The following is a 72,089-nucleotide window of genomic DNA, read 5'->3' as shown; positions in this document are numbered from 1 at the left end:
AATTCCATCGGCAAATTCTATCTCCAATAATCCGGGACACTCTCCCTATGTAAGATTCTCCCCAACATTAATTCCATTGGCAAATTCTCTATTGCCACATGATAGAAGTTATCCACAGTTTTCTAGGATCATGGCATGGACATTTTTGGAGATCCTTCCGACTACTACTCCACCCAGGAAAGAGTCAGTTTGCTCCCAAGCATCCTAATGCATGTACTGTTCGGAGTAGAACACATTTCTCCTGTAGGATATGCCCAAGACCATCCACCCTCGTTCTCAACAGGCAGCTCTTTGGGAACGAACAGACCTGGAGCCAAGCGTCTGTGCTGAGGGAAGTCGATTTCATCCAGATGGTATTTGTGCCCTTTGAGGTGGCGTTGCCAAGGGTTTTCCTCATTTCCTTACATGCTAACGTTGTCTATTCCTTTATATATATACATATATTCTTTTATAAATATATAGAGACGTAAATATGTATACATACATATAAGTATTTATGTATATAATAGAGACATAAATACATATACATACAAGTATTCATGTATATAAATATGTTTAAATATGTATCAATTTGGCAAGTTTGCCATATCAAAGTTTCACAGGCCAAGTGCCTTTAACAAAATATTGATTGTCTTAGTTTTGGAGGCTGGGAGTCGGAGATCCAGGCAGGGTTGAGGGTGGTTTCCCCGGAGGCCTCTCCTCTTGGTGTGTAGATGTCAAGTTTTCCTCATGTCCTCACTTGGTCGTCCCTCTGGGCGTGTCTATCCTCATCCCCTCTTCTTATAAGGACCCCAGTCCTCTGGGATCAGGGCCCACCCTACTGACCTCATTTTACCTTGTTTACATTTTTAGAGACCCCCATCTCCAAATACAATCACATTCTCAGGTCCTGGGAGCTACGGCTTCAACATATGAATTTGGGGAGAAAATTCTAACATCTAAGAACATCTAAGCTCCTAACATATCCTTACTTCAATTAAGGAGAAAACACTGAAAACTTTTAAAGACGTGTCTTAGGCAAAAATTACCAGCTTTTATCAGTTCACTTGTTTTTTTTGCATATTGTACTTGGCAACCTGGTCTTCGATGAAGGAACCAAAATATCCCGTTTCTCAACTTTATATAACAAAGTTTAGCCATTTTTTGTAGTTGACTTGTTATCTCATACTTGTTTTTTTTTAAAAAAAGATTTTATTTATTTGTTCATGAGAGACACAGAAAGAGAGACAGAGACAGAAGCAGAGGGAGAAGCAGGCTCCCCGCAGGGGGCCTCATGGGGACTCGATCCCAGGACTCTGCAGTCATGACCTGAGCCAAAGGTAGATGAAGGTAAATGCGCTCAACCACTGATCAACCAGGCACCCCTCTTACCTCATATTTCTCAAGTACATGAAGAGCTGTGTCCAGGGGTGAGTCATGAGATTATGTAGAAATCTTGAAACACTATAACCAATACTGGGGTAAGATTTCTCCTGGGCTTCCTTTTACCATCCCTACTGTTTTGAATGCAATCCCCAACATAGAGTGTGAATGGTAAAGTCAACCAGGATTCGTGAAAACCAACACAACCAATTTTACCCCCCGGTCAAGGGATTTTGTTTCTTTGAGTTGTAGTTTGTTTGCCTCATACATAGCATGGCACGATTAAGACCTCCTGGGTAGGGAACAGATAAGCACGTAACGTTTTTAAAGGCGTGATAGGTATGAAATCATGGCGGCCATTAACACAACTCCTTCTGTTAAGCACAACTCAGTCTTAGCCATAAGACTCTGAATTGGAAAGCCACAACCCTCCTTTACTTTGTCATAAAAGACAAATTCCTAGGTGAAGAGAACACCTTTGGTCAAGTTGCTAGAAGCGATGCCACTAATTCTTCTAGGGCGCAAGGTGACATCTTTTTCCACCCAAGATTATTCACTCCTCTCCCACAGCCATAGTCAAACTTCTCCATATCATAAAACTTCCCTGGCTCAAAGTCTTACATTTTCTTAAGGCAGTTGGTTCCCTTGACATGTCTTTTTAACGGATGATTATGATCAGAGCCCATGTAACTCTGTCACTGTTTTCAAAGAAGAAAGTTTAATCTAATAACTTCTTATTAAATTTTTAGCTCTCAGAGTAGCACGTTTGAAGGATATTCAAGGTAAACCACCTCCCGTCACAATTCCACTGCTGGATACCCTCATCCTTCCTAATGAAAATTTATTTCAGGCTAATAACAAATTCTGGTCTTTGTTATATTGTTGAGGATTTCTGCACATGAGCTTTTTTGATATGCTAAGTTTATAACCAATAGTTTATGCTTGCCGAACTTATTTTCCATTTAGAAATGAATGATTAATAGATAAAGCCCTAAAGAAGAAAAATTGGATTTTAAATCGCTCAGTTGTCTTATTAAAAAAAAAAAAAAAAAAGGCAATGATTTACAGTTGGAGTTAGACCAGACATGTATTCAGTCTATTAAAGATGGAAATCATAATGCTATTTAAGTGGACATTTCTTTGCTGTCTTGCTCTGTCTCCCCTAGGTAAATTCAGATTTACAAAATTATCGAGTGTGAGAGCTCTCAATCCTTTGCAGTGCTTGGCAATTTAAAGTCCTTTAGGGCCAGGAGTAAGAATAATGGAAATGGTGGGGACTGTAGGGTGCAATGATGGGGACTATAGGGTGCTGACGAACGTGTCTCGAGCTTAAAGTACATATAAGTGAATTGCTTTTAAAAATTCATTTTGCAGACCAGATGAAATATACTTGTGAAATCAGACAGCCCATGTGCCTCCTTGTCTGGCCCCAAGACCAAGATCTACCTAAATCATCTCCTGTGTTTCAGTGGCACATTCCTAGGTTCTCAAGGATGGGACTCCGGCCCCTGAGGACATGAGCATCCTTTGAATGAGGGCTCACCTCTAGTTTTTATGATCTTTGTCAAAGGCACAAGATGGTGGTCGTATAGTCATATGGTAGTAGGGGCGAAGCAGCATATGAGGTGACACGTAAGGGCCATGTCTCACCCACTGCCTGCAATCCATTCTTGCCACGTTTTACCCTCTTGAGATATCTTGGAGCAAGGTTTGGGAATTCCACCCCTTATGTATGCGGGGTTCAATCAGTTCCTCTGTTGAATGGCTATGCTGGCTCCTCACTCAGTGGCAATATTCTCTGGCTCACGGCGTCATGCCTTGCCAACATTCCCAATTTCCGTTACACAAAACAACCAAAGCAAAAACAGCAACAAATCTCCATTTCTTTTTTCAGAGAGAAGACTTGTAAATACACCATCTCAAATTCACTTCTTGAAATGGCTTTGGTTTGCCAATCTTAGGAAAAACAGTACCCAGCCCCTTGGCAACATGGCACAAGATACGCAAAAAGACCTCGTGTAGCATAAATTAAAGGTTGATGCCCGCCATGAGGATGCAGCAATTTCTGAGAAGACATGCATAAGGGGTACAGACTCAAGCCAATGACTCTGGCTGGTGGCCCTAAGCATCTCTTGATGAAATTTCTGAAAGTCCTAATGCCAAGTGATTACACCGAGGGTCATTCAGAAATGGTTGCCTTCCTACAACAAGTGTAGGGGGGGTGTGGTTGATGCAGATGTGTTTTCTGCTCGTGTTTTACTTTATCCCCTCTACAGTCATGACTCATGACCTGACTGGTACGTCTCCCGTCCATGCCTGCCTTTGCCATATTGCATAGACATTCCCAATAATTTATGGCTTTGGGTGTTATTTTCCTCCCTGCCATGCTGACAAATATGGCCTCCCATTTTCACATCTTTGGGATTCCATCTGTGAGCATTTACAAGGCAACAAGATTAAATGAGAAATAAATGATAAATGATTGTAAAGTGGGTGAACACTTACTGGGAAAGAAAAAGTTTCCCATAAATGAGCAGTCTTGTTGGTTTTGGAGACTGGTTAAGGTAACGGAGTCATTGCAAATGACCGATCCTTTGAACAAGATGGCACTAGAGCAACAAATAAATAAATAACATGGTGCCCAATAATAGTATTTATTTGTTTGTTTATGGAAAAGACACTTTCCATAAAACATAGGCATAGTAATGATTTCTTTTTTTAAAAAAATTATCTATCTATCTATCTATCTATTTATTTATTTATTTATTTAATTGTTACTATGATTTCTAGAAAGTATTTCCCTGAGAGGCAATAAACCATGGTATCGGCCACATTCTTCCAAGGAAATCTTGAGTCTGTGAGCACTGATGAATGCAATTCTTAGTTCTGATCTACTTGGGGTCAGCGGGGGTTATTTCCTTGTGGAGGCATTAGAAGGCCATGCTAAGACAAGATACTGAAGGTGGGAGGAAGGGACTTTGCCTCCAAGAAGTGAGTATATAATTCAGAGATGCATACAATTGTAGAGGTCAAACCGATGTGAAGGTCCGTGTTCTCTCATTCCAACATTTAAAAAATAAGAACACAAGTCAAAGGAACTGTCCGTGGTTGTTAATATTTCTGGGACCATGGAGACTTTGAGCATCTGATTCAAGTTAATGAGTCACTGCCTAGAAGTGTGTGTGTGCTTCAAATATGGCACATTCTCATTGGGTTTTCAGAGTCTTGCTGCACAGCTTTTTTCATCACTGGAATTTAAGAACCCTGAGGTTCAATGAGAGCTCTAAGGACTCTAAGGTGGTGGGTCATGACATATTCCTGAAAAAGATTCTTTGGCTGGAATGGAAATCACGTATTTCAAAAATAGAGAATCACAACTTGTCCCCTCAAGACTAAAGTTCTCTTTAAAATGGAACCTTCTAAGGCTGCCTCAAGATATTGACATGCCCACCTCAAAAAAATGACCATTTTCAAATGACAATTTAAAAAATAATTTTTTAATATTTTTTTATTTACTTATTCATGAGAGACAGAGAGAGAGACAGAGACACAGGCAGAGGGAGAAGCGGGCTCCATGCAAGGAGCCTGATGTGGGACTCAATCCCAGGACCGCAGGATCATGCCCTGGGCTGAAGGCAGATGCTCAACTGCTGAGTCATTCAGGCTCAGTTTAAATTGTCCCGACAATTTAAAATTTATAATTGTTGTCACCTTGGGATTTCTGAGGATGTCCTACAGCTTTCCTTAGGTGTTTTTTCTGTCGTTACTTCTTGCTGCTATAGTTGTCATTAGGATGGAAACATCAATAAGCCCTATTTTCTCCATCAGAGCATCGCTGCAGAAAGCAGTACATAATATCCACCCTTGGTATTTCAGGAGAGTCTGAGTTACATTCTACCTCTCAGACGCTTACTGATGTCTTCACATTCTTTTAAAAAAGGGGAAGTAAAAATTTTGTTATTGGATGCCACTTATGTCGTACTGGTACCTGTATACATCTTTCTTAGAACTATACATTTCACATTTTTCCAATTAAAAACAAACATAATTATAACAACTCAAAAATTATGCTGGGCAGAGAATCCTTGTCAAATCCGCAGGGTCAAATTTTTTCATTGGTATCATTTCTGTGCAAGATCCCAAGCTCCACTCTTTTGAAACAAATACCTAATTTTGGACAAAATATACTGTCTACTCTGATCTCTCCCTCCTATACCCTTGACAGATTTTTAAGTGTTCTGTCCTTAGATTTTATTACTGTTTACATTTTCACAAATCAAACTTAAGTCTAGGTCAGCAAAATGAGTTACCCCCAATTTTGGCAAGAATCCAATATAGTCGTAGAGTGTATGCTTTGATTTAATAAATATCATATAGTATGTGAAAAATTCCAAAGTACTAAACGCCATGCTAACGCCAAGGAATCTCATTTTAAAAAGCTGGAATATGGGAAACCGGGGTGGCTCAGCAGTTGCGTGTATGCCTTTGGCTCAGGGTGAGATCCCGGGTTCTGGGATCGAGTTCCGCATCGGGCTCTCTGCAGGGAGCCTGCTTCTCCCTCTGTCTGTGTCTCTGCCTCTCTCTGTCTCTCATGAATAAATAAATAAAATCTTTTAAAAAAATGGAATGGAATACAGTTTCTTATGTCTACAGAGTCTGTTTTCAAATATTTATTGAACAAGTACTTCGTATCATACAGCAATTTTTAAAATGCAATATGGGGTGCTGTTGGGTAAAACAGTTTCATTGTTGTGCAAATCCCCCTGCAGAATATAATTATGTTCACTTAAGTTTAAACCAGGAAGGCTTTGGTCTGTTATCATTTGTATCCACTTGCTACCAGCCCCTCCAAAAAACCATGGGAAACAATGAGGACATGTACTTTGTGGATAAGCAAAACACAAAAATAAAATATTGAGATTTTAGGATTACTTTGTCTAACGAGTTTGTATTAGGACCTGTGGGACGGGAAGCATACTACAAAGAAACTAGGCTGTGCTCACACAAGTTTGACACATGAGCATCAATAAGGAGGAGATGGTAGGAACATGGAAAGGTGGAAAAGCATGGCTCAAGAGAGTCAGTTCAATAATTTCTTCTGGAAGAAGGAAATCATAAAACAAAATATGTGTGAGTGTTTCGAATTCCAGCCCAATTATTAACCTCTGAAGACAACACCGTAAAACCAAAACCTGGATTCATTCAACGGAGTTCTATTCAGATTATCTTGAGTTGGAAACGACAAGTGGAAATGCAAAGTATTTCATAAAGCAAAATAGGAAATCTCCTCCTTGTGGCTCACGTGAGAAAATAGAAGCGTAGAATTCGACTCTCAGAAATTGACGTTTTCAATACGCAAGAAATAAATGGAAATGGAGCAAACAGGTTCTTTTTTTAAGTACGACGTTTTACATTTTAAGTTTCATGAGGTGACGACTCACTACGTGGAGTTTAAAGTTACTTTGGCGCATTGGAAAAGACTTTGGATATCCGTGAAAATACTCTGGTCACCATGAAACCTCAGGGAGCATCTTTTAAAAAAATATTTAACTCAGATACGCAGGTGAGCCAGCCGGCAAAATATGACCCTACAATCGTGCTTTGCATTTTGAAATTCTGGAAATCCATAACTCAGATATACAAATGAACCAACCAGCCAAAAATTTACCTTACAATTAAGCTTTGCATTTTGAACATTGAGCTGGGAACCTCAAATGCCACAAACTTTGCGCTGGGTGCTCAATTATGATTTTTAAACTACATTCTCAATGGCTCACATAAGAGTTGGTCTAAGAATTCTGTCTTCAATGGTGATTCCTGCAGCATTTTCATTAATTTGACCAGGATGATTCCTCAATCATTGTTCTGATCCCTTCTTGGGTTTTCCTACTGACAATCCCTGTGCCTCAAGGAATGTTTGCCCAAACACCCCATTCTGGTCAAGTCTCAATTCTTTCAGCCACGGTAAGAAATCAAACACACCAACTTTCTCAAAGGCTCCAGAATAAAGTCTGCAGAACTTCTATAGGTTGACACATCGGGCGCTTGATCATCCTGGAAATGAATTTCATTCATTTTGTGTACAAACGTTTAAGAGGACTCTAAAACTGTTATTTAATAAAGAAAACTGTATTCTAATCTATTTTATCTTGCTATGACTACCACGATGTTGCGTTCCTATCGTTGTGCGCTGGAAGTGTTGAGTATCTTATACTTTTGGAGGCAGGCCTAGAGAAGGTTTTTTGACGGTTGTGTGGGAACCTTATCATTATTAATAACGTTGCTTTGCAGAAGCAAATACTTTATTTTCTTCCAGACAAATGTCTCCGAGTTGAAACTTGCAGACACTGGCAGGTAAACGTTCATAAACTTTGAACCCTACGAGGCTTATGAGTGATGCACCAGCTAAAGGCTGTGAGTGGTTTTAGTGCCCGCATGACACCCTCACAGCCCCAGACGTACCTCAGAATCACCCTTGCCTCAAGTAAAATATCTCCTTTAAACTGTGCATTGTTTTAAACTCAAAACTATTAATGAAAATGTTCTAACATGTATTTCATAGCCACCACCACTGGCTTTCTTTTCAATATTGATGAACGCGCTGCTGTAGGATGCTTTTAATAGGCTTCAAATATTTATGTCATGACAGATTTTGATGACAACCTCTGGCACCATATTTTTAAAAGTATTTTTTTCCCCATACTTAACAATTTGGTCCTCTGGTCGTTCAGATTTCAAATGAATCTGTTTGGGTCTTTGCAAAAATGAGAGAATTATGGCTCTCCCACAAATAATTAGATGCTAAAATACAGTCACTAAATTAAAGATTGTTACTTATACATAAATTAATGAATTTTTAAATGAAATATCCCGCCGTTTTAAAAAGCTGTGATTATCTAATTCTAATTAATTTTCCACATGATTACAAATAGCTCAAGCTTTTCCTATCCACAATTATTTGGACGTCTTCCCCTGTACATTTCTGTACTATCAGACGGTCTTAAAAGTTAATTGAAATACATGAACGTTGCAGGCAAAGGTCTAAGATAACTATGATTCCTTGCAGTATATTTTCATATAGCATGTGCCCTGCGAGCTTATTTATTTTTATATTCACAATGTTAAATTAAAGAGGCTGTTTCCCTGCTTGCCAAGGCTTGGAACTGGACTAAGGGAAAGCTACTCCACACAGAGATGTCTGGACGGGTTTCTCTCAACTGCCTGCTACGGCATTCTGCTTGTAGCAGATGCTGGCGGCTGTCTAGTAAACAGACTTTCCTTTCTTCTCAGCTTTTAGAAGGCTCATATTCTTTACACAACATGCCCTGGAAAGCTCAGCCTCTCCCCAGCCCACAGCATAAGGAGCATTAATTTCAGCCAGGCAAGAGACTCTCCTCTTTCTTTGGTCGTGAATAATTTAGGAAAAGCCAGGAGACTGATTTCAGACCAGAGACACAGGAGAAACTCTCAAGTGTCATGAAAGAATTTGGGTCTCTGAGCTGAAAAGGGCCATGTCTATTTCTGTGGTCACCCCCACAGAGCTGGGAAGGATCTGCCCCACAAATGGCTTCAGACACACACACACACCAAGAGGGTATGAAAAGTTTATTGCTCCCACAATGAGACTTTCTGATGGACACAGAGTTAAGAGGCTTTTTAGCTCGTCTGTGCAGAGGCTGAACACAGGCTGCCCCAAGATGGGGCCACTTTGTCATGAAGATCATTTTGAGTTAAAAAGCAATCAAAACGCACTAGATTCAAGAAAGGTTCTTTACGCACTCCATGACTGTCTAAAAGGAATTCAGATGGAGGACCTGCTCCAGGCACAGAGCTCTCAGCATGGATAACTACACTACGCTATGAACCAGGACTGGTAGACACAGAGGAACCCAACAAAGCCTATTACATCAAAGTCCCCTCTATGTCCCGTTGTTTGACTGGCTCAGTGAACACGTTAATCTGCCTCCTGTCAATCTGATTATCAGTCCAGCCAGAAGGACCTTGAAAGGCAGAGGAAATTCTTTCTCCCCAACATCTGAAAATGAGTAGAAAGAACAGAGAAAGAAGACAGGTTTGGGTTTTCCGCTGGGTCAGGGCTCGGTGCTGAGGTAAACCTCCCGCTAGCACAAGAGAACAGAGAACTGGGGCTTTTTATGAGTTTTCCCTGATGTGGAGCAGAAGTAGACAAGGGAGGCAAGCAGCTAAAAAACCATGAGGAGTGTAACACTGAAACAAATCAAGTTCTACTTTTTATTCCAGAGAGAAAGGAATCACAAAATATGATTGTGTGCACATTTCCTTTCAATATTCGAATTGCGTATCTGCGATTTTAAAGAAACTATCAGGAATTAGTAATTACATAACATTTGTGAAGGTACAAATAGTGTATTTTGTGCGACACATTATGCAGATTTATTATGAACGGGACAATTAACAATCGCCAGGGGGATGAGTGATAAAATTAAATGTCACCATGTGTTTCCATGGATGGTAGATGTGTGTGGTTGCTGCTGTCAATGAATTGGCTAGGTGGGTGAGGTAGAAATGTTCCGAACAAGGAGAATGACCCCGCCAGGGTTGGTGGTCTCAGCCACCATACTGCACTCCAGAATATGGGTTTGGACATGTGTGCACTCGGTTATTGATTTTGTTTTTTTTTAAATATTTTATTTATTTATTCATAGACACAGAGAGAGAGAGAGGCAGAGACACAGGGAGAGGGAGAAGCAGGCTCCATGCAGGGAGCCCGATATGAGACTCGATCCTGGAACCCCGGGATCACGCCCTGGGCCAAAGGCAGATGCTCAATCACTGAGCCGCCCAGGTGCCCCTCGGTCATTGATTCTGATGCCTCGATGCAGGCATGTCCTGCCTCGATCCTGCGTATAGATGGAGTCTGAGGCCATATGGAGAACAGCGTGTTCACCGATTTGGGAGGGTCCTCCATCAATATGTGGCTGCGCATTTTGGTTGTTTAATGTTTCTCCAACCTCTGTCCCTCTGCTCCTAGCAATTTAGAGACTGATCTGTCTTCCATTTGGTTTTAAAGGTTAACTTGCTTCAACTGAAGATAATAACCCTTCCTTGTTGACCTAAGTGTCTTGATCTGCAACAGAACTAATTTATTTATTTACTTACTTATTTATTTATTTATTTAGATTGTATTTGTTTATTCATGAGAGACAGAGAGAGAGAGAGAGGCAGAGACACAGGCAGAGGGAGAAGCAGGCTCCACGCAGGGAGCCCGATGTGGGACAATCCTGAGACTCCAGGATCATGCCCTGGGCCGAAGGTAGATGCGTGAACGGCTGAGCCACCCAGGCGTCCCTACGAATTTACTTTCTTTTTCTTCTTCTTCTTTATTTATTTATTTATTTTTGAATTTATTTTCTTTTGAGATTTGCAGACCGGTGGCCTTGGGAAGGTGAAGGACCAGAAATGTTCCCAGGCTACAGAGCCCAGCAAGTCAGCTAGGAGACGCTCGGCTTTCTGATTAGCTTAACAATCTTTTAGCAAAATGTTTTTCTTTTCTAAGATCACACAAATGACTTTACAGGCCATCCTTTGCGTATTTGTAGATTTTGTCCTCCTTTGCAGTGAGAACAGAATACTCTGGCACCCCTCTGGCCTGAGCACCAAGGAGCTAGACCTTCTGACACAACCTTGAAGCACCAAGACAACTCTAGATGGCATCACCGAGTCTGCATGTAATGATGTAATGTCACAGACACTCACTGCAGTCCCTTAACTGATTAAACCCCTTGAAAAATCTCTGGGTTGGGCAGCAACATCAGAGTTGGCTTTTGCACAAGAGATGGCCTTCGCCCCAGGTTGCCAGCTTCCTGAATAAAGATCAGGAGCCTTTCCAATCAAAAGTCACGTCTTGAGTATTGGCTGAACATGGACTCAGTTAGAAATACTACACGCTTTTGGAAGCACTGGGGAGAGTGGGCGAAAGAAGAAAATGCAGCAGAGAGCACATCACAGCTTGCCATGAGACGTGACCCCGCGGGAGTACCGAGGGAGAGAGTGATTTGTTGTGAGTGCAACACCATGCCCTGCCTCCTCGTCCCAGAACTGGAGGGTGGATTGGGATAGTTGCTGCTACTGACTGCATGAGCCATATTTCCATCTATCTTTCCTAAAAAAATGGAAAACAAACTCTTTTGCAATTTGGGGAGAGACATTTTCCTTCTTACTCCTTGATTTGATTCAGATACTATTTTCACCTAATATGTTTTTCAGTAAAATAAATGCATGTAACTGAGAGGCCATATAATGTTATGAGGGAAACAGAATATTTCTGAGGCACCCTGAGAGGATTAAACGAGTCTATTTGTGATAAGTTTCCTGCTGGCTCATGTTTGGGCATCTTAGAACAAAGTGCCCCAGAGTATCCAGCTCTCATCCAAAGATAAAAGTGGAAAGGCAAGCGGATGCCACCTCCATGAAGCGTGCCACCACTCGCTGGTGGCTTGCTTTCCAGACATGGCCCCCACTTGGTTATTCCTTTTTTTTTTTAATATATATATATATATATATATATATATATATATATATATAAAAGCTTGTGAGATGGAGCTTCAGATTCAGAAGACTCACTTCCAAGGGTTTTCTATCTCATGGTTTTCTCAATCCCCTCATCCCTTGATGGCACAGCCGAAGCAATCAGTGTTGATCCAGATGGGGTGAACAGCAGATGAGGCTCAGGGTAAACATGCTCCTTATTCCTGAATGCATGAAATGTGAATGATATCAAGTTGCCTAGGACTGAGCTTTATTTTTTCATTTAGGGCAGCCCGGGTAGCTCAATGGTTTAGCGCCACCTTCAGCCCAGGGCGTGATCCTGGAGACCTGAGATCGAGTCCCACTTCGGGCTCCCTGCATGGAGCCTGCTTCTCCCTCTGCCTGTGTCTCTGCCTCTCTCTCTCTCTCTCTCTCTCTCATAAATAAATTAACTCTTTAAAAAAATAAGATTTAATTTACTTATTTGCAAGAGAGAAAGAGATCATAAGCCGGAGAAAAGGACAGAAGGTGAAGCAGACTCTCAGCTGAGTACAGAGTCCACCTTGGGGCTCCATCCCAGGACGCCGGGACCTGAGCTGAAGGCAGATGCTTCACCAACACAGTCACCCCGGCACTCGGAGCTTTCTTTAGAATCTACATTAGAATGTTCCAGTTTTGCAGCCATGAGTGCCCCCAAATCCCGTTGGGTGCTGCTTCAATTACAATTTTATCCTTCATCTTGGGCCTCCTTAAGTCTACATCCCTTTCGACTGAAATGTGTAAGGGATGAGGCTGACTTTGTAAAACTATGATTTACAATTACAAAAGTGAAGTGAAACGTTTCTAAACACAAGAGAAGGGAAATTACATTCCCCCCCCCCGCCCGAAGGACGACGTACTTTTTCTTTCAAAATACGTTTTAAGAGATCACAGATGAACGGTGAAAATAGTACGGAGACTTTCCATAACCCCCGCAGTCAGCTACCTCTATTAACATCTTACAGTAGTAGCATGGGGCTTTTGCCACATGTGGACACACTGCTATTCACTCAAGTTCGCAGTTCCTTCAGATCTCCTTAGTTCTTGGGCTTTTTAAAAAGATTTTTACTTATTTATTCATGAGAGACACATAGAGAGAGGCAGAGACACAGGCAGAGGGAGAAGCAGGCTCCATGCAGGGAACCTGATGCTGGACTCGATCCCGGGTCTCCAGGATCACACCCTGAGCCCAAGGCAGGTGCTAAACCGCTGGGCCACCCAGGTATCTCTCTCCTTAGTTTTTAGTTAATGCGCTTTTTCTGTTCTAAAATGCTAATAAGGATCTCACACAACATTGAGTCTTGTCTCCTTCACGGGCCTCTTGGCTGTGAAAACTGAAGGTCTGAGGATGTGCTTTAGGATGTTGTTGTACAAACGTAAGGAGCAGCCAGTTACACTTAACATCCTTCAAGACCAAGTATTTACATTTATTGCTCAGAATCTTCTGCATGTGAGATTTGTGTCTTTCTTATCCCCTAGCTTTATCTATGTATGTTTATATGGGTGTATGTATCTATCATCTATCTACCTACCTACCTATCTCCCTATTTATCAGCTCTCTACCTAATCTATTTCTTTACCTACCTATCTACCTAACTACCTGCCTATACATCTATGTATCTACGCACACATTTAATTTTAAGCTTCATTGATACGTGAGAAAATTGCACACATTTAATGTAGGCATCTTGAGGAGTTTGGACCTCTTCATATACATGTGGTCCCATGACCATAATCAAGATATGCTACATCCCTATCTATCACCTCCAAAAATGTTATTGTTTATCCTCTTTAAAAGTGTAAAAACAGGGGATCCCTGGGTGGCTCAGCGGTTTAGCGCCTGCCTTTGGCCCAGGGCACGATTCTGGAGTTCCAGGATCAAGTCCCACATCGGGCTCCCTGCATGGAGCCTGCTTCTCCCTCCTCCTGTGTCTCTGCCCCTCTCTCTCTCTAGGTCTATCATAAGTAAATAAATCTTTAAAAAAAAAAGTGTAAAAACCCTTTGATCATGAGATCTATCCTCTTATTTTATTTTAAAATGCATGAAAACTGTATATATCGATCTGAGCATGTATTTGTGATATTGGCCCAGTTCGTTCAACATGCTTTGCCTTGGGGATCCCTGGGTGGCTCAGCAGTTAACGGCCTGATATTGGCTTAGGGCGTGATCCTGGAGACCTGGGATCCAGTCCCTCCTCAGGCTCCCTGCATGGAGCCTCCGTCTCCCTCTCCCTGTGTCTCTGCCTCTGTCTCTCTCTCTCTGTGTCTCTCATGAATAAATAAATAAAATCTTTAAGAATTCATAAGGGTTAATCAAATTCATGAGGATACTACTCTGATGACCTAAGCTTCCCAAAGCATCCCCTCCTCCTCCAGATAGCATTACCTTGGAGTTAGAGTTTGGGGAAACACAAATATTCTGACCCTAGCGTGATAACTCCAGTGCATGGTGCACATATGAAAATAAAAACTAAGGAATCATATGAGTGCTTCATTTCAGAGCCTGGTCTCCCACTGAGCACACTCATCTTGGAGACCAAGTCACAGTCAAGACTATTGGCAAGAATGCAATAATAGGGACAGCCCGGGTGGCTCAGTGGTGTGGCGCTGCCTTTCAGCCCAGGGCCTGATCCTGGAGACCCGGGATCGAGTCCCGTGTCGGGCTCCCTGTGGAGCCTGCTTCTCCCTCTGCCTGTGTCTCTGCCTCTCTCTCTCTGTGTGTGTCTCTCATGAATAAATAAATAAAATATTTTTAAAAAAAGAATGCAATAATAGCGAGTCCAAAGAGTGGGCTGGTTCTTGCATCTGGGTCACTAATACTGATCCATATATCTTTCATGACTTCAATGAAGAGTATGAGATGGCCATGGTCATGGAACCCAGTGTGTTCTCAGTTAGAATCCACATTTCCAAACCCAACATTTCATTCAGGAAACTTTTATGGAGCCCATATTCAATGTGAGGTCCTGTATTATGGCCACAGCACCTTATCCCTGGCTTCTAATACTGGTCTTGACAGGTATCTGGTACAATATTAGTGTTTGATGAAGGGAAGAAGGAAGGAATGGGTAAGTAGCATGATTTAATTAAGCTGGAGGGTGGATAGGCAAGGAGAGGAATCACAGAGAGTCTTTCAGGTCACAGTAGCAGGCTTGTAACCAACCTTAAACAATGGGGGGGATGAAACGTTCTGAACAGGGGCAATGAGGCATTCCACTGTTGGAGGAGTTGTTTTTAGCAATACTGCCCTGGAACTCAAGAAAGGGAAGTAAGGAACATTTGCCATGGTCAAAGCATGACTTGAACTGATAAATTATTGGAAGACAAAGATGGAAGAGAGGAAGAGAAATATGAAAGAAAAAATTCACAAGGCTTAAGTGAGAGTCAAGGATGGGCCCCTGTATGGGTGAAGGAGTAGGAGGATTGGGGTTAGAAGTAGGAAACATTACAATTTCAATTTGAGCACGAGCCAGTGTGCCTCCAATTACACAGGGAGAGAGCAAGGATGATTGTGTGTATGTGTGGGTCTATAAAAAGAAAGAATATGTAGTCCTTTAACCTACAGAATCAAGAAAAGTCCATAAAATACAGTCTTTTAACCTAGAGAATCAAGAAAAGTCCATAAAATACAGTCTTTTAACCTAGAGAATCAAGAAAAGTCCATAAAATACAGTCCATAAAAAATAACCTGATTTTTTAAAAAAGAGTTCATATTGAATCATAGGAAAAATTGGTTCAGGACATAGACAAAGTAGGCAAGAAAGTAGGATTATGAAAATCGGAAGAGTACATAGGGCATCGAAAAGCGATGACTTAACATTCCTGATGCACACACTCGAGAATGACAGCTGAGGGATGGGATAACCTATAGGTTGTGGCAAAACAAGACCTATTTTTCTTTTAAATGATGGCTAGAACAATTTTAGTAGTTTTATGAGTTTATCAGCCAAATGTCCGCTGACTGAAGAACACACTTAGTTGGAAAGTAGGGTCATGGACAGAACGGTTTTCTTTTTTCTTTTCTTTTCTTTTCTTTTCTTTTCTTTTCTTTTCTTTTCTTTTCTTTTCTTTTCTTTCTTTCTTTCTTTCTTTCTTTCTTTCTTTCTTTCTTTCTTTCTTTCTCTTTCTTTCTTTTTTTCTTAACAGAACGGTTTTCTGTGGGCTTTAGCTAAGAGTGGGACAGGTCTGGAATGGTAGACCAAAATGCACGATCAGCACTGGGCAGTCTACTTTTGTTTTTGACTCTTTTGCCATCAGGACAAAAAGTTCCTATTAGGGGAAAGTCTCTTGTTTTTAATTTAAAAGTTCAGAAATGAAATGGATGGTGTGTTTCTGTGTCTCACAGGATACGACCACATTAAAAAAAAAAAAGTATAAAAGACATGTTATATAAGTAAAAGAAATATCAGGAAAGAGTTAGTTCCAGAGGACATTTCACATAATTGTGGTAATATTGCTTTCACAGTTATGAGAGTAAACAGCACTGGGGGAAGCACAAAATCTCCCAGTGTAGGTTTAGTACATTTTCCAGAAATCCGAGCAATCAATTCACCTCCTTGGTGGCATCCACTTAAAAGCCTAGCCCATTTAAAAATATATATATAACAACTGCCAAAGTGTCAGAATAATGACTTCCCAGGGCCCCTGTCCCTGCCATATTCCATAATAGCAATGAAACCCCAACAGCCTTTTTAGAGCTGACACTTGCCTTGGAGAGAAACTAACTCAGATCAAATCATCCCGGTCCATTTTATTCGACAAAAAGGCAGCCCCAGCCAGGCGGGTCTCTGCAGGAGCCCAGCATGATCTCTCTTCCTCAACACTATGTAGACACCGGTGCTTAGAATATTCTTCACCGATTAGCATGCAGAACCATCTTCTTTGCCCTACAGGTTGCTTCTTGTATTTATAAATGTTGCATTTGAAGACTCTCATGCACGAAAAAAGGCTGTTTACTGCCCCAAATGCGAGCTCTGAGAAGACAGAGCTGTCAGAGCACTCTTTGGAGAAGCGTCCGCTGGCAATTAAGAACCGAGGATGGAAGGAAGAGCAGAGAGGAATGTCAGAGCCACGTTGAAACGTCTCATCCTTTCTGCTTCTTCTTTGAAAAGTTCCCCTGCATAATGGCTCTAAATTATTTGTAATTTTGATAGACATTCCTCCTCTTCAACCTTCTCTCTGACACATCTCATGTATTAAATATCAAAACAGCAGGCCCTGGAGATGAAGACTTTGGAGAGTACCATTTGGAAAACTATAAATTTTGTAACATCAAGAGGATTTTTTTTTTTTTGGGTAAATAAATGCTTTTAAATCACGCGTATCCAAGTCTTTAATAATGCTTTCCCAATGCTTAAACAAGAGGTGAGATTTTCCTAGTGAGACCATGGACAAACTTTTGTAAAAAGACATCTCCATCTTTACTCATTATCCTGGCAGGTTCATTTGCAAGTTAAGTAGCACAGTGCAGGGTTTTAAATAAGATGGCGATGTGGGTCGGCTACACGGGGAATGGAGCTCATCTCTGTTGGCCTGATCTTAATTCTGGTTACTCAGGGTGGTATCAAGAAAAGAAAGTTTCCATGGGGGAGGAAACGGGAAAAGACATACTGTTCTTTCAACTCTCAAGATTCATCTTTCCAGGTTAGGCCAATAATCGTTCTTTGCCGGGCGATTGCATTGCTGTTACAGGAGATTGGTTACCCACAACAGGAACTCACAGCCCACTGTGATTCTGAATACCTGCCTTTCTTGACTAGGAAATTATATATTATTGAAACGGAGAGGTGCATCTTCTATCAGTACATTTTCACGGCGAGTTTACACTCTGCTGGGTAATTTGTTGCATTATCCCGTCTCATCTTTTTCATAACTATTAACATTTTATTTCTATTTTATATATTGACAAATTAGAGCTTGGAGACACTCAGTCAATTGCCCAAAGACACAAAGCTATATAGCATGTGGGGATGTCCATTTATGTCATGAGGGCTCTCAACCACAAAGCCATTGAGTTTTTGGGCCAGATCATCTTCTGAGGGGTGCGCGGTATGTAGGAAATTCTGTGGCATCCCCGGTCTCCACCTGGTAGGTGCTAGAGGCATCCCACCCTAAGATGTGACAACTGGGATATCTCCCGACATTACCAGGTGTCCTCTGAGGCCTAAAATATCCCAGGTTCAGAATCACTACCCTGGATGATTCATGTAGACTAAAGGTTAAAACAGCATTTCCCAAAGTGTCCTCCAAAGACCAGAAGCATCGTCCTCCCCTGAGAAGTCTTGCAGCATCAGATTCTCAGGTCCTACCTCAGACCTACAGGATCAGAATCTTTGGTGTGGAGACAGCAATCTGGGTTTTGACAACCATCCAGGTGGTTATGAGGCTCCTTGGAGTTCGAGAACCACTGGCTTAAATTTATTTTCTAGCTTTGCAATGCTCACACTTTACAGGGGGGAGGGAGAGAAGGAGAAAAAAAGGAAGAAAACCATGTCAGTCCTCACACAACTCCGGAGGCTGTTTCGGTTACCTTTAGGTCACATGTACTCAATGAAAAGTGCCCAGAAGGAAATTGTCCTATCTATAACTCAGTATGTCTTATTCTCTTCTTCTATAAAGGGTCGTGTTGAGTCACAACGGTGAGATGCTAGGAACCCTGACTTGCATTTTAGTTGTCTTTGGTGGACATACTAATGAAAAACATGAATTCTCTGTCCTCTAGCTCTTCCAGGGAGGTGCCACTATCACTGGCTTTGTCTCCCTAAGATGAATATCTGGCTGATTGAGTAATGTACAAGGGAAATAATTTGCAAATTCCTCCACGGTGAAGAGGCGGCTGGGCTGGCCATGGACTGAGGGCGTATGAGGTTTTTTTGTTGTTGCTGTAACAAATGATTACATATTAAGTGGCTTAAAACAACACATATTTATTCTTCTACAGTTCTGGAGATCGTAAGCCCAAAATGAGTCTTTTATTTGCTTAAGGATTTATTTAAGTCATAAGAGAGACTCATAAGAGAGATGTATGCAGAGTCTGAGCTGAACTCGAAGCCCAACGTGGGGCCCAACCTCATGACCCCATCAGGACCTGAGCCAAAACCAAGAGTTGCTCACGTAACCAGGCGCCACCTAGGCATCTCCGAAATGAGTCCTGAAGCGCAAATATCGAGGTGTCTAGCAGGGCTGGTTGCTTCTGGAGATGCAAGGAGAGAATCCATTCCTTGCTTTCTCCAGCTTTGAGAAGCTTGTGGCAACTTCCTCCATCATCAAAAGACATCACTGCACTTCTGCTTCTATGATGACATCTGCTTCTCTCTACTTTGACCTTCAAGTCCTCTTCTAAGGATGCTTTTGATAACAATGGGCCGGACCAGGGTAATCCAGGATGATGGCATCATCTCAAGATCCTTAACATAGCCAAAGGCCCCTTTGTCAGGCAGGCTATCAGAGCCTGGTTGTGGTCCAGGTATCAGAGATCTGGTTGGGGATCTCTTTGGGGGGGATAATTATGTAGGGTCAGTTCCCTTCTTGTTTTTATTTTCTCAGATATAACCATGAGTCCACTGTCCAGACCCTGGCAGTTTCCTCTGGAGACAGCTCTCATTCCAAGTATATGGTGATGTGTATTGTTTCACAGCATCCCACCGCATCACCCAGCAAATTTCATCGTGAGGTCCTCATGCTCTCTTTCTGGCCACCCCTTAGTCCTAAATGAAAGAGGGACAGAGGCTAAGAAGAATGAAAGGAAGCATTTGCATGTGCAGAGGAGCATTTATTCATATTTCCCAAGGAACTGGCTCTCATCAGAGATGGGAGCCTCCACCTCCATCTGAACACAGCTCCACTATTTACTATGCGACACTAGGTGCCTTATTCTCTGTGGACTTCCTCTTATAAGTAAAACGAGCATGAGCTGCTTCAACCATCTCATTGTAATGACTTCATAAACTATTAAAAGAAAAATCCTTAACGTGATGTCTGCAATACTATGGGCACTCAACGATTGATAAGAACATTATTCTTTTAGGGATTTAAATGCCATCAACTCAAGCCATTGACTGTTTCTTTGCTGCTTTACTGTTTGCTATTTATTGTTAGTAAACAGCTTTCAGGTAATTCCTAGGTGGTGCAGATATTTTAGCAAGTCTGGGTCACTGACTTCAACAGCTAAGATTCTAATCTAACAAATCGGAGTAGATTTAATTAGCAAATATTCATTACTTAGTCATGTCCAGTGGGCTCGTCATTGACTTGAGAGTAAAGGAAAACATGTCAACTGTCATTTTCCATCCTTTGCAAGTCCCCAACAGCTGAGCCCTCTAAGGGCTTGCTTCTTGAAATTGCAATTCAAATAGGGAGATTTAGGGCTTCTATTGTATAAAACCACAACCAGCTTGCTCTTAGTCCTATGGCCGAGGATCACTTCATACATCCTACATGCGAAGGGATTGATTTTTTTTTTAATTTTTAAGAATTATTATTATTATTTTTTAGGTAGGCTCCACATTCAGTGCAGAGCCCAGCACAGGACCTGAAGTCATGACTCTCAGATCAAGACCTGGTCTAAGATCAAGAGTCAGAGGCTCAACAGACTGAGCCACTCGGGCTATCTGGGGAATTATTATTTTTTTTTTTAAACAATGCTTACGTCTTTCCATTAACAAAGCAATACGCATTCATATGGGAAATTAGTAGGAAGATAATACATTTTTCAGTAATCTCTTATTATCATGAAACCTGTGCATTTGTTGACTCCATTTATTTTATTCATATTTTACATTGTTTGTCTCATAGTCTGCATAAAAGAGCCACGAAGGCAGGAATGAAGTGGGAGTTAATGATAGTAAAATCTCCTGGTGGTGCATTGTCTTCCCAGTTCCATTTATCCGATGATGGAGGACATTAGAATACGCATTCTTCCATAGAAAGATTGATTATGGTTCTACTTATAAATAGTAAGGCGTCCTTCATATTTAAAAATATATATTTAGCACTCACGTGTGCCTACAATTGTTCTAGGTGCCAAGAGCAGAGATAATCAACATATTGGTTAGTTTTACAGGATAATTGGAATTGTGAAGCATCCAGTATATTTCTTGGCTCCTGGGAAAGCTTTTGGGGAATGCCAATGAGTAACCCTTTCTAACACAAGCAACTTTTGAGACTAGTTACAGCAAAAATATATTGGAGATGAGATCTCTGTTATTTTCGTCCTTGCTTTTCTCATTTTTACTGTTTTTCTTTCAACTCCGGGAGGGAGAGCTGGTCTCATGTGTTCTCTCCATACCAAGTTTCATTTTCTTTTCAAAATCTGTGCTTCATCTGCTGACTTTATTCTTTCTCTGTTGGTTGGCTTGGGTCATCACCGCATCACTTGTGTCCAATGCATGCCACGTGATGTTCTTAGAAAATAACGTTTAACTTCACCCGGTAGGCATAGCTCAAGGACTCGCCAGCTGCACAAAGTCATCTTCGTTGGCTTTACAACGTGTGGGAAATTAACATTCTTGATGCAGCGCGTCCCAGCTAAAGTTCTCCTGTGTGTGGATTCGTTTACTACCACAGTGAAACACACGGTAGTCAAAAGCAATAAAGTTGCGCTCGGCACAAATTATAAGTGGAGGCTGGTCGTATTTTAATGCAACAAAATATTATATGGCAATCAAAAGAAATCAGGCCGGACAAAGCCTAATAACATACTGGCAACTTTGCAATGTATTAATGAAAGAGTAAGTGCTAAAAGAGTACGAGCTGTAGAACACATTTTCGTTTTAAAACTTGCAATATCCTCTTGAAGAATCCATACATAAATCCTTTGAATGTTAAGGCAATAAAATAATACATACAGAGTTAAGGTGACAACGTATTTAAGGCAGTGGAGGCAGGGGGAATGGAATGAAGAACGAGTCGGTAATACCTATGGGTTGTTGTCAAGGTGATTTTGTGTATGTACTTGGTGGTGGGGGGAAAAGCAAGATAATGGGAGGGAGGGATGGATCAAAGAGGCAATTAGAGAGTAATGAGAATGTGCCATAAATCAAGAATTATCAGTTCATTTCCATGCAGTGAGTTCAAATTCTGAAGGGGGGAGGGTCATGCAGTTGGAAGCATGAAGCGATGGGAATTCTGATAGAAAAGTATCGTTCAGATCGTGCAGTTATCTAGCGGGTGGGGTATTTCAGAAGCGGTAATTTGTCAGAGCCTATGGATGGGAGGTGTTACAGTAGGAGCAAAATACTCATGAACAGGAGAAAATCGGGGATCAGTGGGTGGCTCAGCAGTTTAGTGCCGCCTTTGGCCCAGGTCGTGATCCTGAAGAACCGGGATCGAGTCCCACATCGGGTTCCTTGTGTGGAGCCTGCTTCTCCCTCCTCCTGTGCCTCTGCCTCTCTCTCTCTCTCTCTCTCTGTCTCTCATGGATAAATAAAATCTTTAAGAGAAAAAAAGAAAAGAAAAGGAGAAAATCATCTAAATAAAGAGCTGTTTTGACCAAATATGTTTTGATCTCCACTTTGTGTGGGTGTCTGAGTGTTCGCCTCACATGCCCTTCTCTTTCTTCTCCTACATATGACAATGTTGACACTTCACCCACACCCGTGTAGAAGCAAAGGTTGGTATACCTACTATTTTTGTCTGACTTGTAAGACTTTTTTGTCTGGCTGGTACAAAATTCTGTGTAAGATCTTTCCAGTTCAGCTAACTGCGTCTATGTGTTTCCTATCTGTAAGCTTTCACCTAGTATACTTTGTTCTTACAGAAATGTTTTAATTCACGTCTTAATCATCTGCATGGAGACTTTTCCGTGGGGATGCGGAATGTCCTTAAACTTTTGTCGTTAGACACAGCTATTACACATTTTGACCATATGTAATTTATTATTATTATTTTTTTTTGGCAAAGATTTTATTTTTAAGTAATCCCTATGCCCAACTCGAGGCTCCATCTTACAACACTGAGATCAAGAGTTGCATGCTAAAAAAAAAAAAAAAAGAGTTGCATGCTGCACCCACTGAGCCAGCCAGGCACCTCAACCATATGTAATTTAAATATAAAGCAGATGTTTACTTCTGATTTCTATTTTAGGATTCTCCAAAGGCTAGAAATCGTTTTTATCTTAACGCCATCACAGAATTTTGGAGGAAACAGTGAAATTTCTCTCTTGGATGTTGTGTTTTCGGTGTCAGGAACCACAATTAATGCCATATAAATATTTTAACCAGCCCCATGCGAGTTTCCATGCTCTATTTTGAGAAATCTGATTGACAAGCTGGTAATTGCATTGGACATGGGCTTTCAATCAACGCGGGCACAAGCTGTGCTTCACTGATTCGCTGAGCACCATGATAATTAATCATCGACTTTCCCATAAGATAATTCTCCGACAGCCCCAGGAGACACCTAAGTATACATCAACCTCTTCCTGGGAAGGGTTAGTAACTCTGAAAGCATAAGCCTGTAATTGTATCTTTTTGAATTTTACAAGTGTGCCCTGTCAAAGGCCTCCCCTACAGTGACTTTTCTTTTCCCCTTGGAGAAGAGTCAGATTAATTGCCATTCATCACCTTCCTGCCGGGTCCCATCCCTAACAAGTAGGGAGAATCCATCAGTGGGATTCTACTTATATATTTTCTTCAAGCCACACTCAATCTGCCCAGACCAGTTTTAGCATTGACTTACCACAGGTTCTCCGGAATAAATGAAGACATTATTTAGGGCTACTCTGCATGGCGTGAGGACGCCAGAGAGAAATATAAGAGATGATATAGAACTGCTCCAGCTTCTCCACTGGCAGGGACCATGCTGTCCTAGGAATGGGATCCTGGGACTGCTAAATCCAGAACACAGATGGAAAGCAGGACAAGAGAGGAGAGAGGACATCCAGATTAACAGTATTGCCCAATAAAACATTCTATCGATGGAGACTGAGGGGAATTGGGATGCCAATTTCACCAGGAAACCCACAAGTCTGAGGATAGTGGTAAGGTGGAGAAATATGCGTGCAAACTGATGTCAAGCACAGGGCATGCGTGAAATCCATTCATCTTTGGGAAGCGTTCAATTTGCAACATCATGCGTCATGCATGTGCTTGAATGTGGGCTCTGGATTTGTTGCTCTTACCGCCCTTCGCCTACAGGATTTGACGTCTACTGGGTTGACTGAATGGATAGATAACACTCTTTCTTAAAGGATTTACTCTTGGTCAGGGTTTGTGAGGAGCCATGGATATTCGCCACCCACCTGGAAAGCAAGTTTAAAAGAAATAGGGCGTCTTCCTATTTTAACATCCAGATAATCCAATGAGATGGGGACATGTGTTGTCCAGTACTGTTCCAGAAAACTTGTTGAGTTGCTAAGATTTCTGAAGACTTTGTTTGGCTTTCATGGGTCGGGAACTCATTCCGGTTGGGAATATTCTACTTTGAGGGGCTTCATAAAATGCCTCGTCTTTAACCAGATGGACAGTTTCATCCTGCAAGGATTTGCACTGAGTTCACACTGACTCGTCCATGTCTCTGAAATAGGGCACCATTTACGTCCAGACTACAGATGGGGATCGGGGATCGTGCCAGCTGAGAGACACGTTTCCGGAAGAATGAGTGTTTTGTTACAGTAACTTTGCCTATTTGATACATCCTAACAGCAGTGACCTTGAATATAAGAATTCCTACTTCACACACACCTGCTTAAAATAATCATATAACAAAAAAAAAAAAAAAGGGAGAGAGAAACAGAGGATATAAACTAAAAGGAAGTATTTCTAGCCCTCGACCAAATGGAAATCCAAAATTTATGTGATTTTAGTTATTCAGCTGGATTATCACCCTAAATCTACACAATATGCTTACTTACATATGTATTTCTTGACATATGAACTTGAGAAGGGAACGCATTGCATTTATGCTACCTCCCACCAGCCCAGGGCCGTCGCCTTCCGACGCAGAATCACCAACAGCTATTTCGATGACATGATACACAAAAGAAGATGCTTTTTCTGACACGATTTTCTCCTCTTGTTTTTTTTTTTTTCCTCATCTTCGTTTCTGCATAGATCTGCTGCCAGTGCAAACATTTATCATAGAGGTGTGACTTGAGTGTTTTCTCTCTGATTCCGGTGGCACAGATTTCTCCCCAAAGATGCACATGTAATGACAAGCAGAGGAGAGTCACCTGGGGAAATATTTCCATTCTGTCACTGAACAAGAGGACTCAGGCTGTGGGGGGGGGGGGGGCGGGGGGCGCACGGGGTGGTGAAAGTAGATTAGTTTTTAGAGTAGTTCGACCTGTAGACTTGTATGTGGAGAATTGAGTTTTACAACAAGATATCAAATGTAAAACCTGTTTTGGAGCATACGTAAGTAAGATGCACAGAAATTCCCAGCTCTGGGACTACGCACAGTGCTCTGTCTTCACGGGGGAAGCCAATGAGACTGGGGGGCTGTGATGTAGGTCCTCAAATATGCCATCAAAGGGAAGGGGCCAGGATGTTGTTTATGTTGTATTTGGGGCTTATATTGCTAAGGAGCTTTATGCATACCCATAAGTAATTAAAAAATATCTGCTTAAAGTTCACTTTGATTTACCTAAGTAAACATAGCCTATGGGGCAGAAAAATCTAGTTTTGCCTTAAATCCTGCTGTGATGCTTTGAATCGTGTCATCCTCCAAAATAATCAGTATTTTGAAGCCCTGAAGCCCTAGGAGCACAGCACGGGACTGTATTTGGAGGAGGGTCTTTAAAGAGGGGATTATGGTAAAATGAGCTTATTAGTGTGGACCTTAATCCTACGGGACTGGGGTCCTTATAAGAAGAGGGGAAGAGGACACAGACATGCACAGAGGGATGACCATGTGAGGACACGGTGGGTGGTGGGGGGAAACACAGGTGTCTACACTCCAAGGGAAGAGGCCTCAGGAGGAACCACCCTCAACCCCAGCTGGATCTCAGAGTCCCAGCCTCCAGGACAAGGAAGGAAAGGAATAAATATGTGTTATTTAAGGCACCTCGTCTGAGATACTTTGTTACAGCAGCCCTAGCAAACTACTGCACTTGGTGATTTATCCTTTAGCATCATATTACATGTAAAAAGAAATGTTTCCAGGGGAAAGATCGCATAGGAACACACATGCACCTGCACACACAATCAGCACACACAAAGCACGTTGCTCTCCGATTCTTGCTTTGTGGGAAGACCCCATTCTGAGCTGCCAGTGAAATGAAAGGAGAACTGTGCTTCTCCCCGAATTTCTTTTCCTGTTTCTAATTAACTGCATGGTGGGGGTTAAATATTTTACAATTCTAAAGAGAGAGAACCACTCTTTGAGAACCTTGTATCAGTAACACAGGGTAAATGGGAAGAAATCCCATATCCATTTCAGCTCCTGCTTCCAAATCCTTTGACAAAATTGAAGAATCCTTTCAGGAGCTCAGAACGCTGATGTATTCACAAACGACTGCAGCAGCCACCTCCTTGCAATTCTCTGGGCACAATTACTGCTAACGCGACCAGTGAATACAAATTAGCAGATAAAAGAGATAGCGAGAGCACCTTAAATTAGCCTTCCTGTAGGGGATGCTCCTGCACTCCCCACGAGGATCTGGGAGGCTTCGACAGAGACTCGAAAAAGTGGGGAGAATGAGACTGTATTTCCTGCCCTTAGTGATTCAGGTGAAAACAATTAGAAGCATAATTGACGATGCTATCTGAGTTTCTATGGCGCAAATCTATTCAAGGCTTTGAAAGGAAGCCTGCATCCAAGGGAAGTCCTCGGCTTCTCTGATTTTGTTCGTGAAGGCATTTTCAGGGCATCATAAGCTAAATGATATCGTGTTGATGACTATTAACGATTAACGCTGGTCTACTGTTAAAATGCCCCGCAGGTGCTCTCTGGCATGCATAAGGACAGCACGAGCCTCTCCGGAAACAGCTAGCTAGAACTGGGATGTCGCTTTCCAAAAGGAAATGAAAGGTCACAGACAGAACCGTGAAAAATAAAGACTCTGAAGTCCGGGATACACTTAGGTCTCGAGATAGAACACAAGAGCCATGAGCTGTTCTAAATTCAAAACCACCTCCTCTCTCATCAGGCAGATAGTGGGCAAACTTATTTGGTAGAGATTATTTTACATCACTGGAATCGTGTTCTATGTTCATTCAAATCTCATGCTTACTTCAATGATCTAGAATTTATTTCCTGGGATTAAAAAAATGTTTTTTCTTTAATTGCCGAGGTGACAAATGAAGGTGTGCTGCTATTGCCATTCGGTCCTGGAACTTTATATATATATATATATATATATATATATATATATATATATATATGGCTTAATTATATATTCATATACCATTACATGTAAATTAATATTCTAATACTATATCGCTGTATGCAAATTAATGTTAGTATATTATAATCATATATATTAATATTTATATACGTAATTATATGTGAATTAATGTTTGTGTATTATATAATTGTCCATCAATTAATATTTATATGTCACATATAAATTAATATTTATATATTATGCTACTGTATAAATTAAGATTAATATAATATTTATATGTGATTATATGTTAATGAGATATTAATTATGACGATATTTTATATTACATAAAAGACATAAATATAGATATTACAAGTGTTATATATTACATAAAAGACATAAATATATATTTTGTATTATATGTATATACCTGCATATAAGTATGCACGTGTTACATATTTACATATTTACACACATAAACTCAAATATATACTTATCAATAAAGAATATGCAATTCTACATAGTTCTTAACTGTAACAATGCATAGATGAAGTTTTGATCATGTCCCCAAATACCTGATGCCTTCATTACTAATAGACTAAAACAAAGAATTATTTGTGTTCTTGTACTGAGCATTTGTCTAATCCAGGAAAATATGGTGGGGTTTTAACCAGTAAAGAAACCGCGAATGTGACAGTGTACCTGTGGAGTTGTGGTCACATGCAGACACAGGTATCTGACACCAGATGAAGTCTGGGGTGAATCAGAATCTCAGTGAGATGATGGGAATCTGATGTAGTGTGGGAATAACCCTGTCAAAGAGGTGATCATTAAACTAGGTTGTTGCCCTGGAGACAGTGGAAGAGAAAGGGGGAAATGGGAAGGGTACCTGCCTGAACATTAGCATAAAGAAAGCAAAGTTGAAGAAAACCCAACAAAGAAGCCATCAGAAATGACGGGTCAGAAAGTAACAGCCTGACTTTGTTAACTCAGAGTGAAATTCTATGATAAAAAGTCACAGTGGGGGGAGAAAGAGGAAACGCTGACTGTGTCAATCTTTTGTATTTGCAAACTCAAGGGCCTTGAATGTTATTTTATTGTTACCTGGAATAGTATTTATCTAGTTATTAGGGAAGGTAATCATTTTATATGTATTTTCTTTATTCCAATTTTTCTTTTTCTTTTTTTTTTTTTAAGGATTTTATTTATGTATTCATGAAACACAGAGAGAGAGGCAGAGACACAGGCAGAAGGAGAAGTAGGCTCACTGCAGGGAACCCAATGTGGGACTCAATCCTGGGATTCCTCTGGGGCTCCAGGATCACTACCTGAGCCCAAAGCAGACACTCAATCACCGAGCCACCCAGGAGTCTGTATTCCAATTTTTCTATTATGACTTTGGCTTCCCTATTTCCTTTTAATTCCCTTCCACTGTTATCTTTTTTCTGCTTACTTTGGGTTTGACACGTTCTTATTGTAGTTTCTAAACAAGGAAGCAGGGGTCACTGATTTAAGACCTTCATTCTTTCTTAACATAGTTATTTAAACCTATACATTTGTACTAAGTTCTGCTTTAGCATCATCTTACACATCTACTAATTATACTTCCATTGTGTTCAAAGTACTTTCTGATTTCCCTTCTCATTTCTTCTTTGACCCACAGGTAATTTACAAATGTGTTATTTAGTTTCCAATATTGGTGGATTTTTTAGAAACGTTTCAATTTTTATTATAACTTAATAATAATTAAGTTATTATTATTATTATTATATTATAATTATATATATATAATATATTATATTGTGTTCAGGTAACTGAACTGTGTTCAGTTCAGTGTTCAGGTAACATATATGAGTTGATTTGTTTGTTTACAGACACTTGTTTATAGGTCCAGAATACGGTCTACTGTTTGATCATGTGTACCAAACATCTTAAAAGTAAGCTGAAAAATATCTATACGCTGCAAAAGTACGTAACATGCAACAAAGTAAATTTGGCAATGTCTGGCATCCACACAAAAACTTTCAGGCATGGGAAACAGTTGAAAAAATATAACAGATAAGGGTAAGTTTAAAAATACACACACACAAATTGATAAAAAAAAAATGGATCCTTAAATGACACAGAGGGTGGAATATGTACAGTAGCATTAAATAGTTATTACAGCTGTATTTCATAAGCTCACAAAGCTAATGATATGAAAGATAAGTAAAACACCCATACCAAACATCCAGATGTGAGAACTAGATTGAGATGTATGTAGTTGACCAATTCATTGAAAGGAATTAACAGTAGATTAGACTATGCAGGAAAAAGGGTTAGTGAACTTAAAGATAGGGCAATAAAAATTCTATGAAATAAAACAGAGAAAGAAAGTTTTCAAAAATGAACAGACTTCTGGGAGCTGTGGAAAAACATTAAACACCCTAATATACATCCAATTGAAGAGGATCACAGGAACAATTCTTAAAGAAAAAATCACAAATCATTTTCCATTTTTGATATAAATTTATAATCCCAAACATCAAGACATTCAGTCAACCCCAAATACAAACATCATGAATTAAACTCCAATTTATTGAAGTTGTAAGATGATGTGAATGCAGGGTTTCAGAGAAATGCATAGTATTCCATAATCAAGTTGCTAAAAAGTAGTGATTAAGAGAAAAATCTTAACACATCCAGACATAAGAGACAGGTTACATATCATGAGACAATATAAAAAAAAAGATTGGAAAGATTTCTTGTGAAAAACAAGGCAAGCAAGAAGATAGTGGAATAGCAGCTATTAGGTACCAAGGGACAAAAAAGTCAATGTAGAATCATAGAACCAGCAAATATATCTTTTAAAATCAAAGAAGATGTAGACATTTCAAATAGACAAAAGCAGAAGGAATTCATTAGCATAGGTAGCCCTGCAAGAAATATTAAGAGAATCCTTCAAAGAGAAAATATATCAGGTGTGATTATGGAAAAATGGATCTACACGATGGAAGGCAGCACATCAGGAAAACGTAACTACATGGATTAAATGTTAAGAGTTGGGGACACCTGGGTGGCTCAGTGGTTGAGCGTCAGAGTTCCAGGATCCAAGCCCACATTCCCTCTGCCTATGTCTCCCTGTGCCTTCTCTCTGTGTCTCTCGGGAATAAAGAAATAAAATCTTCTTTTAAAAAAGTGTAAGAATTATTTCTGATTATTTAAATCTCTTTAAAAGGTAATTGAATGTGTTTTTTATAAAGATCATATTTACTTATTTTGAGAGAGCACATAAGCAGGGGGAGAGGCAGAGGGAAAGGGAGAGAGAGAATTTCAAACAGACACCAAGCTATGCATGTTCCTGACCAGGGGCTCATGACCCTGAGACCATGACCCCAGATGTAAACAAGAGTTGGACCATTCAACTGACTGAGCCACCCAGGCACCCCAAGAAAATTGAATGTTTAAACGAATATGATGTCAACATGAAAATTATAATGATATTGTTAAATGTTTTTACTACTTAAATCTCTGTTTTTAAATTTTTTTTTAATTATCTATTTTTTTATTTTTATTTTGAGACTGAACATGTCACTTACAGGGGAAGAGGGGCAGAGAGAGAGAAAATCTTCAGTAGGCTCCATGGTGCTGTACAGTAGGTAAGGTAGGTACAGCAATGCATGGGGCTCAATCTCACAACCTTAAGATCATGCATGACCTGAGCCAAAATCAGAGTCAGACACTCAACCCACTGAGTCACTCAGGTGTCCCCTACTTACATCTCTTTAAAACACAAATGAAAAAATAATAATAAAAAATAAAATAAAACACAAATGATTCTTTAAGCAAATCTGATCTGGTATGAAGAGGAAAGAAATACAAGTAAATTTTGTCGATATTCTCATACTCCCTGCCAAGTGTAATATCATTTGAGTGTTGCTATGATAAGTTAATGATATATACTATGAACCCTAAAGCAATCACCAAAATAACAAAACAAAGAGTACAGCTAGCAAACTTACAAGGAAGAAATAGAGGATCACAAACAAATATTCAAATAATACAGAAGAAGGCAAAAAAAAAAAAAAAAAAAAAAAGGAAAATGAGAACAATGACAAAAACAAAAACCTCAAAATGAGACAAAAAAGCAGAAACCAATTGCAGATGGTGTTTAGACCTTGCCATATTGTTAATAACCTTAAATGTGAGTGGTCTGTGAACTCCGATTAAAAGCTGGGTTGATCAAGATGCACAAAGGCAAGATCCAACTACATGATATGCTACCAACTACATATACGGACTCCGTCTCTATATTTCTTGTAAAACACATTAAATTTAAAGACAGGAGGAGGTTAAATTTGGTGTAACTGTATTTCTATCACATAAAGGACTTTTCACAGCAAAGAATATGACCAGTGATACAGGTGGTTTCTTAACAATAAAAAGGCAAATTTATTAAGAGAATATAAAATCATAAATGCTTATGCACCTAATAACAGAGCCTCAAAAATGCGAAAAACAAACTGAGAGATATGCAAGGACCATCAGAGAAATTAATAATTTAAGTGAGGATTTAAAGATCCTTCCCTCAACAACTGATAGGAAAGTGTTAAGGATATCAGAGATTTGTTCAACGCTATCACCAACTTCTCTTAACTATAATAATAAAACAACAGTCCACCCAAGAATACCCAAATAGGCATTTCTTTCAAGAGAACACAAGCTATATAGCATATTAGAACATATTCTGGGCCACAATATTTTTCTCAATAAATTTAAAATGATTTTGTTGATAATTTTAATAATGGAGAGATTCCAGAACGTTGAAAAAAATTATCTTTTGAATTTGTTTAGAGGGTTCTTGGCCATCTGTCATTGTTTTCTATATTTAACCTTACATTTATAATACTTACAATTTTTAAAGATTAAAATCAAAGTTCTGTATTAAATATTCTCAGTTTTTATAATTTTGGCCTTTTATGTAATAAGTATCTTTTACTATTGTAGAATAAAAACCTAGTGAAATACATGGCTATCCATAAAGCCAGATTTTTGAACTGTAGAATTCCATTCCTACAAAAATCCAAAAACTATTTTTGTTCTTAAGGTATAACATCTTGAGAGGCTTCATTTGAAATTTCAGGCATGACAAAACACTATCAGAAAAGAATTTTTTTTTATATTATTCTCTGGTAAGCTGTAATAGTTTAACAAGTTGCGTTAAATGTGCAAAATAAAAGCTGACAAATTAAACACTAATTATTTTTTTTTAAAAAAAGCAAAAACAGCTGTCAGAGGCCTGAACAATTACCAGATTTCAAAGGACCCTGTATAAGTGCTTTACTCCAGTAATAAAATAACAGGTTTTGACTTTGGGGTGCCAAGAATCGTATATTAACAGAGAAATATATGAATTCTGACATAAAGAACACAGGAAACTGGAGTGATCAAGTCTGGAAGAGCTGTGCATGGTATTGTGATTTATATTAAGAAATACTTATTTGGTCTTCCGCTTCATTCTTACCACAGAGCTCCAGAAATCCTTGGAATTTCCTGGGGTAGGAGAATGACAAAGATGCCCTTGTTATGTTAATGAGGTGACTCTGAAGGATGGGGGCTGGTTGCCAGGGGAACCAACCACTTGATTAGAGAATTGAAACTTTCGGTCCCCGCCTCCCACCTCCAGGGAGGAGAGGAGCTGGAAGCTGATCAGTCTCCAATGTCCAGTGATTTTAGTCAATTGTACCTAAGTGATGAATGCTCTATAAAAATGCAAAAAAAATGACGGGATTCAGAGAGCTTCTGGGTTGTTGAACTCATGGAGGCTTGGGGAGGGAGGTTCACCTTTGAAAAGGGCATGACAGCTCTGCACCCTTTCCCCACACCTGGCCCTATGCATCTCCTGAGTTACATCTGCTTATAAAAAAACTGGTGATCCAGTGAGTAACATGTTTCCCTGAGTTCTGTGAGCCACTTTAGCAGATTAATCCAACCCAAGAAGAAGAAGGGTGGTTAGAACCCTGATATTTAATCTTACGTTTATAATACTTAAATATAATAGCAAATGTCACCTGGGCAGTCAGAAGCCCAGGTGACAACCTGGACTTACAATTGGCATCTGAAGTTGGGGAGCAGTCTTGTAGGACTTGGGCCCTTACTGTGTGGGATCTGACCCTATTTCCTGGTAGGTGGTGTCAGAATTGGCTTGAATTGTGGAATAATCAGTCAGTGTTCCAGAACTGTTTGGTGTTGGGTGCAGAAGCCTTACTGAGAAAGGAGGAGTACGTGCAGCTGGGTAACACTCCGCAGCCCCACATCTACACGGCACAAGATGTCCAACACTTAGAGACTTTCATAATGAGCCGTTAGTGAGGCAACCTGTAGTCTTCAGAAACTATTCTAAAAGAGAAGGATATTGATAGGAGGCTCTTTGATCATCTCTTATTATGTGGCCTTTGGAAGCCAATAGAACATCTGTACGTTGGAACGCGTCCTTCTCAGGAGTGTCGGAGGTAATGACATCAGTAGGGATTCATCCTAGCAGAGACTGGACATTGAAGGGCGGGGCTAATTTATCTTAGCTGCTCATGGTTGGGGTAATGATGTAAATAGAACTCAACGTAGATCACATGACTTTTTTGACAGTCAATATGCCGAGAATTAACTACATCCTTCTCCGGGTGTGCCACATGGCAAAACCACAACTTTTCGGCCTAAGACCAATCTAACATTTGATCCAAAATGCAATCCTATTGTTTTTTCACCCATCACAATTGCTCTTTTCTCCTTGGTACAGGCAATAGCAAAGGAGCCAGCTTTGGTTTGTGAGCTCAGACTTACTCTGAGTAGCTGGGGGTTACTGGTAGACAAGTTAGCACAAGCCTTGAGAAGAAGCCTGGTCCCTAAAACTATTCACTTTTAGATACATTTGTGTTTGTTTTTCTTTTCGGGAACAGGAGCAGCGCATGCAAGCTTTACAAGATGATACAAATTTCAGAAAATGTTTATATGTTTGCAAAGATTTCCCAATGGCTGGATGTTTGAAAGGACTGAACAGGCTCCATGGAGTTTACGTACGTAGAAGTTTCATTTAAAGAAAAGAGATAAGGTGAGAGAGAGAGTGAGAATCAGAGAGGAGAGAGATAGAGAGAGAGGGATAAAAGGGGAGACAGACACTCAGACACACAGGAATGGGAGAGACAAACATCAAGCCCCAAGAGACATTCGGGGCACAGGCTCTCGATCTTTACTGTCATATCAACCGTACTCTGTCTCAGAACCCGATCAACACCTGGAGGGGAATCTTGACTTCTCCTTCCCAAGACGCTCTTGGGAAGTTCCCAGGAAGCTTTGACTCTCCTGTGGAACCAAGCGAGGCTATCTACTTGATGAGGCCAGCCACACACCATGGGGATCACCATGGGAATTGTGGGCTTCAATATGCATCACAAATCCCACTACCCTCATCTTGTCCAAAAACCAATAGAAAGACAACAGCTTTTCCACTCCACCTGTAAGTCAAGTAGATCCTCTGTAATTTTTACATCTGTCTGGGGGACAATGCATTCAGGACCTAATTGAGGGAAGAAGATCCATTTATTCATCAAAAACTTGTCTCCATAGATCACATTTTACACTTCGATGCAATGAATGAGGACCTTAGGTCGATAAAACAAACACTGCAAACTTCTGGTACATATTGCTATTATTAACTATATTCACCAGGCTCGATATTAGAGGTTCGGAACATAGTCATCTTAAATTGGAGAGTCAATTATACACCAATAAATCTCTAAAAAACCCCAAACATTTCCATTAAGATTTGAAACTCCCCTACTTATGCACCCTTGTTTCAAATAAGGAGGAGAGTGAGTGGCTTTGTTTGCTAAAACCACTTAATTAGCTGCGACTTAGGGAAATACCATAAATGAACAACAGATACCATCAGTGTGAATTAAAAACAAAAAAATCCAAACACAAGAGGTTTAACTCCTGGGACTATCTCTTTGTTTATCCCCTAAAATAGGCCTGCCCAGGTTAAAGGTCAGATCCCTGCCTCACTGAGAGTTTTGTTCTTTGGGGAAGGGCCTCTGTGTGGTCCCTGAAGTCACACACGTGTAACCACTGGGGTCTACATCAGGGGATGAAGTGGTTACATAAAGAGACTTTCGCCAGACGGGACTATTGTTTTACCACGAGAAATACTGGTTTAGACCAACTCAATTTGCTCATCCCCTCTCTTTTGTGCCAGAAGCTTCAGTATATCCATTGGACAAGCTCTCCAAATAGGTGAGCTGAAAGAAAAAGGCATCTCAAACTTAGTTGACCTCACAGACCAACAGCACCATCTACTCCCTCTTTCCCCCTTGGAAAGTCTCATTTTTGGAAATAGTGACCACATGCAAGAATTCTCAAGCCCATGGAGCTGTAGACACATCCAAGGAGCTTTTGGAAAACCTACATGCCTGTTTGTCAGTCTTGACCTTCTGAAGACCTACAGCACCATCTACTCCCTCTTTTCCCCCTTGGAAAGTATCATTTTTGGAAATAGTGACCACAAGAATTCTCAAGCCCTGTGGAGCTGTAGACACTTCCAAGGAGCTTTTGGAAAACCTACATGCCTGTTTGTCAGTCTTGACCTTCTGAAGTCTGACCTTCTCCTCCAAGGAGATCCATGTGCCCTGGAGTTGCCCCTTCTGGAGGTTGGGGAGGTAGGAGACCTGCAGGCATTTTTTCTCTCCCTGTAAATATATTCATTTCTCAGAATCCCTTAGGTCACAATTACACATGTCGGCGAAAAGCATCACTGTTTGGATCATAGATGTCAAAATAATGCAAGCAGCAGTTCAACCTTACTTTGTCCTTAGATTACACCTAAACGGTTCCTTTTTGTTTTTATCTTTTTTTTTTTTTTTTTAATTTCACATCGAGATGGCTCCCATTAAGTTCTAGCGGACCTCCAAACCCCCTGCCTGTCAAGGCATCAGCCTCCTGTTACAGATGATTTACATGATGGTGGCCAGACAATTTGCAGAAGTCAAGCAATTAATCAGGTAACTAAAAACGTTTTTACCAAAATAGTCAAGTAATTGAAACGTCCCTGAGAAGCCATAATTGATCTACATACTCCTGAGAAAATATCTGGATATTACATTAGCAGGTCACATTTTTTACCCCAAGTTTAAGACCCTGGGATATGTTAGTGCTGAGTTATACTCCTTTCATTAGAACCTCAAAACCTCACCCCTTTCCTTCCTCTCCAGAAAAGGAAGGTAGAAAATTTCAATGAAGTATCAAGACAGGAAGCCATGGTTTCTTTTTTAAAACCAATTACCCTAGCATCTTTTATTGAAGATCCATAGTATCTAATGTAATTTTTCCTGAGGGAGGGATAGAAATCCGAGTTTGCATTTAAAATAAAACAACAATATAGGAGTTCTCGCTGAAAACTAAACACATATGGGTTTATTGATTTTTTTTCAAATTAGGAAATAACACAACTGGGGGTTTCTTAGGGTAAGTAAGTGGGATGGGAGATAGACTTTTCTAAAACTTCAGATGAGCATTCATAGGGGAGCAGGATGGCCCCACACGGCAAGTGAGAATTGTAGGGCCGGCGGGATCAAGGGGGATTGGCGGGATCAAGGGGGATCGGGAGGCACCAACAAAATGGCGGTGGACACCCCCAACCTGTGGCCCCCACCTCAGAACTTTCCCATCACCAGCAGATGGCCAAGACATGTCATCAAGGGAGCCTGGGCCTATGCAGGAAACCTAAACTGTACCTTACCCTGACCCCATATAGGGGCATAAGCAGTTATCGCCCCATACGGACTTCACCAGTAATATGCCCTAATACCTGTCACCCTATACAGACACCCAACTCCTTACCCCTCCCCTCTTAAAAAGCCCCCTTGCCCTCCCCTGCACCTGACTTCCCTGGCCCACAACTTCCCTGCTCGCTCTCTCCCTCCCCTGCGGGCCAGGGAACCTCACTCAAGAACGCATCCCATTAAAAGCTTGCCTCGACCAACTTTGGCCTGGCCTCTCTATTTCCCTACCAACTAGATTAAACCTGACAAGAATATTTTCAGAGTGTCTCATCATAGACAGATGGGCTGCCACAGGTAGATGGGATTAGGTACCTTCTTAATTCTGGAATGTTCTGCACCAGTGGAAGGTCTGTATTGAATGGTACCTGGGACTGCTTAGTCTTTATGTGTGTGTGATCAAGCCCTTTGGCCCAGCTTAAAACACAGACTTACCGCAGGGATGGCTTCAGCGCCCCTATGTTGTCCTTCTTGGGATATCCCTTTCCATGATATTTGTAAAATCAGACAGTTTCTAAAAGCAGTGTCCTAGAGAGCATGCAAACATTCTACATTTAATGCTAGCACTTAGGCCACAGAAGCCAACACAACAGCATCAGGCTATCATGAAAAACGTTACCTCTATGAAACATATTTAAGAAGCGTCCAATGACACCATGAGACTATTTTACAGGATCGTCTAACACCTGTCTATTTGCTGTTTGTACTTGGAGCATCTCTGTTGAACGATGGTCAGGAAAGCAAAGACTGGGGACCAAGAAAATGGAGTTTCGGGAGAGTAGGAAGTGTTCTATGCCTTAAATTCTAGCAGCAGAAAAACCCATGTATAAAAATCACAGAAATGCAGATTACATTCCCCTCCCCACACTAGTGTTCTGAATGACCCATCGGTGTAACGATTCTTGTGTATTTGCCCTCTACAATGTAAATTCTTTTAAGCATTAAAAAAAAAAACAAAAAAAAACACAATTCCAATTATCCCCAAATTGTGTGGAAAAGATGACCCTCTTTTACCTGAATCTACCTCGAATAAATAAGAGACTTTATTATGAAGGACAATGCCTCTTCGTGATTACAGAGAGATCAGTTTGTCCTTTATTCCAGGGTGTTAGCTATCATAATGTCAACGGGAGACTTCACTGCTGAAAAAATAGAATTCATACATTTAAGTCTGTTTTTCTTTTGTCTTTGGGGTGTACACGTCCAGGGACAGGCATATAAAATGTTGTGTTTTGCTTTAAGCAGCAGTAAGGATTGGGGTTCAGGCATGGCTAGACTTTGGCTGTTGGCTGACTGGCACGTTCACATTCATACTCTTAGAATAGCAGCTGCCATGTTTTGTGCTTCTGGCACACAAACTGTAGTATGAAGGGAAACAGGGACCAGGGCAAAACTCTATTGCGGTAGGTGGGCACCACAGTGTGGACGGTGAGCCCTACCCTGCTTCTGAGCTCTTGTCTGAATGCAAGGGACAGACTAACTTGGGTGGGTATTTGAGGAAATCTGGGACTTACATGCAGTCAGAAGAGCCACACATGTAATCGGGGATGGGGCAGATGTGCTCCTTACTGGAAAAATCAGAATAGTCCTTGTCGAGGAGCAGACATGTATTCATGTCGGGTCGCATCTCAGCTGAAGTGCTTCTATGGTCCAGTCATTGTCACTGCCACTGAGCTCACATATGCCATAGGCCGACTGTACATGCCACGATACCCTGCAACATGACTTCACACCTCAGCTACTGTGAGCTGCTCAAGGAAAAACCCTAGTCTTTTTTCTTCTTGGTTTTCCCATCACTTGGCAGAGTCAGAGTACATATGTAGTGTCTTTGTTTTACATGAAGGATGTTTTGGGAAGGTAGGTGCACATGGATGGAAGCAAGACACTCAAGAGTCTAGATTTTCGATACGGAAGATCTTGCATGTGAAAATGACAAGAAATGAGCCTTTTGGTCCCAAAAGCACTGGAAGGGCGGATACCTTTAAGTTTAAACATGAGACCAACGTAGCTAAACTGCCTGTAGGTCATCACTGTGGTGCCTCTTCCGGGAAACCGTCCCTGACTGTTCAAGGCCACGATGGGTGCCATGTTGGGAAAGATCATGGATTAAAAGATCTATGACCCCACGTTGGTTTTGCAATTTTCCAGAAGGAAGACATTGGGGTGGATTCTAGGTACAGTCTGAGTGATCGTGAAGGAGTAAAGTGAGGATGAAAACTTTTCTTTCCATAATGTAACTCTGTGGCCAAAATGAGATGGCATGCAAGGACTGTGGATAGAACAACAGATTTAGGAAATGCATTGTAGTACCTTTATATTTTTGGAATCTTGAGAGGAACAATGGAAACAGCTTTCAACTTCCATTGAGGAACCAATATGGCAGAGAACATTTATTTGCATGTTTTAAGTCTATTTAAATCTACTTTTAAAAAAAATCATCCAACATATTTTTATTTTCAAAACATTTTTAAGCGAAAAATTTGAAAATCAATCAATTAGTTCCCCAAAGGAAGTGGCCACCTCGTATTCTACAGAGACCTCACATCCGGAGACTTCGACTCTGAAATCAGAGGGCCTGTTCAGAGGTCAGTGATATCGGATACAATTTAACTAGAAGCAAGACAAATTTGGAATTTAAAAAAAAAGTAGATTTCTATAGAATATTTTGCATCTGAGCTATTTCTGTACTTTATCTTGTTTTATTACTATTCAAACACTAATGACCTAGCGTTGGCTGAAAGTATCGCAGTAATTTACATGTGTGTTCATATTACATACTTGCAAGTAATTATTTGGAATTGATTTTATACTCACTCATCTTTGGCTTTTTAATCATACAAATATTAAAATAAATTTACTCACAATTCTCCTCATTCAATTCCCCACTTCTTTCACATCACACGCTTCTATCCTGTTCAGATTCTATGATGCTTCCCGAAAGAATGCTATGGTTTTTCTGGCTTGAGATTCAAAAACTAAAAATGGTTAAAAGCCAGAGAAGGGGTAAAAAGGAAAAGGTTAAGACAATACGAGCTCCTCGTAATGCTGCCAGCTGATTATACACGTGGTCCCTGGGAAATGAAAAGGGCACGTCATCAAGGAGACAGTTTGTTTTCTCAAGTCTGTAAAGTAAGCACATTCGTTTTCAGGGCTACAGATGGTCTACGGATGACAAGCTAACTCGATTCTGACCATGAAGTGCTTGCGGTGCCTAGAGGGCATCCCCTGCCCCCCCCAACCCCCGCCAGATCGCTGCCAAGGAGTAGGCAGCAGGGAGCATTCATTGAGGCATCCCCCCATTTTCTTGGCTGGTGTGTTTGTCTTCTTTCGGCTCTCAGAGATTCGACACAAGCCGTGGAATGCATTTTCGGATGGCGGGCGTTAGTTGGGCTGATATTGTAGAATGGAAGACTGATCTGGGAAAAGGTAGAGATTCTAAGCCCAGATGGTGTGGGGAGCAGGGATTGCTGAATGATGCCCTGGAGACTCTTCTGGGCAACCTGCTCGGGGGACTTTGGCAGGTGGGGACACCAGGAAGATAAATTGCATAGGTCTAAGTATCAAAGGCACAGAGGTGAATCGTTCGTTCAGAGAACAGGGAGTACCCTGAACAGGATGCGAGTCTCCTACAGCGGCCAGTGGCCTCTGCCCAGACTGATCTTGAAGAATGCAGGGGGAAGCAAGGAACAAAGCAGCTAAAGCCAGGCAGCCTGCAGCTGGGACTGTCTGAGCAGGTGTCGGCAGCTGTGGGCAGATGCTGGTCGCTGCCTTAGCCGAGGGCAGTCCCACCGGTCTGTGACATTAAACGAAGGGGCAAGATGGACTTCTGCTTTATTTGTCCCCCACTGTGGCCTTGTCTCCTGAGTCAAATAAATGTGGCATGGAAGCTGGAACTTGTGAGAAGCTGAGAAAAACAGGCATTGGGAGGATCCCTCCAGCAGTTGCAAGTGTGTCTCAAACTGCCCATTTGGGGATGAAAAGGGGAAGCATTATGTTGCCACAATCATGTCCTTGCTAAACTTGGCCCCCGATACACCTCGACACCTTTACACACTGTCGGCCCCAAGAGATTGGGAAGCCTACAGCTTTCAGAGACTGTGAGATTCTGAAAACAATTTTTTAGTAGTGCACAGAAAAATGTCCGAAAGACCACGTGGGTGTCAGAGAGACCATTAAAAATACAAGTTTTTTTCCTAAGCCCTTACAGACCATTACAAATATAGACCGTGTATTAACTCATAAGAACGCTCAAGAAATACTAAACATAAAGTATCCTAGAAACCACGCTGTCTGCCTCTTACTCTGTATTGTATTGACATGGGTGGGCGCTAATTTATACATTTAAGAAGGTAGGCAAGACATTCCTGCATATTTAATAAAACATATGAACATACATACATAAATTAAGTGCTGGGTTACAGGAGGTATCGTAAGAAAAATTCCAAAGTATTAACTAGAACTAAATCAAGACGCTATGTTGAAATAAATTGGGGGAATTGACATAAAAAATGGAGGGAATTACATCCTCAAAAATTTAAATTGGAAAGCAGACTATCTCAAAGTGATGATCTACATCCTACATAAAGGTGATAATGAGTAGAGTAGCATAAATCCCAAGGATGTAAAGGGAAAGAGATAACATAAGAGAAGAAATAACCCATAGAGATGATAAAGGTACGATTGGGAAATTCAACACAACCAAGAGTTGTTCTTTGAAAACACAAGGAGTAAAAGATGTGTACCTCTGGCACCACTAAGAGATTAGGAGACAAAATACAAAGAAGTAGTGATATTTGTCAATTATTTCTTAATTAAGGTGCAGAACAATACAAAGGATGAAGGTTTTAAATATAGGAGGGGTCACCGCTACAGATAAAGCAGAGATCATTCACAACTTCATGGACTCTGATGTCCAGAAGGAATGTGACAGCAAAGCTCAAGAATTATTTTTAGGGCTGGCTTACCAAGAGGTAACAAGATTGAAAACTGCATACGTTGAAATCACTACAGCAGTGGTTAAAAGGCTTCCAACAGAGAGAATATCCATAGGCTGTTCAAGAAGTAGATCAGTCCACCTTTATACAAAGAAAAGAAAGAAAGAAAGAAAGAAAGAAAGAAAGAAAGAAAGAAAGAAAGAAAAGAAAAGAAAAGAAAAGAAAAAGAAAAAACAAAGAAACAGAAACAGTGAAAATATAATGACCCCTATGCTACTCGTAAGGCTGATGTGAATTTAACCCTGAAGCTGATAAATAGACAGTGCAGGGAAAAAACTAACCAAACAAGAAATCCACTGTACTTACAAATTTGGCTTTGAAAATCAAAGGGCCATAATTGTGAACATACGTTATCCAAAAAAGTACAAAATAAAAGAGGGTCTTGTGACCTAATTGGGGGTGTCCCTGCGTAGCAGAGATTTATAATTAGAAAATCTGGAAATGCAGTTTATCATGGAGCTGGATTTTGACAAAAAACTATAATCAACTGGATGGAAGGAGAAAAAGCAATGATGGTATTTGAGTGTCCTATCTCAAAAAAGTCTGTAATTAGGAATGAAATGGAATTTACTCTGGGGACTGCAGGAATTTATTGAAATGGCAGAGCACATACCACCTGAAATGGGAAGGCACCGTCTTTGTACGGGGTGGAGAAGAAGATGCATGGCTTGAGATGATTTTTACTAACCCTGCAGAACTTGACAAGTATGAATGAAGCCGCTGACATGAAACATACGTTGGGACGAGGACTGAAACCATCCTTCATGCCTTGTGGGTGGGAAGAGTAAACTGGGGAAGACTCTTTGAAAAACAGGTTAGCCGGACCTAAAGCAGGACGTGGGCAGAGCCTGGAGCCGGGCGTGTGCTGTTCACACAGATGGTAGACATCTAAACTAAAAGTGTGAGCTCCACCAGATGGCAGACGGCCCCGTTTACCCGGATTTGCAAAAGGCAAAGAAAATGAAATGCACATACTCATCGTGAAACAACAGTTCACTTAACGGAAGGAAGAAAATCCTAAACGCGGGATTTTTTTGCGGAGATGTGAAGTTTAACTCAAGATGGGGAGACATGTTCGGGAGGAGGTTGTTCAAGAAATTAATCTTCGTCACGATCCTCGGTTTTGTTTGGTGTGGTGGGCTGTGGATGCTTACATCATCTAGGCAAATAAGTAGAAAGAATGGGCCAGCAAGGAGCGCGCGTGAGCCGGGTATTTGGATTAACCAACTGGTGCCCACCTGGGTGCCTATATAAACCAAATATAATTTAACGGTTTGTAGGGCGACTTTGTGGAGGGGGGAGAAATATCATAGACCATAGGGCCGCCCTGGTGGCTCAGTGGTTTAGCACCACCTTCAGCCCAGGGTGTGATCCTGGGGACCCGGGATCGAGTCCCACGAGGGGATCCCTGCATGGAGCCTGCTTCCCCCTCTGCCTGTGTCTCTGCCTTTCTCTATGTGTCCCTCATGAATAAATAAATAAAATCTTTAAAAAATATATCATAGACCATAGAAGTGCAGAGATAACCACAGCACGATACACGTAGGGGTCCCTAAGCACCCTTCAATGGTGTGTGTATGTGTGCACACCTGCATACACCGCAAGAGCTCAACCCTCAAGTCCATGTGTATTTGGGGGAAAAAAAAAAGAGAAATTGAAGGTAACTGATATACAATAGGATGTTGCTTCCCTGAAAACGATTTTCTGGGAACCATATTGCAGATTCTTGATGCTGCATTTTCTTTATTGTGTTGAGCAGAAAGGATGAATGGTTGGACTTCAGCAATATAGACCCTTCCCACGACAACAGAAACATGTAGGGGGCCGAGAGCGTTTTCCGGTCAGTGCTGAACGCATTTACATGGCGAAACACGCCTGCTCAAATGAGATCCTTGGAAATGAAAAAATAGAATAAAATAGAATAAAATAAAATGCAATAAAATAAAATAAAATAAAGATTGATCAACCAGAAAAGCCTTAGGGAAAAAAACATTCTGAACCCACACTTTATTGACAATGTATTAAACTTGGATGTTGGTGAATATTTTCTGAATTTGGTCTTTCCAAAATAATATGCACCTCGGGCTTGTAAAACGGAAACTAGCACAGGATATGAATTTCCCTGGTTTCCAGGGGTTTACTTTCGTACAGGAAGAGATGATTAAAAACTCAAAGATGATTTAATTTAATTAGTAGCCTACTTAGCAATTAGAAAACTCTTTGACCAACATTGTATAAACTGTTTTTTCCCATATTTTAGCACAGATATTTTATTTATTATTATTATTTATTTTTCCCATATTTTAGCACAGATTATTTTTTTTCAAGATTTTATTTATTTACTTACTTATTTATTTAATTCATGGGAGACACAGAGAGAGAGAGGCAGACACACAAGCTGAGGGAGAAGCAGGCTTCCTGCGGGGAACTCGATGCGGGGCTTGATCCCAGGACCCCGGGGTCATGCCCTGAGCCAAAGGCAGATACCCAACCACTGAGCCACAGATATTTTAAAATGTGGCAGGTAGTAAGAAAAACAAAAGGTGAATCAAGTACGTGTCAAATCAAAGCAGCTAATAGACGTCAGTGAAAAAAATTCAACAGAAATATCTTTGTACCAAGTCTAGGAAACACCTTTTCCTTGATGCCTCAGCTGGGAGTAAAAGGTCTACTCACAGGGATTGCAAGTGAAACAATTAAGTAGAAAGCTGCAGTTAAGCCTCTGGACGTTTACTTATTTTTATTTTTCAGTAATCTTGAAAGCCTCTGGATATTTGTAAAGGTACTGATGTTGGTTGCAAAACCAACGCCAGCCTGGCTCACTTCACGCGGGACACTTGTACCGCCAGCCCTCAGCGAGCTGAAGAAGGTACAAAACGTAGCATTTGACTTGTGACAACACTTTTTTCCCCCTGAATGCTGACCATGGAAGACTTGTCATTTGAGTTCTGACTTTTTTTTCCCCCAAACATAGCGTTCCCCACAGCATCAGGGGAGCTCGATGAAATTGGCTCTTTGTTCCATTCCAAGGGAATTAGCAGCTCCAAGATGGTGTGCAGGAAGAGGAGGCTCTGGAGATTTATAATGTCAACAAGTGCCCCACGTGAACTGGATGCCGAGGGTAGATAGTTCACACCCAGTGCAACAGGCCCAGGCCAGTGCTCACACATCTGGGACACTCAACAGCTGGCTCCCAATATTCCCTGGGTATGGCTCAACCTGCAGTTGAGTTGGGCGTGAAGAATGGAGGCCATGGCGAGAAAGAGAGTCAGCGGTAGCAACACATGAGATAGAATTGAGGGTGTTCTAGATTTCAATACAAAGTTTACTTAATTCCTCTTCACCCCCATGCTTACGGCAAATTTTGAAATTCGGTGAACTGTATCTCTATCATTATTCATGAGGTCATGAGTCCCCCCACCCCACACCATGCCCCACAACCAGGAGCTGGGTTCCAGCAAGTGAGTGGCACATGGAGTGATTTCAAAGATGCCGAATGTTCTCCAGGACGGAGATGCCTTCTCGGAAATTAGAAGGTCGATTCCTAAGATCACATGATCTGGGCATCTTTAAAAGGAAGTTATCTGGGCTCCAGAAGGTCATAACACCTTACAGACAACGACAGCTTTTTTTTCACATCTTGAAGATAATCCTAAAAGCTCATAAAACGTGTGATGCTTTTGTGGGTACCTGGAAGCTTAGCTCCAGTGAAAACTTTGATGATTACATGAAAGAAGTGGGAGTGGGCTTCGCCACCAGGAAAGTGGCTGGCATGGCCAAACCCAACAGGATCATCAGTGTAAACGGGGATGTGATCACCATTAAATCGGAAAGCACCTTTAAAAATACAGAGATTTCCTTCAAACTGGGCCAGGAATTTGATGAAGTTACTGCGGATTACAGAAACGTAAAGAGCATCATAACCTTAGATGGAGGTGTCCTGGTACAGGTGCAGAAGTGGGACGGAGAATCAACTACCATAAAGAGAAAACAAGTGGATGATAAACTGGTGGTGGAATGTATCAGGAAAGGCGTCACTTCTACCAGAATTTATGAGAGAGCATAATCCAAGGGACATTGAGCTGAAGTTTGCATTGAACTCTACAACATTCTTTTTTTTTTTTATAACTCTTTTTTTTTAATTTTTTATTTATTTATGATAGTCACAGAGAGAGAGAGAGAGAGAGAGAGAGAGGCAGAGGGAGAAGCAGGCTCCATGCACCGGGAGCCTGACATGGGATTCGATCCCGGGTCTCCAGGATCGCGCCCTGGGCCAAAGGCAGGCGCTAAACCGCTGCGCCACCCAGGGATCCCCTCTACAACATTCTGTTGGACATATTGTCCAGACATGTATTGTTATTTTCTACTAATTAACAAGCAACCGATTTCCCCCAAATGATCTTATTCAATGTGGATATGTTTGTTAAATAAAACCTTTTAGATATAGAAAAAAAAAAAATTAGAAAGTCCTCGCTCATGGAGACACGTCCCCAGCACAGGAGGATCCACAGAGGTGCCAGCCTCTGGCAAGCCTGATCAGCCTCCACTGAGTCACTGGCATTCAAATAGATGCATTTGCCTGTCCGGAGGCTTCGGACAGAGGTCATTGCCACATACTATGCATATTCTCTCTAGGAGGGGACATTTCACTCAGTCCACGATTCTTATTTTGTCATTAGCAAATGTCTGACATTGTTCACGAGCCCATCTTAATATCCATTTTTGTGTGTGGCCTTCTGTTTGGCACACGGAGAAGAGAATATTGAATGCTGTTTTACAGCAGATGAACTAATCTGATAGAGTTTCCTTGCTTTGGAGGTGCCAAGTTTTATTGTTTTTCAATTCAATTTTGTACAGAAAGTAATTCTGTCTGTAGCTTTAGGAGCTAAGATATCTGCCAGGACATACACACACACACACACAAAAATCCACCATATTTGAGGGGAATTTGGGGAAGAATATGAAAGACCAAGCAACCAACTGGGAGATATTCTGCGATATTATTATTTGAAGATGTAAAGCTATCCCCTGAGCACACCCCAACTAGTCAAGATAGCAACTTAGATAATGGATTTGATAGAATCAATAACCCATAACCGCGTTTCTCCCGGACAACTGAATTTTTGGTTTGAGTCTTCAGCACCTAACACAGTATCATTGAAATTCCTGGATGGATGAATGCGTGAGTCTATTTCAGGTTGTTACCACCGTCCTATTATTTTTTTGATTATTGAGTACACAATACCTGACATACGGTGCTTTTTTTTTTTTTTTTTTTTTTTTTTTTTTTTTTTGTGCATTTGAAATCTGAAATGAGCTCTAAAGTAAAGCTCAAGGACGTTGTCAACTTGTTTGTTGGTGTTGGTTGGATCTTCCGGGAAGCACAGGTTGGGGTAAACATAGAAGTGCCAGCGGTTAATTGGGGGTAAGAATATGATACACAGGAGATGCGCATAAAAGGCAAGGGGTAGAAGGAGAAGCAGAATCGAACAACGGGAGCTGCAGACAAACATGGCACCACCAACACAGAGAGAGGATCTGAAGCACAGTTTGCCTATTAACCGAGTCCCACATGGGAAGAAATGGTGAGAACCCTCTCTTGCTCCGGTGTAACTGGAGCTTGACCCTAAAGGCATGGAAGCTGCAGCTCTCGGGCCTTGTACTCTTTGCAACCAAAATCCCAAGTCACACAGGGAGGTCTGAATGGTCTCTTAGGCCATCACACCTATGGGACTAGCAGAAAAAGAGCAGAAAGGAGCAGGATTCAGCCCTTAAAACTCCAGGAGACTGCAAAGAAAGTTGCAAATAATGAGATTTTAGTGCCCGTGCAAGCCATTGTGTCAGGTGTCCACTCTGAGCAACTTGCAGTACGAGGCAAGATGCAAGCGGCTCTACTGAGAATCAAAGGTTGCTGGGAAGAAGAATCAGAAGATTTTACACTAGAATCTCAAGTACCGCAACCACGAGCTAGCTCGGACATCTGTGTTTCTGCAACTGACCTGCCGGGAAGAATCACAGGAGCAGAGGGTAAAAATACCACCTCCGGATATCCTGAGGAGTCCTCAGCGGGGAGGTGTGAGACACAGAGCACTTGAGGACCAAAGCCTTGAACCTCACAGGACTGCTGTTCACGGCAACCACCTTGCTCTGAGCATCCCAACTACTTCCAGCTCCCAGAATAGGCTTCTTAGATTCCATGTGCAGGATGCTCCTGTCCTGTAGAGCTATGGGGCGTAAGGCCTTCTATCTGCGCTTTTTCTCTTCGTTCCTTGAAGAACAGCTAATAAATATCAAATCTCTGTTCAGAAGTATCTGACAATGGACATATCCATCCAGGAAAGCTCTGCCACACATCAGAAAAAATTACACATCAGAAAAAATTACATCAGTAATTTACGTGTATGCATTGCCAAAATGCTAAAAGCTTAGGATTATGAAAACCTTTTGCTACGGGAAAAAAAAAAATGTCTACTTTTTAAGCAAGATTTTACTGTTTCCTCAGAAGTCCCAATGAATGCTCAATATTATCAGAAGCCTTCTCTATTTTCACAAGTCAATAATGATCTAGGATGAAATAATGTAATTCAAATCAAAAAGGGGTTTTCAAGGGGCACCTGGGTGGCTCAGTGGTTGAGTGTCTGCCTTCAGCTCAGGACTTCTCTCTCTGCCTGTGTCTCTGCATCCTCATGAATAAGTAAACAAAATCTTTAAAAAGAAAAAGGGTCTTCAGTGAGTTCTAGACAACTTATTTGAGGTGGTGGAACTTGGAACAGGTTGAGAGGGTGAGAATGGGGGGTTGCATACTTTATCGTTTACAACGGTAAAAATAACCAACATGAAAATCCTCAAAAATGTAGACTTCTCATGTTCCTTGTGCCTCTGAAGTGCAGCTACACATCAAAGCTTGTGGGTAGTGCACAAGGGAGATTGGCAATGTAGCATTTAAAAAACCAGCTAAATGCCTAAAATTGCAAATCAGATGTCTGTAGGCATATCTTATTGTACATCCATTTCTGTTTGTGATCAAATAAGCATTAGGATCCAAGCAAAATAAATTAGTAATTCTGAGCAGAAAATGAGGTTTGATTTATGACCTGAACATCTCACTTGGCAATAGCCTGAAACACTTGTAACATTCCTTAAAACTGAAATTGACCCTCTTTTCTCAAAGAGCGTAATTTGAAACACCTTACAACCAATTATTCCCAAATTAAATTATTTAAAATGTACACAAGACAAGGTGCATTGGTTAATATGTACCCGGATCATTTGCTAATGAAGAGTGAAACAATTTCTGAAGGTGTTTATAGAATGACCAGTATTTATTCAACAGAAATCTAATGAATTGAGGGTAAAAGCAAGTGCTATAGTGTGTCTTTCAATCTGGTTTTGTTTGCTTGTTTTTAATTATTAATGAGGCTCACAGTATTGTAGATGAATGTTGACAGACACAGTTAAGATGTGACTAGGTACAAAGGAGTTGTCTTGAAAATGTACTGGAAGCAAAAAAAAAAAAACAAGACTTGCTTTATATTCCTTTTTTATGTTTTCTAAGCACTATTAATATTTCTGGGTCCTCTGTTTTAATCACTTTCAAAAAACCTGTTGATTTTAGGGTACCTGAGTGACTCAGTGGTTGAACATCTGCCTTTGGCTTGAGTCATGAGCCCAGGAGTCCCACATCGGGCTCCCTATAGGGAGACACTGATTCTCCCTCTGCCTGTGTCTCTGCCTCTCTCTGTGTGTCTGTCATGAATAAATAAATAAAATCTGTTGATCTCTTCAATGGAACAGCCATAATCTGCTGCCATCTTAATCTGAGTTGGAAAAGGGAGCCTGCCATGTTGTGTCCATGTGTCCTTCAATGTCCTGAAGAAAGAACCAACCTATGTGGTCCCACATGGGAAGATGGGTGCTCACGTGGAAACCATCATGGTGGGGGCCACTTCAGAAGACTTGCCTTCTACTTGCCTCTACTCCAATATGCTTTCTGCTCCCCGAGTCCAACGGAACTCATTTCAAGAAATTAGTGACAAAACCAATTCCATTGTGTACTCCGGAAATTACTTAAGAATATTCCTCAAAGAGAAACTACTCCTTTCTTTGCTGTAAAGCATTCTTGACATCTTGATTTGGTTTGAAATTTCTCTTTATCCATAGCTGGGTGTGTGTGTGTGTGTGTGTGTGTGTATGCGGTGTGTTTTTCTACTTCCTCTTCCCCAGTCAAAAACACCAAAAAAATTCTACTTGGAGAACAAATCCATTACAGAAACTTGAGAGTCTCCGTTTTAGAAGTGGGACTCGGAATCATCATGAAAGACAAGAAAAAACATATCCCTAAAGGTTGCTGGAACAAACCACATAACGTTTTCTTATTTATTTAATTTTTTATTTACTTACTATTTCTTTCTTTCTTTCTTTCTTTCTTTCTTTCTTTCTTTCTTTCTTTCTTTCTTTATTTTAGCATGTTAGATTTTCAATGACTAGTATTTTCAGAAAAATACGCTTTGGATTTCAAGGGGTGCTTTCATCATAACATTGAAACCTGTGGGGATCCCTGGGCGGCGCAGCGGTTTAGCGCCTGCCTTTGGCCCAGGGCGCGGTCCTGGAGACCCGGGATCAAATCCCACGTCGGGCTCCGGGTGCATGGAGCCTGCTTCTGTCTCTGCCTCTCTCTCTCTCTCTCTGTGGGACTATCATAAATAAATAAAAATTAAAAAAAAAAAAAAGAAACCTGTGGGCTGGATGCAATATTAACAGAATGGACTTTGTGAGTAATATTGCCATCTGTCGAGAAGCCCCAAGAGATGAGCGGCTCTGTTCTCATACAAAGTACTGCTTTTAGAGCCCCTGACTTTATAGGATCTGTTTATATTTATGCAGAATTGAGGGGATTCACCCTCTCAGATGTCCTTCCTACAGTTCCCGAGAAGTAGGCATGAAAGGTCCACTTGGGAACATCAGCTAGTGAGGTCTCTGGTTCTGCAAATACCAATTTATACCAATTTTCTGGTTTTCACCCACCCAACGTATGGCCATGGAGATCCTCAATGGTTTGGTTACAGAGGAGAGATTGTGAACGTTAACGTTGATATTTGTGAAAGAGACTATTTTATACAAAATCCTTTATGAAAGAAGAGAGACATATGAGGGATGATATCAGCAAGCAGACTGTACCTCAATCTAGGAGACAATAAATGGAAGGACAGATTGCACCGTGGTCCCTATAGACGGAAACTCTTGGTTTATGCCTGTGAAGATACCTGGCTGGAACAGATTGTTTTCCCCCTCATAAAATCTGCCTGTGTTTGTGTTTATGTCGGTGACCTGTTGTTCTTTTGGGTGAACACCTACGCCTTTACACCAGTTTAACGGTGGTTGTTGTGGTCCAGTAAACGCACGTAGATGAGTCAGACAGAAAACTCTGAATGACCCAGTAATTTGGCGCTCTGAGAAATGCATATTGCTCATTGGATTTAACCTTCATGGAGGGAACCTCGAGAGTTCAGGCAAAGAAAAGGAACTTGCACTTGGTAATATATTAGTTAACATGAACTGAAAGATTTTTTAAAGGTACTTTGTGGCACTTTTCTGTCATTAATGAGCTCTCCACAGAAAGTAAACCCTGGCTGGCCCAAAGGGCTGTCCATCTGGATGACACTACCAGCTTTAGAGGCAAATGTGAGGATTATATTAAAATATGTGGAGTTGGATTATGTCCAAGTAGGACTGCACTTGTCCTCATTTTCTGGAGGAAGACTGAAACTGAAGAACTGGTTGATGCACATGCCCAGAGGTATGAAAAATACATAAATGCAAGCATGTGCATTTGCACATAGCGATATTTGTGGTCAATATGGGGATGTCTCAGAAGACCAGACACAAGGGTCACCTGTAAGACAAGACAGGAAGCAGGGTAAACATTGGAGGAGGCACCACAGTGCAACGTGCTGCAGGAAGTCCTACAGAGTAAAGGAACAGGGCAGCACTCAGTTATATAAAATAACAGAGAAGATAAAATGTTAGCTGTGGGGACTTGAGCTATTACCCAGGAGGAGAATCTGGGGTCAGAGATCTCCAATCAAACTCACTCCCTTGCATGAGCTGGATTAGGTCAGCAGCCCTGGAAAGGGTTGCTTCCCAACGAGATCAGTGAGCATGGAAACTTGATTTGGAAACTTGGCAGCAGCTAAGAGAAGCAAAGAGTCTGGAGGACGGCATCAATCCCCACAGCCAGGGAAAACCATATAAAACCTATCAAGAGCTAAATGCACATCCCTTCCCAGTAGAGAAAACAAGGGCTCTATCAGATAAGTCACAGAATCTCAACTAAATAGACATATGTGTGCTGCACCCTCAACTAACAAAATGAAAGAGAAAGTGTAAAGGATAGGGAAGATGCCTCTTTTTTTTTTTTTTTTTTTTTTTGGAAGATGCCTCTTGAAGCAGTTTTAGGAAATTTAGTATACGGAAGCTTGTTCCCCACTTTAACAAAGTAGTGAATTCTTAATCTAGGAGATGGCAAACGTTTTCTGTAAAGTGTCAGACAGGAAATATAATGACTTTGCCACCATATGGTGTCTGTTACAATTATTCAACTCTGCCTTTGTTGCATGAAGGCAGCCACAGACAATACGTAAAAGAATGGGCATGGCTGTGTGCCAATAAAACTTTATTTACAAGGACATCAAGGGGGCCAGAATTGATCTATGGGCTATAATTTGCTGGCACAGGTTTCCCATGCTACCTAGCATAAGCACCTCTTGGGAGATTAGGAACTCAGCCCCAAGACCTGTGGAAAGGGAAGCTGTATCTGTTTTTGTTTGTTTCCTAGGGTTTTTTTTTTTTTTTGAATTTTTGATTTTTAAATCTGTATTGATTGATTGATTGATTGGTGAGTGAAAGTATAGAAGTTTATGAAGTAAGGATACAGAGAAAGCTCTCAGGAGTGAGAGGGGTCCCGACAGGGTGGCCACTAAGGGCCTGTAGGGTTGGAATTTTATCGGGTTTGTTTTTTTTTATAGAGAGAGCACAAGTAGGTGGGAGGGGCAGAGGGAAAAGGAGAGAGATAATCTTAAGCAGACTCCATGCTCACCATAGAGCCCAATGTAGGGTTTTACCTCACTACCCTGAGATCATGACATGAGCAGAAATGAGGAGTTAGACACTCCATTGACTGAGCCACCCAGGGGCCCCTAAGAGAAACTATATTTGTAAGAAGATGCACAAGCAAATATTATAGAATGCATTTCAGACTGCTCTGATTTGCTGGGACAGCTTATAAGATTCAGGGGATGTAAAGTGACAATAGACACATGCCCCCCACACATAGATACACACACACACACACACACACACACACACAGGTTTTTTGTTGTTGTTGTTGTTTTTTGTTTTTTTTTTGTTTTGTTTTGTTTTTTTTTACTCACAGTGTTTGAAAAGCACTGCTTCAACACTTGGTCATTAATGGTATTACTTTTTAACAATACCAGTAATTCCCTAGTCAGAAGAAATATATTCATTGTTGATACGACATGAAAAATTGTTATGAAAGGCCCCAAGGGGAGAAAAACAAATGGACTCCATAAGGAAACAACAGTAAAAGGATGTAAAAAAGAAGAATCCCTGTTGTCTCCAGTCTGTGTGTCAATAGCGAGTGAGGACTGACAGCCAGGGCCGTCCTTCCAGACCTGCCATGAATGAACCATCTTCTGTGTCAGGACAACATCACCACTGGGGTTATTTGTGCTGCCAGGCTCCCACCGCTCTTGGATCGGAAGCAAAGAGGGGAAGGCTGCATACAGGAATTGGTAACAACCATCCATAAGAAGCCCCAGAAGTAGGACAGGGTGGGGCGGGGTGGGGGGAGTCGGCCCCAGAGTATCTGGGAGGAACCCTAGCCACTCAAGGAGGTGAAGAGCCAAACTCAATGTCTCCAAAGGGCAGGATCAATGAGCAGAGAAAACTCATTCTGGGGAAGCCGCACTTGCAGGTCTGACCCCAAAGAACTGTGAAGCCTTAGTGGGAAAATGCAGCACTCTCCCTGCTCGTGCGTGGATGGTGAATGGCTGAGAGCTACAGAGAGATACAGATGTAGGGCTTAGATATAGATACATGGGTCATAGAACTATATAAATGTAGATGCAAGCAGTAGAGATACAGGGACATACACGCAGGTGACGTGTAGATATAAATGTGCAGTAGATTTAGCTGTAGATGGTAGAGACGCACTCAACGCACACGGATGTTAGATGTACACATACATCTCTACGGTTGGGTCTACACCTACTCCCGTTTCAAACTCTGTAGCTCTACTGCTACCTTGGACTGGAGCTACCTACAGAGAACTCACTCTCATGCAACTTCACACTTGGCCTTCTTCAGGTGCACCAGAATGTTCTACTGACACGATTAACCACAACACACCTAATCGCTGGCTCTGAAACACTCCCTGCTCTGCATAACCCAGATAAGAAACCAGTTGCAAGACTCACGGTTAAAAGGGAAACTGCACCTCTTACCATACATTTTTGTGACTCTTGTTTATAGAACTTATGGATCAGGGTAGCCCAGGGGGCTCAGCGGTTTAGCGCCGCCTTCAGCCCAGGGCATGATCCTGGAGACCTGGGATCAGGTCCTGCATCGGGGTCCCTGCATAGAGCATGCTTCTCCCTCTGCCTGTGTCTCTGTCTCTCTCTCCCTCTCTCTGTGTGCATCTCTCGTGAATGAATAAATTAAATAACTCAATGGATCAGAACTTAAGTTGCACATCTCCAGACACTGAGCCAGAAAAGGAAGAAATGGTGCATCGTGGAAAATATAAACAGCTAACGTGATCATACTCACGGAGTAAGCTGTATTCCATGTGGCGTGTTTAGACACATGTGCCTTCTCCTTCCGTGTCAAAAGTTTTGTTCCTGTGTACTTGAAAATGTTTTCTTCTCTTGTCATGTTTGGGAATCAGTTCCATCTGCATGGCTGCTTACTTCTTAGAAGAGGAGACAAAGAGGAATCTTCAGGAAACATTGAGAATATAAAGGGTAGACCGTCTGGTTACGCAATGTAATCTAGAAGGATGCAGATGCAGGAGGAATCATTGCAAGTGTCATTGTGGCTCCAATATGGGAGTTCAGGATGTTGATACGCATACTCACACACACAAAATGTCATAATCCTACACATTCCGTGTACCTAGGACAACTGAGCAACCACAGCCGTGCAATGAACAAAGAGCCGCCTACCTGAATACCATCACCCATCTGACGAGTGAAATTTCCACGAAGAAAAAAAAAAATCACTGTTCTTCTCTCTTGACGATTTCTAGCAAAACTAATGAACCTTATTCAGCCAACACAGCAAACAGCAAAACGAAAAATACAGAAACTTGGTGGTATATCCCCATCAATCTTGGTTTACCATTACACGCCAAAATATACCAAAATACCTAACAAATGAGACTTAATGAGCGCCTCTCTGCAAATAACCTCAATCTTGTGTTTAAGTCAAAAATATGGTGAAGATAGAAGGTATTATTATGGAATAGAAGAATTAAGACCATAATTTTGCCCTTAAATAAGTGCATTGAACAGGGAATGTATTCAAGTGTCTAGAACGGTCTCAAATCGAACCTCTGCATACACATCACTTAACGTTCTCATCATCAATTTCTGTTCATTTTCCCAAAAATCCCTTGCTTCTCCGTGCTTCTCTCTGAGCAACTACCAAAAATGTCATTGATGTTTTCAACAATTAGCCTGTTGTCTTGGGACAAGACACAGCAACTACATTATAGGACCTTGTAGCTATGTGATTATTTCCCCTCTGAGATTCCAAGTAAGCACAATTAGCAAAGTCGGCTTGCCAGCTGTCAATGCAGAGTGGAGGAAGCGGGTGTGAGACGTTCCCATTTGCTAACTTAGCAAAAAAGAAGGGGGATGATGGGTCACAGTAGCACCTCGTCGCATGTTCAAGAAATTCCTCAAGCACAGACTGATGGGTACAGCCATAGGTGAGCTTTACTCTGCCTTACATTTTAACCATCTTTGTGCTTCTCTTGGGTTCCCCCAAATCTCTCAGAACTCACCAATTTCCAATACGGTCCACTATTCATTGACTGAGAACCTGCCAGCTGAATGCCGGATTAGGTAATTTGCAATAAAGTATATTAACCTAAGGATTTGCACATTCAAGAATTAGTTGCCTATTAACACAGCATAATCCCTTAAGACTAAATACCAATAGTTAAAGTTCAGGTAAATGTGCTTGAAAGATTTTGAGGCATGATCTTGAGGTATGTTAAAATGTTAAAAAAAAAGAAAAAAAAAACCCTTAGCCTTACTTTAGAGAATCAATTCAAGTTCCAATCAATGTTTGATTAAATCTGCATGCACGTTTAAATGCTAGTTGTGGAAAGAAATAGATCAATGTGGAATAATTTTACAGTGATTATTTTTATTTAAATATATGTAATAGATCTCTACACAAATTATATCTAAGACTTATGTGTTACTCGTACAATTTAATTCAGAACATCTGAACAGAATATGGATGGTGATGAAAATTTAAGGAAAGGGGGAATTCCTGGTTTCTTATCAAAATCAAGTTTTGAACCAACAAGCTTCAGAGGCAATCTCTAAAATTCCTGCGTTATGAAAAAAAAGAGAGAAAGAAAAGAGAGAAAAAAGAACCCACCTACATGGTAATAATAAGCCAAAAGAGCTTGCATATGGAATAAAATTTTACTATAAAATAGCATCAGTTATTAATAGCATTTTGTGTATTCTAAATGAAAACAATGTATTTTTCAAGAGGAGATGCTACAGGTAGATATCGGTAATGTTCTCTGGCAGATCAAAACGTTTGCTAGCAATATACAGAAACAGGTACGAAATGGACACTTTTAACACATTTTGCTGCATTTATGTCTCATGTAATGGATGCTATTTTACACCCCACCTTATCGGGGTGTTGGAGTTTAATTCAACTGGGTCCTGACCATCCATAAGTAAGTGATGTTAGGAACGTTCCTCAGTCTCTCGGAGTCTATTTCCCCATATATATAAAAAAAGAAATAAACTAAATTTGATCAATATGTGCAACACAGAGCTCAGCTGCAAGGATTTTATCTGGTCAAAAGAGGAAAAGAACAAAGAGTATAAGATATATCCTGTCTTGTAAATGGGTCACCACTAAAACTCCAACCTTGCCTGTCATGAGGATCCCCTGGCCTTTCTTGAAATCTGTCATATGAAGAGTGGTTCCAGACAACACTCAGACAACAAGCTGGACAAGCCAAGGAGGTGATTTGGTGTTTTTTCCCTAGAGAGATGTCCATAAGGGTTGGAGTCAAGTCAATATTCTTTTCGATTTTCTAGGAGGCAAGACTTCCTAGGCTCTTGCCAGCAGACCCCCTGAACCTCCTTGGTATGGGGAGTAAAGCAGATTCCTTTAATGTGTTGGGGATGACATGTAACTCAACAGTGACAAATCAATGGTAGATGGGTGGATGGATAGGTAGATAATAGATGACAGGTAGATGGTAGATAAGATGACTGACAGATGATATAGTTGGTGGGTGAGGGTACATGATAGATAGATAGATAGATAGATAGATAGATAGATAGATAGATATAGATAGATTTAGATAGATAGATAATTGATAGATGATAGATAATTGATAAATGATAGATTGATAGAAGGATAGATAGAGGATTGATAGATGATAGATAGATAGATAGATAGATAGATAGATAGATAGATAGATAGAATGGATGCATACATAGGATAGATGGAGAGACGGATAGATAGATGATGGGTGGATGGATGGTTGGATGGATGGATAACAGACAGAAATATAGTTTGTTGATGATACATGATAAATACATAGATAATAGGTAATAGATTATAGGTGGAAGGTAGGTAGTAGGTAGTTATGAACAGATGATTGACAGATGATAGATTAGTTAAATAGATGAGAGAGAAGGAGAATATACCAAGTCAGACATGAAAATTTAGTGTACAAAGTAATATGAGGTGACACCTCAAGTGAGGTGTACATACAGTAACCGCCCCTTTTTAAAACGTAACATCCTGTTAACTGTGTAATTCGGGGTAATGTCTGTCAAGACATAAGCCTGCTCACAAATTCCTCCATGTTTTTGCAGCCAACCCTTCCATGTTACTCCTGTCCCCAAGCCAACACAGATCCATGTGCTGCACTCGCATTGGTCTTCTCCACAATTTCATGTAAATGCCGCCACGCGTGTAGGTAGACGTTCGTGCCTGACTTTGTTCACATGGCCTCGTTTCTGAAATTCATCTCTGTTGTTGCATTTTATTAGCTATGTTCCCTTTGATTGATGAATCCTATTTATTGTATAAGTGGATAAACAACACTTGTAGGTGCATTCAGTAGGTGATGAACGTATGGCTTGCTTCCATTTTTTTTTTTTCCAATTTTGAATGAAAATGCTATAAATTCATGTGCACGTCTCAGACAGACATGTGTTCACCTCTCTGGTAGATACCTACGACTGACTTTTGCAGGGTTATGTGATTAGTTTATGTTCACATTTGATTAACAGTCTCACTGCTTTCCAAATGGGTAAAATAGATTATGAAGAGTCAATTTCTAGAAATTTGTATTTTTAACACTCGATTACAAATGCTAGCAAATGATGGTGTTACTATTAAGGTTTTGCTGGTCTAAGGAAAAAATTCTATGTATTTATTTTTAAGTTAGAATTTTACTACCTGATGGTTTAAATGTTCTTTTTATATGCACAACACATGGTTAGTCAAATGGTTAATCTAAGAATAAGTGTACAGAAACATCTAATTTCCCCCAGGACCACAGAATTCCTTTAGAATATTTGATTCCGGGTGCAGAGACTATTACTGCAAACCTACATCTCCAATAGATGGCTTATCCTAATTTACCACCTTATTATCTGTAAAAATGCAGCATATATTGAACAGACATTTTGAAGACAGATGGCTTTTAAAATTTATCCTATTTGATTTTAGATCACAGCATGTGTGTCAAAAGAACACAAACTCAGTAATCATCACCTCTGGAGTTACTTTCTCTATTCCAAGCCCTTGGAGTGCGTAATAAATAATTTTGAAGAACGGATGACTAATTTTCCATGCATCAATTTCCTTTTCTACAATTTTTCTCCACGATGTTCTGATTCTTTTCCATTCATCACGATAGCGAACAAGACTCTCACTGATGGCTGTAAACCACTGAGCAGAGACACAGTTTGTGTAGAAGATAATTTTTTGTAAAGGTGTCAGTTTGCTCTGGAAGATGATTTAAAATGAAGAACAATTTTTTTTATGAATGTATGCCTTTGCAGAAGGCAGAGTTCACTGTTCTTCAAAATGATTCATTGATGAGACTCATTATGTACCTTGTAGTACGACATCTTCATGGAGTATCAATTTACGGGGGGAGTGTTTGATGATAGATGATTGTCTAACGAGGCGCATTGAAAGCATGTTAAGTCCAAACTTACTACGCTTTGTAAGTATTTGTTGATTCTACTTAACACTGCCCATATAGTTACCCGCTTTCAGAGGCAGCCAAAAATATCCAGATAAATAATTACATGTTTAAGCACAACAGTTAACATGGATTCGAGTGTCGATCTTTGCCCTCGGATGAAATTCCATCCAACGTTTCACGACGCTACCAAAAGTGACCCTCGTGATGCTCTCCCTTTTGTAAGGTGGATGATGTTGTGTTTATCATTCCTGATTGAACAAATTAAACCTAATTGGGTCTTCTTCAGTCGCGAATGATTACTTTGAGCTTTCTACAGGAGCTTCTTTTTCCCTGCAAAAGCAAGGTCAATGTAAACTATTAAGAGAATTAGTCGCTGTACCGGTTGAATATGTAATTTCAAGTACTCTTCAGAGAATTCTCAAGTTATGAAATCCCTCACGGTTAATTGTTGAAGAATATTCATCAGAACCTCAAGCTGCAAGGACAGAACTTATTTCTTCATTAAAATAAGGCAAGAGAGAAATAGGGTTTAGAAGAAAGCTGCCCCATTAAATCTCTTGACGTGCCGCGTTCCTTTGCTTAAAAAAAATAACCTGGGCTTGTGAATATATGTGGCCTTTGCATTTTAAATATGGTTTGTTGATTCTCTAATCAATGGGTGTTTAGTTGAGTAGGAATGTTAACTTAATCTATTTCCTCACCCCAAAATTGGCTTCTAATTCAGAGGGCGGTGTTACACCGTCGGAAGATTTACGGGAGACTAAACAAAATGCAACCTCATTGGATAAATTCATTGACCCGGGTATTGGAGATCCAAAAGCTGGGCCTACAGAAATTCTTGATTTTTGTTTCTAAATCCATTCTTCAAGATTTAGCAAAGAGTCCCCAGATATATTGAACCTTGTTTTCCCCAATTAAGATGTGTAGCCTGTTTACAATGGTGAATCAACAAAGGCATGCCCAACACTGCAAACAGAGTTGAGGTTTCAAGAATTAATACTGATTTAGGCATGCCCATAGGCCATGTGGTTATCGGCAGAACACAATTATCCGCCCAAATAATTCAGAAAGAAAAAAAAAACACGTATATTTTGCTTTAGAATAGATTTACGCTTTTAACGTAGAATTTAGTGGTAGCTTAATTTGGGGGAATTTACTTAATGTTAATGAAATAAGTACAGAAGGACCCAGATGTTACTACATTAGTGCATTTTTGAAACATACAGAAAAAAGCACTGCATTAGCTGGAGTGAAGAGCAACTTGTATTTATACAACAAACCCTGAATTCTCATTGGCTTTTTGCAAGAAAGGTATATAAATTCCTCCTGGCTTTATGCAAGAAAGGTATAGATATATGTGTATCTACACATATATATTTTTAAAGAAAGATGTGTATATATATTTTTATAATAATATTTTAAAATATGTGTATATGTATATATTTTTTAAGCAGGCTTCACACTAACCCTAAGCCCGAATCCACAACTTGAGGTAAAGATCTGAACTGAGATCAAGAGCTGGACACTAGTGAGCCACACATGTGCCCTGAAAAGGTATATTTTTTTCTATCAGTTATGTTGATCACATGGATGGAGCTCAGGTATCTGGTCCCCTGTTTCTTCTTCTCAGATATGGGACATGTATCTGAATCTTCTGGGCATTGGAAAACATACTCATTTCCAATTCTAAATTATTCTACAATAATATTTATGCTTTTATTTAAAGATTTAATTAATTAATTAATTTATTTATTTATTTATTTATTTGAGAGAGAGGGAGAATGAACACAAGCAGGGGGAAGAGGCGGAGGGAAAGGGAGAAGCAGACTCCTCACTGAATGAGAAGCCCAATGCAGGGAATCGATCCCAGACCCTGAGATCATGATCTGAGCCAAAGGCAGACACTTCACCAACTGAGCCACCCAGGTGCCCCTCTACAATAATATTTAAACTCAAACCTTATATACACATCTAATTATATACTATTTTCTATGATTTATAAATATGCATGTATATGTATATTTATATCCATGTATTTTTAAAGATTTTCCACAAGAAGTGTCAGCCCAAACATAGGATTATGTAAGTAACTTTTTTCTCTGAACATCGTTTTCAAGGTATATTCTTGTTGAGACCCATGTTTATCTATCATGCATGTGTATGGGTACATCTGTGTGGGTGAATGCGTGTTATTTATTTCTAACTACTGTCACATGCCTCTATATTAAGAAGCCATGAAGTCTTTATCACTTTGTTGAATAGTAAGATCGCTTCTTGCTTATTTTTCAGAATATTCAAACTATTAAGTGGAAGCTCCAAGTATCTCCCAAAGCATTGACTGATGTCAAGCGCTTAATGTGAAAGCTTGTATTTCTATGGGAGATGCAACATGTCAAGAACCAACAGAGCTCAGATTTTTTTTTTCCTCTTTACGGTAATTCCAGAATGACCAATGTCCAATACCTGGTAGATACATGTCCCGTTTTTGTGAGCTGTGTTGAACCACAAACGCCAATAAACATCAGCGCCATCTTGTTTCAATGATGGCAGTCCCCCTTTATGCATGCAGGCTCCATCCAGAGGAGGAAGGATGAACATCCCAGACATGGCCAGGTGCAGCTCAGGAGAGGTGTTAATTTGGTCTTCATCCCTCACTCCCTTCAGCCACCAGAAGGGAATGTGTCCTCTTACTTCCTGGGAGGAGCAACTTGCCTAGTCATCTTCTCTCCAGATGGAAACATCCAATCTTGGATTTCAGGGACGACAATCCGAGCCACTCACAATCACTCTTGTTGCAATCATGGACCAACAGAATGGAAGGAGGAAGCAAGTAATGGAACCCAAGAGAAACCTGCATCATTGGGTTGACAAATCCCTTCAAGACTGACTCCCCGCCTGTAGGAAATCTTTGCTGACCAAGTGCAGTCCTTATTCAACAGTCTCAGAGATTGATGGGGCATAATGAAAGATCAATTAATGTCATTTGGTCGGCTAACTGATGAACTTCACAGTCTTCTGTAAAAACCTCGCTAAAAAAGCCAAAGTAAACTGCAACAATCTTTAAAATTCTCCACCACCGTGGAAGATCTTGCCGCTCGGCCATGATTTTCTTCACAACCCATGCGGTTCACAGATACACCCATTCTTACACCCATTCTCACCCATTCTTACTGCAATGGCAGTGAGCATCTGGTTAGTATTTGTTGCATTGAAAGAATTCATGAATATTTTGAGCCTAGACTTGTAATAATTATTTTAAGTCTATTGCATATATTTGTAACATTCCTTGTTCTGGAGTCTGATTTTTATCAGTACAAAAGATTGTTTCTCCCAAGAATTGTTCATTCTTGCCAGTCAACCCTCCTTGTTGGGATTCACAAGCCCGTTATTTTTTAAAATGCAGCCACTGTTGTACTTTTGATAAACTCTTAATCTTTTCAAATCGCTGAAGATTCCTTTATTGATTTTTTTCCCCCTCAGTGGAAATTATCTTCCCATTTTAAATTACATGTGAGTAGAATTTTGACGGGCAAATGCTATTTGATATTATGGCTCGTATCAGCACGCTCATCCTTTAAAAATACACAAGGCTATAATCTTCAGTGTTATTTCACAATGCGCCTGTAGGAATCATTACACACCTCCACGAACATTTACTGCTTATTAACAGGATTCCATATATTCCCCTCACAGAAGAGCTGGAATAAATATACACTATTAATATTTAAAGGATTCAAGTGACATTAACTTTGTTTTGCTGTTTTTTTTTTTCACTGATGCATAGTTGGATTTGCCAATAGCAACTGTTTTATGAAATACTGGATCTTTCAACACCACCCTGGTCCTTGGAGTTAGGCTGCGTGCCAGGATTGGCACAATCGTCACTGGGGTTTGGGTCCTGGGTGGGGATAACTTATGCCAGACAGCTGCACAAGGTAGACACATGAAAGATGGACCAAGGAACTCAGCCCTTGTACTTACCTAGAACGTGAGGGGGACATATCTGGTGATACCGGATATGATGATATGACATATTATATATATATATCACATGACGTTATCTATCTCAAGGGGATTAATGAAAGGCAGTCTGCTTTTGAAACCTAATTTGGAGCACGTTTCCATAATTCGTGAACTGAATTTCCAATCCATATGATGATGATATATATATATATATATGATATATGATGTGTTGATGACAAATATGATGTGATGATATGACAGATGTATGGTGTAATATGACATATTGACATGATATGTGATGTATGACGTGATATGCTGTGATGATATGATGGGTGTATGGTATGACATGCTCTGTGAAATAGATCATATGACACATGATATGATGTGATGATTATTGTATGACATGCTGTGATATATGACATGACACATGATATGATGTGATGATATGACATATGGCATGTGATATGTGCAATACATGATACAATATATGATGTATGACATGATGTATGATACATGATAGGAGACGTATGATATACAATGTGAGGGTATGGCATATGTGACGATGGCATGACACATGGCATATGATATATATGATAATATATGATCCATGTATCACGTGGCACATGATACTATGAGACTTATGATATACAAGGTAATGATACGGCATATATGATATATGGTGTAATGATAGGACATATATGACATATGTGATGGGATATGATGCATACATGATGTAATTATATGGTATCATTTCATCATATGGATTGGAATACCCATATGCTGAAATGGCTTGTTTCTAATCCATCGCTATATGCACATATCAGATCATCAATATCATATGATATATATGGATATCTACATATATATTCCAGTCCTGCCTTCCGTCTCTTGCGATGGGGTTTTCATGGGGACAGCGTTGGGGTCTGCTTGGATGTTTCTCTTGCCCATGTCATGTCTGGTTCTGAAATATCCATATCAATCTCTAAAGCTCTTACAAATTCTAATTAATTAAGGGCTTCCCATTAATGAATCCATTTCTGTTTAAACCAGCTGGAAGGCTTCTTTGAAAAATGCTGATCTCGTAATAGGAGCCTGATTCTCCTAGCTTTAATTAGTGGTTCGGTTAATGATGTTGCTAGTGAGCTCTGGGACGGGCACATTCCCAAGGAGTCCCAGAACATCTCAAAGGCACGGGAAATCTTTCCCAGCCCTCCTACCCCTTTGCAGTCCCGGATTTCGTCTGTCCTTGATTTGTGCCTGTTTATTCGCATAAACAGAAAGTGGCGTCTTGAATCTAAAAGACAGGTCGCTACCGTCCAATTTTACGATGAGGGAATTAGTGCAAAGAAAGGCACATTCATCTCAAGAGCATTAATTAAAGGCAGTCTGTTTTTAAAACTACCTTGGTGCGCATTTCCACATTTTTGAACTGAATTTCCAGGCACACAGATGACTCCTCCAAACTTGACAAAAAGCCACAACCTCTCGTTACACCCGTGTGTTCTCTCGAGAGCCATCACTCGGGGTATCTGAGGGCTCATCCATGGTACATTCCTTTACGCAATTGAGGGCAGTTTTTGTTTCAGATTTTTCTTCTTTGCTCCATGTTGGAAGAATGTCTGGTTATTACCAAAATTTCCCCAGGGTTAATATTCCCAGGTACCTTCCAATTCCAGCATCCTTCTCTGCCAATAACCGTGTCTGCTTTCCCATGCGGTGCCAACGTCGGAAGAAGCCCGGGTATGTTGATGAAGACTTGTGACACAGACGGGACTCTGATGAAGATACAAATAATGCAGTCTTCCTGGATTAGCTTTTCCAGGAAACAGGAATATTCCTCACCCACAGGGAGCTTAGATCCAAAGCCAACCATTGGTGTTCTTAATCTGGATATCTAAAGGAGAGAGCAGATTTTCAAGAAGAAACAAAACACCCATGAACCTACCACACTCAAATAATGTTGCGATGGAGTCTTTACACCTTCTATGTATGGAGGGAAATCATGGAAACATTTGGGATCATATGGGACTTGCAACTGTGTGTTCTGCTCATTTAATACTGTTTCTTATTTTTCCCCCCAAAGCATTCCATGTCATGAGATGTGTAAGAAGAGCTTTAAAAAGAACTGGTGGCAAACAGGTGCCCATTTAGAAGGATGCTCATTCATACCAGGAAGACAAAGTGCAGCACGTCAGCAGAAATGTTTTATCAAGAAAATTGAAAAATCAGGGGTGCAGGGGGTGGTTCAGCTAGTTACGCGTCTGCCTTCAGATCAGGTCATAATATCCGGGTCCTGGGATCAAGTCCAGCATCGGGTTCCCTGGTCATTGGGGAGTCTGCTTCTCCCTCTCGCTCTGCTCGCGCGCTCGCTCTATCTCAAATAATTAAATAAAATCTTTTTTAAAAAAAGAGAAAATGGCGAAATGAAGGCGGACTTAGCTACACCAGTGAGGTAAACTGCATGCTTCATAATTGTGATGTTCTGGTGAGAATTTCCCCACTTGACAGTGACCTAACGTAACTTGCTTTTGAGAAGTCTACATGACAGGAACCAAAAATGGCCTATTATTTTGTTTTCATCTTTGAAACCTCCATGTGATTAGAAGTGCGTAGCTACCCATTTCACTGGAAATTGCTGGTGACGAGCCAGGGGATTTTTCTGCAGGACTCAATAGATGCATTGTCATTTCACCTGATTGAGTTCCCTACAAGCTTATCCAGAAGGAAAGGTTCTTGGTACCGAGATTTGTTGAGAAGTGTCCCCAGGAGAAATTAGTAAGAAGGTGGGGGAAATTTACTGGCAATTTTCTTTCTTTTTGATAAGGAATGGTGAGATTGTTTTCCAACAATGGCTATGCCATTTACATTCCCATCAGGAAGGAGACAATTTCCAATCTCTCATATCCTTGCCTACATTTGTTTCTCCCTTTGTCCTTCCTTCCTTCCTTCCTTCCTTCCTTCCTTCCTTCCTTCCTTCCTTCCCTCCTGAGTAGAACCATCCTAGTGGGTGTGACATGGCATGGATGGACCTTGGAAACATACCCAGTAGAACAGTGTGTATATATATATATATATATATATATATATATATACACATAAAAATGGCTAGAATGGTCAATGTGATGTTGTGTGCATTTTATCACAAATGAGAGAGCAGGGATCCCTGGGTGGCGCAGTGGTTTAGCGCCTGCCTTTGGACCAGGGCGCGATCCTGGAGAACCGGGATCAAATCCCACGTCGGGCTCCCGGTGCATGGAGCCTGCTTCTCCCTCTGCCTGTGTGTCTGCCTCTCTCTCTCTCTCTCTCTCTCTCTCTCTCTCTCTCGGTGTGACTATCATAAAACAAACAAACAAACCAAAAAAAAAAAAAAAACAAATGAGAGAGCAAAACAATGAATCTAGTAATGTTACGGATTTGTCGAATCCTCATATCCTACACCTGAAACTACTATCACACTGTGTGTCTGTTGTACTTACATTTTTTAAATGAATAAAAATTTTAAAAACAGTAAATGCAAGAAATTTTGCCAGCCTACCTGAGATGTGACCAGAACAGCTTTCCACAGCGTATAAAAGTTTCATGCAGCTGCTTTTTAAAAATTACTGTGTTGCTACATTCATTAAACAATAGAAATTGATCTGGCAATTCTGAGCTCCAGGTGGGGCAGGGCTGAGCTTCCTCCAGAAGCTCCAGGGGAGGGTCCTTCCTGCCTCTTCCAGCTTCTGGGGCTCCAGGTGTCCCCGGGCTGGTGGCTACAGCCCTTCCATCTTCCAAGCTTCCAATCTCTCTGCCCACTGTCCCTTCTCCTTCACTTCTGTGTCTTTGCAAACTCCTACTTGCCTCCCTCAAATATGGAGCCCTGAGATGACATTGGGCTTTTACCGAGATGATCCAGGATACTTTCCCAATTGCAAGACATTTCATCATATCAGCAACGTCCCTTTTGCCACAACTTATCGTGAGATTCTGGGCATTAGGATCTGGGAGGTTGCCTTCAGCTTACTACTTGCAAGCTGACGTTGCTTGCATTATTGCTGCATTATTAAAACAAACTCCTTTTTCACCTGCATGTGCCTTCTTGGTGGTTTTCGAATACAGGACATTGATATATTAGCATAGAGAAACCCCAAAGAACAATAAACGCAAGAGCGGTTCTCTCTCTTTGCTATCCTATTTCCATTTTCTTTGGGTACATATAAGACTCAGAAGAGGAACTGCTGGATCATATGGTAGATCTAATCATTTTTTTTCTTTTTTAAGGGACTTGCACGGCATTTTCCTTACAATGGCAACCATATATGTATGTATATATCTGCGCCAAATTAACATGCTGTACTCCTTAAACTTACATAATGTTATATGCTACACATAGCCAATAAAAATCTGAATAAAAATTTTTAGAAGTTAATTACAACCAAAAAACCAATACAGAGACCACGTTCCAAGTAAAAGTCCTCAAAGGCCAACTGTTCGGTGAAAAAAGCTCTTATTTTCCAGCACTCCCTACCCTCCATTAGATAAAAGAGGCTAGCTAAGAAGCTTAAAGCACCTCCAGATCAATTCCTGATGTGCGTGCTCACAATACCCATATTTGGGTTACGGGCCATGCCTCGGGTTTTCTGTGAAGGAGAGATGGGATCTGGCTGCCTTTATAATGATGCACACGGAGGTTCCGTACCTTCCACCAGAGACTGAGCAACACTCATGTAAATGATTTCAATCTACCGCATGGTAGTTCACTGCCCAGAGTTTAATAACTCAACTGTGAGTCGCTGGAAATGCAAGACCCGAGCTTTATATTTTTCGAAAGTCCCTTTGACTTGAGAGTCCTGTGTTTCAGGTTGTTCCAGGGAAAGGGAAGGATGCCTCGGAGCGATACTTTATCATCGGTCTGCATGTACAACGGGGCTGCGTTGGAAATCTTTTCCCCCTACCAGTAGAAACGAGCTATAACTTGTATTTCAAGCCCTTTATGAAAAAGCATAATCTTTATATCCAAGGTTAAGGAGGACAAGAAGAATGTTGTTTTTTTATTTTTTTATTTTTTTTATTTTTATTTATTTATGATAGTCACACACAGAGAGAGCGGCAGAGACATAGGCAGAGGGAGAAGCAGGCTCCATGCACCAGGAGCCTGACGTGGGATTCGATCCCGGGTCTCCAGGATCGCGCCCTGGGCCAAAGGCAGGCGCCGAACCGTTGCGCCACCCAGGGATCCTGAATGTTGTTTTATTTAAAAAAAAAAAATTTAAATATCCGTTGGTAAGGATTGGTCAAATTTCATCTTCCATCCATAACAGTATCTCTGAAAGCAGGAATTGTGCATCAATCGGTTATGTATCTAGAGAAAAAAAGCTAAGGAACTTCCAACAAATTCATTCCATTTAATGTCTCAGATAGTCTCCTATTCGTTTATTCCCTCTTTCTTCCTCTTATCATTTATTTACCGGAGATTTATTGAACACCTGGTCAGCAAAAGAAAATCGAGATGTATGACGCAACTTGAAGACCTCACAATGCAAAGAGCCAGACCTCTGAAAGAAGAACGAGAGAGAGACCCAAATAATAAATGAACGGATGATGCATCAATTTCCAGCATCGTGAATAGTGGGGAAAACGCACTTTTCAAAATGCCCCCACCCTAGTCAATTTGAAATTAGGACACTGAGTTTGGGGACACCTCAATGCAAAGCTGACCGTCGTGCGGTGTTTGCTAGAAATACCTGCATCACTCAGGCCCCACCGGGAGGGAAACGAAGAGCATCCCTGTCCCTGGCAAAGCTCCCTGAGGATGAGAATGTTCTCATCCCCCTCCTATTCCCCCTTTCTCCAATGTCTGGTGATAAAGAGAGACATTTGAAATATATAATACTACAGAAATCGGAGGTAAGCTCTTCACTTTGGAGATCTGCTTTGCTGTGATTTACACCACACGCATGCAGCCTGCTAGCGGATTGTGAGCAGTTAGCAAAAGTCTGAGCTCAGGAGAGGACAGATACAGTCCTATGGTATCTGCAGGAGAAAAAGCAGATTTGTAGACCTATAAAATAATTTCAGGAGTTTGCGATGACAAGTGTTCAGGTAGGAAATAATATCAATGAACTTATTACACGTATTATAAAGTCTTGCAGAGGCTTTCAGGAGTTTGCGATGAGAAGTGCTCAGATAGGAAACAGTATCAATGAGCTTCTTGCACATATTATATAATCTTGCAGAAGCTTTCAGGAAAAAAAAAAGAAGCTTTCAGGGGATTGCAATGAGAAGTGTTTGTCAGAGAGGAAACAATGATCAATGAACATATTGCACATATTATAAAATCTTGCAGAGGCGCAAAAATGGAATTGCAACTTGTTATAGTAACATGTCAGTCTCACACTATCTTACCCTGTGCCCAGGACACAGTCTTGGATTTACCTTTTTTTTTTTTTTTTTTTGCAATGGGTGTATGCATTTAAGAGATAGTATATTCTTTAAGGGAGGAAACTACTTCTTGTTCATATTTTACTACCCTTGTTTGTTGGGTGTATCATATCCTTGACAAGCACTTATTTCAGATTGTGCATGAATAAACCCCATCCTCCTGTCGGCCTGACATAATAATTCAGAGGACCGACTGTTCCATTTGATGTGTAACACATTACAGATTTTAAGGCACGTTGCATATTTATTAATCCATTTAACTTGCTCACAGATTCCTACGGATTGGTATCGCTTTGTGTTTGGAAAATCTGGGCATCAAGCAGGATAAGAATTGTTCATGATCCCCCAGGGCCCAGGAGAATCGGGCAAAAATGCCTCTAATTTCCCATCCTTTGTTTATATCCACATGAGGCAGTCTGAGAGGTGACTTTTAACAATTCCTGTACTAGTAAGTAGCTGTTGGATACTTTGCTTAATTTTTTCCCCTTTCCTTTCTTTTCTAATCTCTACATTTCACAAACAAAATCAGGTCATTTTATGTTCATTTTTAGCTGTGAACTTTGTTCTACTGCAAGTGTTCAGGGAGAAAGTCACGGTGCCTTGTGATGCTCAATGAGCAATTTGTGTTTTTTTTTAATGAAGTGGAGTTGGTTCAATGAGTATGGTTTATTTAGAGAATTTGCTATAATGCAGAAAATTATTAATGGCCTGATGTTCATGTCTTAATGTACGGCTATTGTCAAGGAAGGAGGCGCTTTGAAGTGTCCCAATTAAGATGCAATGACACAAGCTAACTTTCATCTTTGCCGGCTTGCTTTGCCACAATTACTTTCCAGGGAAGAGACATTAGCAGAACTTTAAATCGTCAAATCCCTGCAAGAACACGCAGCCAATACCCCCTTAAGAGGAGGGGAACAGGAACCAACCTGAGCCTGGATTGGCCTCGAACCAAGCAGCTGTCACTCATGGAAGGTACTAGAAGTGTTTTTATGGGAGCTGCTGCCTCAGTGAGGTATCCACCCTTCCTTTCAATGGCAACATTGTGACATGACGCCTGACCATGTAACTCACAGTTCCAACATTCACATGTTCTCAGTGAAACCATGCAATAGGGATACATTGTGTGGGGTCTGTAAATGTAGCTGCTAACTGGCATCAGGGCGTGTTTAAAACTCTAGAGGCTGGGACACCTGGGTAGCTCAGTCGGTTGGGTCGCTACCTTCAGCTCAGGCCATGTTTTCAAGGTCCTGGGATCAAGCCCCACATCACACTCCCTCAGTCTGCGTCTTCCTTTCCCTGTGCTGCTCCTCTGGCTTGTGCTCTCTCTCTCAAATAAATACAATCTTAAAAAAGAAAATATTTTTAAAAATACAGAGGCCCACATGCTGTCCCCAGAGGCTTTTATTTAATGGCTTTGAAATGCCATAATGAACACATGGTATTTTAAAGATTTCCTGCTGATTCTAGTGTACAGGAACATCTGAGAGCCGGTGTGGTATGCGTTCTATGCATCCTGGCCAGGAAGGTTGGGTTGTCATGCATGATGCCTTTGGCATGCACAACTATTATGTATGTGTGTACATATATAGTTTGTATTTATATTGATGTATAAATATGTATTTATACATTCACAAAGCATAACTATTTTAATGCATGAATTGTACGGAAGACTTCATCAAAGCACAGCGTGCACGCTAATCGGCACAGTGATGGATGTATGTGTGCTGATGACCAAGGAACAGGTGCAAAGTGTCCCCGGGTCCACCTCCAGGGCGCACGGAGTTCCACAGGGCGGCCAGCAGGTGGCGATGTTGATTTGAGTGCTGAGGACACACCGGCCTGAGGTTGCTCTGAGGGACATGGCAAGTCTTCCTTAAAATCTGGCATCTTCCTGCGACCCCCTCAAGGGCTTTGCTTTGTTTTAACTACACCTGCAGCTGCTGATGCCTGGAGAGAGTCAATTATGCATAATTAACGTTCCTACCAGATGTGCTGAAACCACACTTTGTTCACTGTTCCTGGTCCAAACCAATACGTGCACGGTAGGTATTTCTTTTCCATTTAATATGCAATGGGGAAGGGGAAGATAGGTGGGCATTCTTTCCAGACAGATGTTTGATGATGGATGTCGATTCCAGAAAGGGCTCATGCTCGAAGACGGCGCCAAAGGAGAGAGAGCAAGGCAAGGTTTTGGGAAGACACGTTCCCCCCACGTGTGACGACAC

At 40.8% G+C, this 72,089-nt stretch overlaps 1 protein-coding gene and 2 long non-coding RNA genes across 3 annotated transcripts; 2 read left to right on the top strand and 1 right to left on the bottom strand.

Moving 5' to 3' along the window:
* Positions 1-21,598: 21,598 nt before the first annotated feature.
* LOC140628029 (uncharacterized) lies at positions 21,599-23,774 on the bottom strand. The gene is made up of 2 exons (XR_012026470.1): positions 23,584-23,774; positions 21,599-22,336 (listed from the first exon to the last, which is right to left on the bottom strand). It is a non-coding gene; the product is annotated as an uncharacterized lncRNA (long non-coding RNA).
* A 9,626-nt stretch (positions 23,775-33,400) lies between these two features.
* On the top strand, positions 33,401-59,611 carry LOC140627394 (uncharacterized). Its single transcript, XR_012026166.1, has 3 exons — positions 33,401-33,660; positions 36,080-36,201; positions 58,998-59,611. It is a non-coding gene; the product is annotated as an uncharacterized lncRNA (long non-coding RNA).
* Positions 45,487-46,079, top strand: LOC140627854 (fatty acid-binding protein, adipocyte-like). The gene has a single exon (XM_072816414.1). It carries the CDS (start codon positions 45,487-45,489, stop codon positions 46,036-46,038), a length of 552 nt encoding a protein of 183 aa, XP_072672515.1. The 3' UTR covers positions 46,039-46,079.
* Positions 59,612-72,089: the final 12,478 nt, after the last annotated feature.

The sequence above is a fragment of the Canis lupus genome, chromosome X, assembly GCF_048164855.1.
Source record: "Canis lupus baileyi chromosome X, mCanLup2.hap1, whole genome shotgun sequence".
NCBI classification, from domain to species: Eukaryota; Metazoa; Chordata; class Mammalia; order Carnivora; family Canidae; genus Canis; species Canis lupus.
The sequence above is the reverse complement of the archived record's forward strand: the minus strand, read 5'-3'. Positions and strand labels throughout refer to the sequence as shown.

Excerpts from the sequence above, each read along its gene's own strand:
- LOC140627854 (XM_072816414.1), top strand. The coding sequence starts at position 45,487 with ATGCCTTCTCGGAAATTAGAAGGTCGATTCCTAAGATCACATGATCTG.